The sequence below is a fragment of the Alosa sapidissima genome, chromosome 3, assembly GCF_018492685.1.
Source record: "Alosa sapidissima isolate fAloSap1 chromosome 3, fAloSap1.pri, whole genome shotgun sequence".
Lineage (NCBI taxonomy): Eukaryota > Metazoa > Chordata > Actinopteri > Clupeiformes > Clupeidae > Alosa > Alosa sapidissima.
In genome coordinates this window covers 26,979,346-27,048,143 of record NC_055959.1, presented here as the reverse complement: position 1 = coordinate 27,048,143, position 68,798 = coordinate 26,979,346, and the positions used below count along the sequence as shown (strand labels likewise).

The 68,798-nt window shown below is 42.8% G+C and overlaps 7 protein-coding genes across 18 annotated transcripts in view; 2 read left to right on the top strand and 5 right to left on the bottom strand.

Annotated features, from left to right (window-relative positions):
• Nucleotides 1-3,982, bottom strand: part of asic2 (acid-sensing (proton-gated) ion channel 2) — a 387,486-nt gene extending 383,504 nt beyond the window's left edge. The window contains exons 1-3 of the mRNA XM_042084878.1: nucleotides 3,912-3,982; nucleotides 1,959-2,087; nucleotides 1,696-1,792 (exon numbers count right to left, since the gene is read on the bottom strand). The gene's annotated coding sequence lies outside the window, so the exon portion shown is untranslated. The remainder of the gene's footprint in view (nucleotides 1-1,695; nucleotides 1,793-1,958; nucleotides 2,088-3,911) is intronic.
• A 10,777-nt stretch (nucleotides 3,983-14,759) lies between these two features.
• hrob (homologous recombination factor with OB-fold) lies at nucleotides 14,760-23,813 on the bottom strand. Its single transcript, XM_042084875.1, has 11 exons — nucleotides 23,773-23,813; nucleotides 23,617-23,667; nucleotides 23,298-23,348; nucleotides 21,911-22,879; nucleotides 21,673-21,756; nucleotides 21,432-21,569; nucleotides 19,543-19,651; nucleotides 18,226-18,311; nucleotides 17,877-17,999; nucleotides 15,786-15,978; nucleotides 14,760-15,551 (listed from the first exon to the last, which is right to left on the bottom strand). The coding sequence occupies exons 2-11, from the start codon at nucleotides 23,617-23,619 to the stop codon at nucleotides 15,499-15,501; spliced, it is 1,809 nt and encodes a 602-aa protein (XP_041940809.1). The 5' UTR covers nucleotides 23,620-23,667; nucleotides 23,773-23,813; the 3' UTR covers nucleotides 14,760-15,498.
• Nucleotides 23,814-23,916: 103 nt separating this feature from the next.
• On the top strand, nucleotides 23,917-27,437 carry asb16 (ankyrin repeat and SOCS box containing 16). Of its 4 annotated transcripts, none has more exons than XM_042084884.1 (7): nucleotides 23,917-24,055; nucleotides 24,394-24,686; nucleotides 25,052-25,319; nucleotides 25,656-26,085; nucleotides 26,251-26,334; nucleotides 26,480-26,593; nucleotides 26,738-27,437. In XM_042084884.1, the coding sequence occupies exons 2-7, from the start codon at nucleotides 24,407-24,409 to the stop codon at nucleotides 26,921-26,923; spliced, it is 1,362 nt and encodes a 453-aa protein (XP_041940818.1). In that variant the 5' UTR covers nucleotides 23,917-24,055; nucleotides 24,394-24,406; the 3' UTR covers nucleotides 26,924-27,437. The 4 variants fall into 4 exon arrangements, with proteins under 4 accessions (XP_041940818.1, XP_041940817.1, XP_041940815.1 ...); XM_042084883.1 differs by having other exon boundaries at nucleotides 24,315-24,686; nucleotides 25,656-26,064; XM_042084881.1 differs by having other exon boundaries at nucleotides 24,315-24,686.
• A 300-nt stretch (nucleotides 27,438-27,737) lies between these two features.
• On the top strand, nucleotides 27,738-31,550 carry tmub2 (transmembrane and ubiquitin-like domain containing 2). Its single transcript, XM_042084906.1, has 3 exons — nucleotides 27,738-27,845; nucleotides 28,563-29,142; nucleotides 29,394-31,550. Exons 2-3 carry the CDS (start codon nucleotides 28,583-28,585, stop codon nucleotides 29,785-29,787), a joined length of 954 nt encoding a protein of 317 aa, XP_041940840.1. The 5' UTR covers nucleotides 27,738-27,845; nucleotides 28,563-28,582; the 3' UTR covers nucleotides 29,788-31,550.
• Nucleotides 31,551-32,175: 625 nt separating this feature from the next.
• On the bottom strand, nucleotides 32,176-44,058 carry atxn7l3a (ataxin 7 like 3a). Of its 3 annotated transcripts, XM_042084898.1 has the most exons (13): nucleotides 43,787-44,057; nucleotides 42,671-42,786; nucleotides 42,444-42,576; nucleotides 42,171-42,342; nucleotides 39,441-39,538; nucleotides 39,280-39,302; nucleotides 39,074-39,119; nucleotides 37,009-37,046; nucleotides 36,731-36,799; nucleotides 36,533-36,576; nucleotides 34,947-35,018; nucleotides 33,983-34,119; nucleotides 32,176-33,722 (listed from the first exon to the last, which is right to left on the bottom strand). In XM_042084898.1, the coding sequence occupies exons 2-13, from the start codon at nucleotides 42,719-42,721 to the stop codon at nucleotides 33,493-33,495; spliced, it is 1,113 nt and encodes a 370-aa protein (XP_041940832.1). In that variant the 5' UTR covers nucleotides 42,722-42,786; nucleotides 43,787-44,057; the 3' UTR covers nucleotides 32,176-33,492. The 3 variants fall into 3 exon arrangements, with proteins under 3 accessions (XP_041940832.1, XP_041940833.1, XP_041940834.1); XM_042084899.1 differs by lacking the exon at nucleotides 34,947-35,018; XM_042084900.1 differs by lacking the exons at nucleotides 32,176-33,722; nucleotides 33,983-34,119; nucleotides 34,947-35,018; ... (1 more) ...; nucleotides 36,731-36,799; nucleotides 37,009-37,046 and adding an exon at nucleotides 37,792-38,737 and having other exon boundaries at nucleotides 43,787-44,058.
• Nucleotides 44,059-45,505: 1,447 nt separating this feature from the next.
• ubtf (upstream binding transcription factor) lies at nucleotides 45,506-54,816 on the bottom strand. 5 transcript variants are annotated; one of them, XM_042084860.1, is made up of 21 exons: nucleotides 54,274-54,816; nucleotides 51,549-51,604; nucleotides 51,290-51,462; nucleotides 51,026-51,109; nucleotides 50,742-50,897; nucleotides 50,377-50,441; nucleotides 50,071-50,197; nucleotides 49,827-49,937; nucleotides 49,570-49,703; nucleotides 49,335-49,476; nucleotides 49,143-49,184; nucleotides 48,885-48,998; nucleotides 48,485-48,646; nucleotides 48,252-48,398; nucleotides 48,013-48,123; nucleotides 47,784-47,872; nucleotides 47,429-47,618; nucleotides 47,214-47,261; nucleotides 46,960-47,028; nucleotides 46,690-46,815; nucleotides 45,506-46,581 (listed from the first exon to the last, which is right to left on the bottom strand). In XM_042084860.1, exons 2-21 carry the CDS (start codon nucleotides 51,583-51,585, stop codon nucleotides 46,477-46,479), a joined length of 2,232 nt encoding a protein of 743 aa, XP_041940794.1. In that variant the 5' UTR covers nucleotides 51,586-51,604; nucleotides 54,274-54,816; the 3' UTR covers nucleotides 45,506-46,476. The 5 variants fall into 5 exon arrangements, with proteins under 5 accessions (XP_041940794.1, XP_041940798.1, XP_041940797.1 ...); XM_042084864.1 differs by lacking the exon at nucleotides 54,274-54,816 and adding an exon at nucleotides 54,030-54,233; XM_042084863.1 differs by lacking the exon at nucleotides 54,274-54,816 and adding an exon at nucleotides 53,956-53,979.
• Nucleotides 54,817-55,658: 842 nt separating this feature from the next.
• Nucleotides 55,659-66,624, bottom strand: slc4a1a (solute carrier family 4 member 1a (Diego blood group)). 3 transcript variants are annotated; one of them, XM_042084859.1, is made up of 23 exons: nucleotides 66,451-66,624; nucleotides 65,303-65,359; nucleotides 65,107-65,162; nucleotides 64,718-64,780; nucleotides 64,501-64,604; nucleotides 64,129-64,175; nucleotides 63,774-63,939; nucleotides 63,412-63,547; nucleotides 62,848-62,917; nucleotides 62,687-62,729; nucleotides 62,323-62,507; nucleotides 61,958-62,165; nucleotides 61,601-61,804; nucleotides 60,711-60,859; nucleotides 60,302-60,496; nucleotides 59,951-60,031; nucleotides 59,786-59,815; nucleotides 59,442-59,531; nucleotides 59,159-59,325; nucleotides 58,750-58,991; nucleotides 57,452-57,621; nucleotides 57,122-57,295; nucleotides 55,659-56,619 (listed from the first exon to the last, which is right to left on the bottom strand). In XM_042084859.1, the coding sequence occupies exons 2-23, from the start codon at nucleotides 65,327-65,329 to the stop codon at nucleotides 56,542-56,544; spliced, it is 2,685 nt and encodes an 894-aa protein (XP_041940793.1). In that variant the 5' UTR covers nucleotides 65,330-65,359; nucleotides 66,451-66,624; the 3' UTR covers nucleotides 55,659-56,541. The 3 variants fall into 3 exon arrangements, with proteins under 3 accessions (XP_041940793.1, XP_041940791.1, XP_041940792.1); XM_042084857.1 differs by having other exon boundaries at nucleotides 59,786-60,031; XM_042084858.1 differs by lacking the exon at nucleotides 64,718-64,780 and having other exon boundaries at nucleotides 59,786-60,031; nucleotides 66,451-66,623.
• Nucleotides 66,625-68,798: the final 2,174 nt, after the last annotated feature.

The window sequence follows — 68,798 nt, the reverse complement described above, 5'->3', positions numbered from 1 at the left end:
GCTGTACTTGTAATGTCCATATGACATTCCTATTAAGAGTTACGGATCTCTCCCCATTCCCTTAGGATGAGATAGGAGCCTGATCTCGTTAGTCCGAAATAACTGCCCAAAGGAGTTGTCAAAATGGCCACAGAGTGGCACGACTTGCCTGAAAGGACTTTGGTTTACCACCCATTTACTGAATCAATAATCAAAGCATGGCATCACCACCCCATTGAAACAGATGATACATGACAACCTACATGTATTATACTGGCAGATTAAAAGGAACAAAACAACTGAAACATCCCACCTCATATATCAAAAAGAGACAGAGAGAGAGACAGAGAGAGAGAGATTTATTGACTGGGAGAGAGAAACACACTGGCTGAGATAGTAGCATCCTGCAGTTATCACTAACTACACATCTAGTCTACACATATAATTAAACCAAGATAATCAAAGAAATGATTCATTTCATAAAACCACAGAGAGTTCTACACATTTTCAAATCTGTAGACAAAGAAAGAGATGCATGCATGCTGAAAGGAGATTTTCATTCATACACATGAGAAAGATAGTGTGCCAAAAACAGCCAATTGGCTGTCTAAAAGCAAAAAGGGTGACACAACTCATGCACAACACACACACACACAAACACAAACACACACACACAAAATGAGGACACAGTGTGAGGATTAAAAAACAGAACTATCGCTAGTGGAGAGAAAAAGGACAGGGGGAGAGAGAGAGAGTCTGAGAGAGAAAAAAGAAAAGAGAGAGAAGGAGTGAGATAGAGAGAGAAATGCAGGCATGCTGGACACAGATCAACTGGAGGGAGGGGGGGGGTGAAGCCCCTCTCTCTCTCTCTCATCCTCTCATTCCATCTTCCTCTCATCCTCTCAAATTTAAATTCAAATTCAACTCAACTCTCTCTCACCCAATCATCTCTCCCTGTACTTCAAAATGCATCTCATCCACCCTTCTCTCTACACCCAGATTTTGCCCTCTCTTTTAATAACACCCAAGCCAAGACATGATTTAGCTTTTTATCCATTTCCTCTTATTTATCCCTCTGTCTATCTTTTCGCACATTTCTCTATCACTCACTCGCTCACTCACCCACTGGTCTTGTTTACATTGAGAGGGACACAGTAGGGAAAGCATTACAAAGACACACAGCAAGAGCAAGAACAGGAGCGAAAAGCAGAGCTCGCAGAGCAGAGATCAAAAGGATGACAAAGAAACGATCACAAGCCCAACTGCTTACACAAGTGTGTGGCCACCCCCCACACAGTCAGATGCTGCTTAAACGCACGGCTACAACAACACACACGTTACATACTGGACACTGAATGGCAGGACTAAGCATACACCTCACGTGCAGTAAAGCGGAGTGGCAACCAACCATGTGCAAGCATGCATGCAAGTTTGCTTGTGTGTGTGTGTGTGTGTGTGAGTGTTTTTGTGTGTGCTTGTGCCAGAGAGAGAGAGAGAGAGAGAGAGAGAGAGAAGGAGGGGTTAGTAAAGGCCAGGGACAGAGCTGCCCTTGGCTCCCAGCCGTCAGTTTGCAACGTGCAAGCGTGTGTGTGTGTGTGTGTGTGTGTGTGTGTGTGTGTGTGTGTGTGTGTGTGTGTGTGTGTGTGTGTGTGTGTGTGTGTGTGTGAGTTGCCAAGGCGATTCCCGTCCCCTCCAGCCAGACGCCGGCACGCTTACCTCCTCTTCCCAGAGTATCCACGGATGCAGGGAATCAGCAGCAGGACCCGCACAGCAGAGACGTTCTCTCGCACAAACGCACGGACGCACGAGTGCGCTGGAGAGATGGCGAGAGAAAGAGAGATAGAGAGAGAGAGAGAGAGAGGGTGAGTGAGGGTGAGTGAGTGAGAAAGAGCGAGAGAGGAGAGAGAGGAAAGGGACAGAGGGCGTTCATACATGCAGGAACACTCACTCGCAATTGTGCCACTCGCTCACTCACTCACTCTTTTTTTTTTTTCTTTGCTCAGTCTGTGTTTCAGCGGCTCCTCTTCAGTTGGCTTCCGCTTTTCACTTGCTCTGCCGTTTCTCTCTCTCACTCGCTGGATCTTGTGACCCGCCGCTCGAGGCGAAGCCTGTGACGGAAGGATGCAGGACACATATTGCTGGAGACGGACAACAACAAGGAGGAATGAACGGGGAGGGGTGGGGGGGGCACGTCTTGTCCAAGAGAAGATGAAGAGAGGGCAGAGGAGGAGGGGGTGAGGAGAAGAAGGGAAGGAAAGAGACAGGCAGCAGATAGAGAGAGAGAAAGAGAGAGGGGAGGAGGAGGAATGGAGCGTCTACACTGTAATACATTATGTGTTGTGCCTGACAGGCTGCTATCTCAGTGATTTGTGCATGGATTGTGTGTGTGTGTGTGTGTGTGTGTGTGTGTGTGTGTGTGCAAAATAAATTCTAGGAGAATGTAAATGGCAAACACAGACATCCAATGTGAAGTATGTGTATTTCTTTGCACAGGGTGTGCACATGCATGAGAGTTATAGATCAAAATGTCAAAGCAACATTGACAGAACTGTGAGCTTGTGCTACAGAGAGAATAAAATGTCAGTGTGTGTTTGTGTAGAAAGAGTGTTGAAAAGAAGAGCAAATCTGTGAGACTGTGAGATGTGGAAGAATCTGTTCAGCTATGTTTACAAAAAGCAGAGAGAGAGAGAGAGAGAGAGAGAGGAGGAGACAGGAGATATGAGGCAAAACTATGTCTGACATGTAATCCAAAATTACATGGAAGAAAGGAACTCTGTATGAGAGAGACCGTGTGTGTGTGTGTGTGTGTGTGTGTGTGTGTGTGTGTCTGAGAAACAGAGATGTAGAGAGGAACAGGCCAAGACACATCTGGGTTGGGTAGGGCTGGACATGGAGAGATATGAGTGAAGTCAAATTGAGTGGCAGATTGTTGAAGGCCCCTTGGAGTGATGCTGGAGTGATGAAAAGCTTTAAGAAAGTTGAATAAAAGTAGATCAAGGTAACGTTCATTTAAACAGCCAAGCCAGCTTGCAAGGATAGACTAGACAAAAAGAACAAGTCAGAGAATGAGAAAGAGAGTGTTTGTGAGTCCCTGATGGGCAATATCAGGTCAGATCAGATGGATAGTGAAAAAAGTTCATGTCTACTTTAGGCCTACACAATATTCACCCATCAACCCACAAGAAAGACCAAAAGTGTTGTACAAAAATAGTATATCTTCAATACAGAGGAGGCAGTGATGAGGCAGTGATTCAAACCACATTATTTGAATTCACAATGTCTGTCTGTTTTTATTTTATTTGTTTAATTCTGGTATAAATGTCTAGTTATGTGAGACTAGCCTATTATGAGGCATGTGGGTAAAAATGGTCACGTAGCAAAGGTCTGACATGAAAAAAATATCTTTGTAGTTTGCCCATTCAACATCTCTGCCTTGCTGACAGGTGGCGGGCCGATTGAATGAGATGGCAATTACATAACGCCCCATATAGAAATCAATCTCGCCCCCACCCCGCGTCAATGGCCACTGTCACCAGCTGACACGAAAGTGTAATTGCCATCCACAAAAAAATAAATTAAGTGATCAGCAAATGTCTAACCCTTTGTCGGGATTCTTTGACATCTCGCCCAAAAATGAGCGGCGATTCGTGCGTTATTAAAAACCAATAGGCCTATCAGGAAAAATGAGATTGTAGCCTATAGGCCTAGCCTACTATATCCACGACCACGTCTGTCTCGTTTAAAAATGCGTCATGAAACTGCTTCAAATGCCTGACACAACCTAATGACTTGTCATTGTTCCCCCATGAACTATTTCATCACGTGGCACTCTGATCAATAATTTAAGATTGACAGCTGTCTTTCGGTGCTTTGCTCTTTCATCCAGGAACAAAAGGAAAGACGAGGTGCAATTCAAGTAGCCTACAACTCACCCTGGTTTTTAACAGATTTGTGTCCACTGGTCAATTTTAACAAAGAGGTCAAGTGACAATTCCCGCACTAGCATGATTAACAGACAATTGAAAACAACGAATCGTCACGAGCATAGACATCTATGGTCACGAGATTATGGCCTGGATAAAAGGCTCTCCTGCATTTCATAAATGCGCACACGTCGCCCCCTAACGGTTCACATTTGTCATCCTTTGATGATTGAGAGAATCAATAACCGAACGATTACCACCACTTCTACCAAAATTATTACTTATTTAAGCATGATTTTCATATTCTGTCTGGTTTAGGCCTACCACCTATAATCCACAGAAATGCACATTTCAACGGCAAAACTTCTCTCAATCGCTCGCGCGCTCACTTAGCCATCAATCATTCTCAACATCCACTAACACACTCACACGCGCGGTTTAGTAGGTCACCCAGACGAATCCACCGAGGATTTTGGCAGCATAAATATTTTGGGCTCACAGCGGCTCCTTGACAGCGTAGGCTAATAAAGGTGGTCCCTGCGCTTTCAGTGACGAGGTTGTTAAATGGATTAGCCGTCTTCCGATAAAACCCGTAACTTATTTCCTCATGTTAAAATTATCCTGAAAGAACATTCTGTTAATCAGATTTTTTAGTTTTTAGTCGATGATTTGCCAAGGTCCAAGGACACGGCAAGAGTTCCACTGTATTCTAATTGCATGAAGTTTTAGCCTACTGAGTAGGTTAGGCCAGAGAGGGTCAAAGCGGAGCTAGTAATCAAGGATCTTTGGTTAGGCCTACAGCACGTCGAAACAGGTGCCCTTTGGGGGCGACTGTGGTGCATGCCTTATTTTCGCATTCTGATCTGTCCTTCAGAGAACAACATCCACTCGTCATAATACCTGACATTTAATTGGGCTCTTACTGTGCAAATTAATTCGTTTCAATAATTATAAAAGAAGAGGCAATAGACTAGCAGCAAGCCAGTGTTAATGGCAGGTGTTGGAGTGAGACATGGCAACGTTTGAAGGTGTCACAGAAAGCCAGCCAAATCTCGTCAGGGGGTAAGTGACTGGCTCTGAACCCCGACTGAAATTGTTGGCCTGAAGCCAAGGACTTCTGCTCTCAAGTAAGGTGTTGCAGTAGCCTAGTGTCATTCTATGGGCCAGAGAGGAGCGATATGAACCATGGATAATTTATGACTCTATTGTCCTTTTCGGTTTCTTATTTGTTAATCGTCACCATGCTAAATATTTTCAATTTTAGCCATGATTGTTTAAGATTAGAAAATTATGGCCAGATGAATTGATTGATATATAAGAATTGCTGTTATGATGCGGCCCTTTGGGTCACTGCCTCCATAGTTCCCATTTAGAGCATCTACTGTAGCCTATGTCCTATGACAACTGGAAGTAAGCTTAGGGATGCCTCAACCATACATGACTCTTAACAAAAGTCCCTCAACATCCCCAATATCCCCCAACATGCCTCTCTACCTTCAAAAAACTCCTGAAGACCCAGCTCTTCAGAAAGTCTCCTCTTGTACCACTACCTACAATGAGACTTGCTAATTCTAGCACGTATACCACCTGACTAGAACTGACACTGACTATATGGAAGTAGCACTTAACTGCTGCACTAACTTGTCCTTATCACACACTACATTGTTTCCCTTGTTGGAATTTGCTATGGTTAAAAAGTGTCAGCCATAATGTAATGTAATGTAACAAGGGTCATTCAGAAATGCCTTGTTTTTTTTATAAGAGGAAAACATTGTCAGGGATGACTCACCACAAGACTAACCTGACAATAGCCAGGTTACCACAAGACAGGAACTACCCAGGAACTAGCACAGCCCTGACTCGGGATACATCTGAGGTTTCCACAGCTCGTGCCTACACCACAGATAAACAAAACAATTAGTCAGTGCTGTTAGAAGTATACACACACAAACACACACACACCTTTCCATTATATGAGCTAATGGAAATGGAAAGAAGGCAAAACATTATTTTTTAGTTGCCTACTGGTTTTGAATCAAACCCAGGGGGAACGGAACATAAGCTAATCACACTGCTTTGTAGGAAGGAGGATGCCGGTCTTCAGCATAGTTGTGATTACTAACCACATGTTTTAACCACATTTCTAGTCCATGGACTTTGATAACTTATGGGAATTATAAAGGAAGATTAAAGGTGAGGACCTGATAACACATTTTCTGGTAGAACTTAAGTCTACATCATGACATGATGCTGAAAATAAAATAAAATATTTTAATGACCAGTATCAACTAAACATTCTGCAACTACACCATTTCCAAGTGTGTATTTAGCACATACTATTTCCATCCCACCTCCCATCGTCAGTTGCGGAAATGGACACCTGGGTGCCAGTAACATCAAAAGGATTGGAGCTGAGGATGACAATCAGCCACTGTGATGGCTGACTCTTGGCAGATGGCACTTCTAAAGTGTGTGCTGTTTACACTGGTCCAGCCAGTCAGTGATGTCAACATGGCCAGACCACCCAAGGCTAGAGCAGGGCCAGAGTATTACAGTTTTTCTCAATTGCTAAAACACATTTTCTGAAACCTTGCTCCATTTTCTTAAAACATTAAACACAAAACCTCATCTCAAAGCACTATTTACAAAACCTCTGACTCCTCTTGCAAAATCAAACTTTCGCCAAAACAGTTTTACCTGTGTTCAAAATCAAACTTTTGCCTCAAAACAGTTTTACCTGAGCTCAAAACCAAACACTGCTCTCAAATACAATCGTAAACAAAGCAATCAAAATGATATCCACTATCAAGCAGTCAGTAAACAATACACCGCAAAAATACATTGTTCAAAACATACAGTTCTCAAGGCTCATAGGGCCTATATTGGTTGTGTCATGTCATTTGAACCAAGTGAAATAAATTTTGAGTGGTTGTGTTTAATCAATCAATTTAATCTGCTCTATTTGTATTTACAAGTTGCCACTTGTGTTTACCAGTATGGATGACATGCATTAGAGTGCAGAATGTGTTTTGAGAATAAGAATGTGTTTAGAGTTTTGCTTAAAAGTGTAAGTGAGATCTGCAAATTGTGTTTAACCATGTGAAATGGTTTAAGGCAGCGGTCCCCAACCACCGGGCCGCGGGACATTTCCTAACCGGGCCGTAGCCTACGACATGAGTTTTAAAACAAAATGCATGCAAACTAAACTAAATTTAATTTGCAATAATGTCATGTTTTTACAAGGCATAGGCCTATATGCATTTGTTTGATTGCACGCATGTTTGCATTTTGCAAGGTCTTTTCTTACGTCTGTCTGTCCCGCCTTCAACACTTTTACATATTGCCTTCAGCGCTGCGCAGCCTCAGGTCAGCTCACTTCACTTGATCAGTTCTTGGCGAACGGTATGTCACACGAAGTTAGCAAAACTTCTAGAATGAGCAACAAAAAAACAAGCATCTTTAGCCGGGGGGTATTCCATCAACCTCGCTAAAGGCCAAACCTGGCTTATTTCGATAAGTCTCGCTAATTTTAGTGAGAAGTCCGTTCCATTAATGAGGTTAACGTGAATCCCAGCTTGGTAACCATGGGAATTTATGCCACAGAACTAACCTGCTCCGTAGCAGGTTCACTTTCAAGCTAAATTAAGCTGTGTTGCAAAAAAAAAACAATCAGTCGGAAAACGAGTCCAAAAAGATGGTTCCGTCAACCTGTGCTCTAGTCACCTGTAGCCTACAACTTCAAAAATAGAAGTAGGCCTATAGAAATGTTTTTTTTCCGACAGTGCACCAAGCATGGATTTACACATTCACTACCTCCAAAGAATGTATGAAGATTATACGATTAAACGTTTTAACTTCACATGTGGCTCTAGGAATCGTGCTACTCTGTGTCACTAACGTTCGGTGGTGGTGTAACGTGCAGCGAGACGGTATAGCAGGGGTCTCAAACACCCGGCCCGCGTCCTGCCCAATTCCGGCCCGCGACGTATGACAAAATAATAATGTAATCCGGCCCTTGAGGCTATCAATTGCGACAAACAACGATACTGATTAAAATAGACGATAGATCCAGGTACGGTGACAAATCTCCTTTCTAGGCCTACTCTGCTCCACTATGTGCAAGACATCCATAGCTTGATTCAAACCCAAAATCGCTGCGCAAAGTTTTCAGGAAATACTTGTATTACACGCGAGAAACACAAAGACGTGCATATGTAATGACGCGGAAGCGATGCAGGCCATAGTGTTGCAGAAATTAAGCAGAAATAGGCCTACACCAAATGTTGAAAAACGTTCACGTGCGATGAAGTCTTAGGTAAGCTATGTTATTCACCTATTCTAATTCTGAAGGAGAATATCCTTTTGGAGATTATGATCGATCGTCTATGACAGTGATAGTCACGGTGCGTCTGTGAATGGAGGTGCGTGTATACAACGGTGTCCACTAAGCATACCATGCTTGTTTCGACCCTCTGCCCAACATAGCTTGGAGGTTGCAGTGGTAATCGTGATGATGGTGTCCGTAATGGATGTGGTACAGACAGCAGGGCTAGTAGAAATAGGGCTCTAAAGAACTACAAAGTCAACCGCAATATGATGCGAACTTCTGGGTAGCCTACTGCAGATTACCCGCGATAGGAACTGTTTGACCAGAATACTTTATTGTAGGCCTATATTGTAGTAATCTATTACTAAACCACAACATATTAGGTGTTGGTATACATCTTAGGTGTTTTCCTGTTCATTTGTTATGTGTGTAATATGAAAAAAGGAAAGTAAACCTGCTTAAATATCTTCATCCAGTATTTACTGAAAGGTGCATAATTTGAGGTGCTTGCCATCCAGTGACAAATTACATGGGTAAATTTACCCCCTTCATAAACTTTTGTTTTACTCAAAGATTTTTACATTTACAGTAGGACTTCATCTCTGACCACTTTCAAGCCATGGCCTTTTGAAATTTTATAAAATAATATTGAAATATTATAAAAATCCAATGGTGTTGCTTTCTTAACCCTGATGCCTAGTTTGCCAGGTTTAAAAAAGTTATGAGAGGAAATATTTTTATTTGGTGTGAAACACACACACACCTGTTTTTATGTTTTTCATTTATTTTATAATTTGTATTAATATTTATTTTATCATTATTTTATTTATAAGCTAAGGTTGCTAGCACAGGTGTCTAAAACTAGATAAAAACACTTGCACTTTCTGTTTGCAGTTTTGTGTGGTATTTGAAAAAAAGAACATTGCATTTTCAGAAATAGCCGGCCCTCCAATCAGATGACGTTGGCAGAATTGGCCCCCAGCTCATTTGAGTTTGAGACCCCTGCGGTATAGGAAAGGATTACATTCTTGCGTGTTCGCAGGTTCGCTTCCCATACGAAGTATTAAGGCTACATTGTTTATCACCTTGATGATGGCATTTTTAGTTATAATCTTTGATGAAAGACATATGTCTACTGCTGATAAAGGGTCATGCACATTTGGTAGGCTGTTCAGTGACATATCTGATGCAAGCCAAAGGATAATTATTCTGTAGCCTAGGCAGCGAATAATTAAAATTGCTTCATGTGTCGACGATTGTTCATGAATGTCAAATCAACTGTGTGCCACACAGATCAAAAACTAGGCATACATTGAATTGAAAGCCATTGCATTTCAGATCATTTTATTTCAAACGCTTTGGGACTTATGGGAGACAATAGGCTATTATGTTGATACTAATTTATTTTATGACCACCTACACCTAGACAATAATTTGGAGTGAACTCTTAATATAAGAACGTAGGCTATAGATAGTTTTGAATATATGGCAAAGTTGTTTTTGAGTTTATACTATTTATTCATTCACTCGTTTTGTTCAAGCATAGACTGTAGGCTATAGTCTATGTGTTCAAGAGTGAAGCCAATCAAACTCGCAATTGATTTCAAACCATTAGCATTGTTGTTTTAAATGTATGCTTTGATTATTCTCCAATTTCTGTAGGCAATCACTTTTTTTCTCTCGATGTTAAATTTGATGACTTTCGATGACAATCCTGTAGATGGCGTTGCCTATCGAACAGAAATCATCTAGTATTGTCTTAATTTTACGACATATATCGTCTTTTCGTCAATCTACTGTTTTGGTCTACTTTTCAACCTCGTGCACGAGCAGAAGCTGATCGAAACCTCGCTTGAATAAACGAGGCCAAGATGCCGCTAACTTGAGTTAATGGGACGGCTTCAGCCACAAGTGAAAGTCTACGCTAGTTCAAGCCAGGCTATTTCTGTTAAGCGCCGCCTTCATTAGCGAGGTTGATGGAATACCCCCCAGGTCACTGGCCAGAATGTTTGAGTTGAGAGAGCCGCTGCAGAGATGTCTCACAGAAAAAAAAGTCACTGTTAGCTGCACATTTTAGTGATGAGGACTGGGTGTCAAAACTCGTTTACCTGTGTGACATATTCGGGTTGCTTAATGACCTCAACCTGTCAGTCCAGGGGAGAATGACGACTGTCTTTAAACTGGCAGATAAAGTCGCTGCATTTAAAGCCAAGCTTGATTTGTGGGGACGACGAGTGGACCAGGGTGTATTTGATATGTTCCAAACAGTAGTGGGGGTTTTGGGAGAGACTGAGGCAGGGCCCTTTCTCTCGCAGCTGGTGCGCGATCACCTTGTTGCTATTTCAAATGAGTTTGAGCGTTCCAAGATCCACGGCAAACCAATGAGTGGGTCCGCAACCCATTTGTCAATATCCCGAATACAAAACAAAGCAGAATATCCCGAGATAGCAACGTTTTCCGCGCTTTTACGACTATCTTTTCCCACCACCGAGGCCGGGTTTTGGGCAATGACTGCAACCAAGACCAAATTGCGCAATCGACTGGACATGTCAAACACAATCAGGGTGTCACTGGCTCCCACTGATTATATTCGTAATGCACGTTTAGTTCCCATATGTTTTGTTCCCATATTTTGTTAAGCAACCACAAAATATGGTTTTGTATACCATACCATACACCCCCCCCCCCCCCCCCCCCCCCCCCCCCAAAGGTTGGGGACCCCTGGTTTAAGGTATTGACAACAGACTGAACAATTAGCTAAATGAGTTCAGGCAACTGAGAACTTTCTTCAGCCAGTGGGAGTGTTTTAGCAATCGAGAACAACTGTAACATTGCCGTCACACCAACTAGAGTAGAGGCTATGCCATTCCCAAACCTTCAATTGTAAGACAGCAATGCAAAAACTTGGTTGTTGGCTATGCCCTAAAATAATATGCATTTACTGTGCTTACGAAATGAAACGAAATTGACCAGGAGTGAAACATACATATGACTGTACATGCCAACAACAGGTTGATATGGAGAAGGAGGGGGAAAATTAAGAAATATCCTCATCACACTTGGCTGTCACTAAACACATTAGGTCACACAAATATAGGTGTGTTGTTAACCAACACACATGTGGCTGACTATGCTTAGTAGTGATGTAGTACTCGAGTCCGGTCTCGGACTCGAGTCCGGTCTCGAGACCAATTTCTGCTTTCTCGGTCTCGTCTCGGACTCGTTCCTTCAAAGACTCGGTCTTGACTCGGTCTCGGACCACAGTGGGAGGAGAAGGACTCGTAATTTCAGACCGAGTCCTCGAGACCAACGCATTTTTTATGTTCATATAAAAAAACAGACAACACAATAACAAAAATAATAATAAAATGCAATGTTGACCGGCATTATTTGAAAATGACATCCCATGGTGCAATGCAAAGATACTGCCGTCAGAGCCGTTTATTTATCTCTATGGCTCTGCTGCCGGTGAGTGTCTGTAGGTCAGCATAGTCCATATTAAGACGTCAAGACTGCTCCTCTAAACAATTCCCAATCTAGCTTAGTCTGTAGGCCTAACTGTTGATTATTAACTGGGGTGATATTAAATTCTGAATATTAAAACTGAATTTTTTTTATGGTCTTGGTCTCGACTCGGTCTCGACTCCTAAAGGACTCGGTCTCGACTCGGACTTGCTTCTTCAAAGACTCGGTCTTGACTCGGACTCGACTGTATTTGAAAACCAACAGACTCGGTCTCGACTCAGTCTCGACCCTTCAAAGACTCGGCCTTGACTCGGACTCGGCATAGGCGGTCTCGTCCCCATCACTAATGCTTAGCACTGTGATGCTACTACCAGTGCATCTTGTGTTGTCTGACCTCTCACACAGCAGTTGTATAAGGACACCGACTCATCAGAATGCCCTGCACCCATCCTCACCAAGCTCGTCTCAGGAGTATACTCAAAGCTAACTTTGGTTTTATCTACAGATAAAAGTCACATTGCCTTGAGGGCTGGAGTTGAGGGGGGTAGGGTTGGGGGGGGGGGGGGGGGGGAGGTCACCAAAACAGAGGAGAGGGAGATTTAACATTTTATCAAATAATGAATGATAACAGAGACAGCCCTGATATGCTTGTGCAGATCGAATGAGTAATTACACTTCCATAACTTCATAATGGTGTGTGGAAAATAAGCTCCTTGGGCACATAATTAGGGAGTACAATGACTGGAGAGTGAAGAGGGTGAAGTTGGAGGTGGACTGGGGCCACAGAGAAGAGCAAAGAAAGAAGCGCGAGAGAGAGGGGAGAAAGAACGGGCCAGTCAGAGGAAGAGGAAGGAGTGAGAAGGGGGAGAAATGTCACGGAAGGTTGGGATAACAACAACACAACTCACGCTAATGCACTCATACATATTCAAACTAGAACTATACCACAACATTGCACTCATACATATTCAAACTAGAACTACCACAACATTGCACTCATACATATTCAAACTAGAACTACCACAACATTGCACTCATACATATTCAAACTAGAACTACCACAACATTGCACTCATCATATTCAAACTAGAACTACCACAACATTGCACTCATACATATTCAAACTAGAACTACCACAACATTGCACTCATACATATTCAAACTAGAACTACCACAACATTGCACTCATACATATTCAAACTAGAACTACCACAACATTGCACTCATACATATTCAAACTAGAACTACAACATTACGTTGTTATGCCTCGACACAGCCGTACATTTCTAGTTGACATATAGGCTACATGTATGAGGCGAGGCATGGAATACATAGATTATAGAGTTGAAAGGAATCTAACCAGTTGATCTTTTACCCCAAGTGAACATTTATACCAAATTTGAAGAACATACCTCAAGGCATTCTTGAGATATCGCTCATGAACAGGGGACATACATACAGTAACCTCCAAAATCGAACCACTTCATCTTTGAGTCCAAGTTAACATACCAAATTAGAAGAATGTGGCATCTTGAGATATCGTGTTCACGAGAATGGGACATATGTGGTCACAGCAGAGAATGTCTAACATGAAGACAGGCTCTGGTCACAGTGACCTTGAACGTTGACCTCCAAAATCAAATCAGTTCATTTTAGAGTACAAGTTAACACTTGTACTAAATTTGAAGCACATACCTCAAGGCGTTCACAAACACACAGAGTATACACATGCCCATATAGTGTTATATTAACACAAGCAAGCACCTGCACCTTACAAGAAATAAACAAGTTTTGTTGGCTTCAAGATTCAGATTGCCTAACAAAGAAATATTTCATTATCTTGAGATAACAAGATACTTGTATAAATGTAAAGTTGTGGCATCTTCCATAAGAAAACAAGAGCTACTCTTATCAAAGAAGGGACACAATGATGACTTATAAATGTCTAGGTCCTTAGGTGACATTCAGATTGTAGAGATAGCCCTCTGACTATCTTCCTCTCGCTGCATAAACACAGATAACCTTATATGTCCACCAAAGGTAGTAGATAGTCTAATATAAAAAGAAAAGTAAGGACATTCACTTTACCTGTGCACACACCAAAGCCAGCCTCTACAGTAGTTCACTTGACATTATTGCATGTGTTTCCATCAGTGAAATGTTATGGAAATGTTTGCTTACCAAAGACTAAAACTATCCTACACCTCACACTCACATTCCATTATCAGGTCTGTGGCATCAATAGGAAATTAAATCCAATCTTCAATGGTTTACTTCAGAGTAGGGAATGGAGCAGTGGGCTTTGTACGATTTCTAACGAATGCCACTGTGGCCCCTTGTAATTAGTAATTATGCCATCAAAGAGCAATTAACCCATCAAAGTTACCGAGCTGACCAAGCTTTAATACACCATGCACTGTTTTTGTTTTTTAATTCTAAAAAAGTTGTCAGGAGGGACATAAAAACCCTCCAACCCCCACATAGCAAAAAACACCTGCTAATTTTCTAAAATCACTTTGTTATCCCCTCTCCTTTTGTAGGCTTTTAACACCCTCTTCTAACCCGCACCCTTTTCTTCTCCGGAGTGATCTGGTCAAACCGTTCTGGTGAATAGGCCCGGTTTCATTTTGGTTTATCAGGCCTTACAATGTACCTCAGCACCCAGTGCGTTTAAAGGTTGGTGGATTGGACCCAAATACATCTAGGTGCACTTTCACACAGTATTTACTCTGCTTGTGTCCTCTTTACATGATTGCTTTCTCAGGGTGTAGTGTTGTAAATGTCTTCATTCGTTCTCCCAAACTGCTCTGCTCTGCTCTTTTGACAAAAAACAATGTGATGCTGCAGTGCAGCTATCTGCAGTGCAGCATTGTACTGTAGATAGTTAACACCTACCAAAGTCAAATTCCTTGTGTACGTAAGTATACTTGGCCAATAAAACTGACTCTGATTCTGAGTAGGAGCAGAGGTCTGGAGTAGAGCAGCTGGGCAGCTTTTGGGGGTTAGGGAGCTGATCGCTCATTCATTCAATGTTCTCAGAAACCGGGGAGACAACAGAAAGCCTCTTCTAGTGTAGTAGATCACACATTTAATAGAGTATGTGCTATCGCATCATCTGATAGGCTGCACTATAAATTATATACATTTTTACAACATAAGTAGTCTCTTCATCGAAAATAGTTATAACAAATATAAAGCCAAAAGAGTTGATAACAACAGGCAGTAGGGGAGGGGGAAAAAGAAGAAAAGGCCAGAAAGACAGGAATTTTCAACCGTTCAGCTCCAATGTCCTCTGTGAACTCGGCCTCTGCACGCGTCCGTGCACAAGTGATGCCCAAGCTGGCGTAGCCCCCAGACCGGGGTGGGGATGCCAGTGGCAGTGCCAGGACACAGTGTGGGTCTGAGGGACTGAGAAATGTCACAGAGCAGACTGGAACAGGGGCAGGGGGGCCGCGGTCAAGCCGAGACGACACGAGACAGCACGAGGCGCGGCGGACCTCTCCCTCGGACCTGCCGTGCTGCGTCGCCATGGCAACAGGTGTTACACGAAGGGGAACGCTCCACGTGCCGACCCCGGCTCAGATCTGGCTCCTGCACAGATCAAACGCGCCTGATCCCAACACATGGAGCCACCTGAAGAGATTGTTTACCATGAACAGGTGTGTGTGTGTGTATATGTGTGTGTACTTGCATGTGCATGTGTGTCTCTGTGTGTCTTTCTCTCTCTGTGTGTGTGTGTGTGTGAGCTTCCTGGCAACTGAAGGGAATGCATTGTAGTGCGGTTCACTGATCTTGTGGCTGGCATCACACAGAGTAGGTCTCCACTGGCAACTCTCCAAGTAACTCATCCAAGCCATCTGAAAACACAAATACATATGTGGGTGTGTACACACACACACACAAACAAACAAACACATAAGTAGTTAACATTAAACTCGGCACCCCTGCAGGGGTTGCTCAGACAATCCAGTTGCTGGGAAACCAGAGGACACTAACTGGCCCCACCACAGAGAGAAAACAGCAGCACACAACTCACTAACACACACAGACATAATAAATGATTTACTTCTAAAAATCTTGCAAACACACACCTGTGTCCCATGCACCCTCATTGGTCAGCAATGGTCCATTGTTGTGGACAGCAGCTTGAGGAAGGCCTTCCTGCACTCTACTGTCCTTCTGTCCCAACTGCTCCTCGTCCTCCTCGTCCTCAAAGCGGAGCTCCATCTGAGACACAGGACCTCCTACTGTCCTTGAGTCCTCACCCCACATCTCTGCTGGCCCCTAACACCCACACACACACCATAAAAGAGGAGCGATGACATTACACACCACCACGTAAGGGGACAAAGAACCTTTAAACTCATATTAATCAAATTACAGAAGAGTCAATACATAGCAAGTGTTCTTATCCCATTGTTATCTGCAACTTCCACTGTGTGCAATATGTGACGCCCCTGCAAAGGAGACATCCCACAATATGCCCAAACATTTCCCCTGATCCCAATACAACAGTCTAGCGATTGTCCAGCCCATTCATTAAATTCACTATAAAAAGGGTTTCCGGCCCAGGCCGTGGCGCGACTGGCTGGGGCACCTGCACCGTACGCCGGTGACCCAGGTTTGATTCCCGCCCCGTGGTCCTTTCCGGATCCCACCCCGACTCTCTCTCTCCCACTCACTTCCTGTCATTCTCCACTGTCCTCTCATTAAAAAGCATAAAAAGCTCCCCCCCCCCCCCCCCAAAAAAAAGGGGGTTTCCATGTTTTGAGCAGGTGTGAGAGCGCAGGTTGCCCAAGAATACAGGACACATTCAATACAGAATACTGTGTTAAATACAGGCCATGTTAGACAGCCTGCTCCTTTCTGAGGATATACCTCCACCACACCTTGAAAATAACACTAAAGAGAGGGGGAGACCTTCCGACAGCACGGTTTACCTGCCTCCGTGGTAGCTGGAAGGCAGCATTTTTAGATGCTCCTGGCTGACAGACTAAACAGAGACGTAGGCGTAGGTTGCATCATCTGCCGAAAGCCCAAGCCTGAATATGAATGCATTTCACTGTTCACTGATGTAATTTGAGAGTTTTTGGCCAGTAAACCTTGTTTATAGTGAATGTTTTGTTTCATACAGAGAAATTACATTTCTATGAGTGACTTACTTACAACGTGGTATGATTGTGACCTGGACCTATTTAAAATATTTTGTTTATCGAACGTTTTAACAACCACCATTATGAATGAAATGCTACTTGTAGCGAAGGGAGAGAGCAGTCACCCCACCTGACCTCGAATCCAGGCCTTCGGGTTATCAAACCTACCTTTGATCGCAACGGCAAAGAGCCTGGCTTGTTGGCATCTATGGCACTCAGTCACACTGCCCTACCCTTTGGGAAGCATGCCCGTGCACTTTGCGCACACTGGTGTCCCTCACACATCCAACAGCTGTACTTCTCCCATCTCAGGGTGCCCCACACACACACACACACACACACTAGTGCTTCACCCATCTCTGGGATCCCTCACACAGGGGTCGACCCATCCTGGGGGTCTCTCATACGGCTAACACATTGGGCACACCTCCGATGGCCTCACAGCAAGCCAACCCGCCAAAGAGCTTGGCTCATTGGTATGGCAGTCAGAGCGCATACTCATCACACTATTTATTGCAAACTCTTACGTTAAATGTTTGGCGAACGTAGCCTAAAGTGCCATGTGAGGCCTTGTTTCAAATGAAACCGAAGTCATCTGAGGAAGTGGACATTTTAAGAATGGACTAAATTCCATTGGCTTATGCACGCTCTCCATTGATTGGAACTGAACTAATTGTCATAGTCTGTGGACTGCAAGAACTTTGTCATTTCTACCATGCGTCTGTGCAAAGCACACAGGCCTATAGCCGCCTTAGAAAATGTGATGCTTTTCCTGCATTGTTTGCTATACAGGAAACAAACACATTTGATGTTCTGTTTTTCTCATTCATCAATTTCACCCGTTTTTCTATTTGAGGGTTCAGAAAATGACTATTGTGAATAAAATGTGAATCTATGAGTCCTGCGTAAGGTGACTGACTACCATTAATTTAGCCCAAACCTTAATTCAGAGAACAGTAAAACCGTTACACAACACTACCTGGAGCTACCGGTATATACAATCAGCAGGCGGAGGAATCTGTAGCTCACCAGGGCATGCTGGGACAGCAGTGTGCAGGGCTGGAGGCTTCCGTCTGGCGGGTAGATCCGGAGCAGGTTGTTGGGCGTGACATTCAGGTAGTGGTTCCGATGGGAGGGGGAGAACACACCCACCTATGCAAGACAAAAGAGGATGTTGAAACTCCTATGCAACACTTTCACAGACTGTCAGTATGACAAATTACTTCTTTTATGTTTGCACACAGTAAGTGAAACTCTTGAGAGCACTGATGCAATGTACTCTCTTCTAATAAGCAGACTGAAGAGAGTACACTACAAGAGCATGGCACAATACTCTACAGAACAGTCCAGTCCAGTCCAGTCCAGTGAAGCATTTTACTTGTTTGAGCAACAGCACTGCTCCGGTTTTGAGCTCTGCCTGTCGATCCTCTAGAAGTCGGCGGTGCACAGTCCCCTGCATTTCACCTGTTCACACACACACACACACACACACACACACACACACAGAACTGAATATTAGTACAGCCCCCTGGAGGTGGAAATGACTGCTGCAGCAGCGATGCGATTGGTGTCACAGTATGCGTGGTTCCAAATGTCGAGCGGAGCCCCACATTTCAGATAGAATGAAGAGAAACGAGTGGCGATGACTGCCGATTAGGAGGAGATGTACGAGGGCCGCAGGGTGCTGGGGGAGGAATGCCTGAGTGGCCTATGAGTAGCAACATCACAGAGGTGGATAATAAGAGAGGGGGAAGAAAGAACTGCAGAGGACAGAAAACAGATTGAGAGCTGGAGGGCACAAGAGACACAGCAGATGTCTTGCACACTTACAGTGTGTATGAGTGAGTGTGAATGTGTGTGTGTGTCTGTCTAGTCAAGCATACAACAAAGGGAGACCCCTTCACCCCTTGCCTCGACTGTTCATTCAGCCACAAATACCAGATGCAAACTCACAGAAACTCACGATATAGGTCCTCTTCACAAGTAAAGTCCACTAAACCAACACAGAACTCACTATCGGAACGTCACCTATTTCCGCCCTTTTACGTGTATGTGTCACCTAATATTCATTTCTATACAAACCAAGACGTCAGATCCCTAAAGAAACGCAAGCACCCACCCCATTAGTGTATCTAGATTAGCTATGTACCAAAAATTACATTTTAACATGACTCGAAGAGCTGTAAACAGTGTTGTAAGGCTGCGTGTACAAATCCGCTTCGAACTCCAGTGGAATTTTGATTTCACGACGAGAATTCTCGGTCTAACTGTTGATGTGCAGAGGGCAGAAATAGGGCACCCACCAGTCCAGCACCAAACTCCCAGCACAGTAAACAAAATCACATTTTTAAGGCAGTAAATGCTCCCGTTAAGAACCAAACCAGATTTTGTTCAAATCTACAGACCTATGGCTACTGAAAAATGTAAGGTTCATTTATCAAATGTTATTTTGAAGTATTTTTCACATCTTTGTTTTAGAATTTTCGAACGAAAGGGGCGGTAATTGGTGTATATATATATAGGTCTGCTTCACAAGTAAAGTCCACTTCGTCTTAAGCTCTTGTTTGTATTTTGCTCTCTATGGAAAGGGTATGTGACCTGGTAGTAATAGGCTGTTGCGCTGGGAGCATACACTGTGTGTGTGTGCGTGTGTGTGTGTGTGTGTGTGTGTAAGGGGTTGCAGAGTGTATTTTACCTGTTGGGTCTTTAAAAACAGCCTTGGCATCAGCATGTGTGTGTAGAATACTCTTCAGTACAACAGCCATGTTGGGAACTTTATTCTTGTTTAGCTGTTTAAGTGCAGCCTGAAAATAAGTAAAATAAAACTGGTGAGGGAGAGAATTAAGAGAGTGACGCACGACACACAGAAAAGAAAAATATACTGAAAAAGATTTGCAAGATGAACAATGTGAAAGGGAGAGGAAAAGAGGGGAGAGAGAGCATATCAAAATTTATAGTGCTCCAAAAAACTTCCATTAATGAATTCTGCATAAGGCCAATCATTAACATTCATCAATTAGCAGCTGATGAATAATTAACAGGCAAGCTCCATTAGCGAAAGCTCGTTAACGGCAAAACATTGAAATTACAATAATAATCACATCAGGGTGACAGATGAGCGTGACAATACTTATCATAATAACTACAAGCTCCTAAACACTGGAGGAATCATTTATCCTGCTTAGGTTGGTCAGGCCCCACTGGGAAGACAGGCCCATTACCATTAAGCAACAAACACATTTGGAGTAGTCAGCCATACAGCAGCAGCAGGAAAGCAGTAGCAGAAGGAACCCAGACAGATAACAGGAGGCAGTGGAACTGAGGGCCATTCATTTGTTAGCCTGGAGTTTACTCACTAAAGTTCACATAAAGCCATTTAGTAAATGTGTTCCAATTCAAAGTGAGTAGTCGTTCACAGCAGGAATACAAAACTAAAAGGGTGTGTTTTAAAGAGCAATGAGTCACGGCAGTTGCACTGCAGGGTTACTCAGAGTTCTTTATACAAGCTGTGCCATTGCAAAGTTAAACGTTGGGACTGCTGAAAAGACACTTATCAAACACATGCTATGCCACTGTAAAAGGGGACCAAAGCACTGTGATAGCCCAAGACATGCCATGTCCAAACACCTTAGGCAACACCTGAAATGGACAATTCTCAGTTTGTAGAAACGCTTTTTGCAATTTGCATGTGACTGAACATGACAATATTAAAAAGCACTAACATTGGCTGCTTCTCAGAACCATTACTTCACACAGTGGATAATTCAATTCAGTTCAACTAGGTGCACTGTCTCATGTTACTGCAGTTTTCACCATGCCTACATTTGGCAAGCATTGATTTCCAACATCATGTATAGCCATTTTGAGAAAATTCTAAATTGCCTGAACTACAAGGAACTACAAGGACTTGCTTGTTGAGGTCACTGCCTATAGCAACTAGTAAAGGCAGAGAACAGGAAACACGGGCTGCTGCTATACCCCTCAAGGATCACCTGCCATTCGTATGCCAGACGCATGTGATGTCTGTTACAGCATGATCCAGTGCAGCAGAGGCAATGGCTGCTGATCCTTTTCAGGGGCCCTCCCTCCATATCAGTCTTAAGAGTGATCTAATACAGTGTTTCTCAAAGTGTGGTCCGGGGACCACTGGTGGTCCGTAAGCTATCCCAAGTGGTCCGCGAGCAGACGTGGTAAAATATTTAGATGAGTTGTTTGCAATATTGAACCAACTTGTATGTAAATCCAAACAGTTCTGCAACACTGTCTATGTAAGATATGCCAGTTTAAATTATATGAATCCTCTGACACAATAAGCAAAGTGCAAAGACAATAAGCAAGGGGGTTCAGTGAGTAGGCCTATTGTGTAGGCTAATATACTGTTGAAGTAGGTCTAATCTTTTTTTTTTTTTTTTAGCTAGGTGGTCCGTGTGTTTCTTTTTTATTGGTTAAGTGGTCCTTCGTCTGAAAAGGTTTGAGAAACACTGATCTAATAGGCAGATGGGCCGAGAGAGTGTGATGCAGCTGTGCAGATGATTTACAAGCAGCACTAATGGGGAGACGAATGGGGGACACCAGGGGACCCACCTTGCGGAGCACCATGACAACGCTGTAGGAGTGCAGGAAGCAGGAGGGGTTCTTCTCATCCAATCCCATCTCAGCTTTCATGGCGGCCCACGCGCCACCATTGAAGTCCTCTTCATCGGGCGGCTGCGAGCTGGGGACCTGCGACACACACACACACACAGAGAGACACACAGAACATATTAAACAGACTAACAGAGATTTGTCCTCTGCCGTGAAGTGTCATGTGTATGTGCATATATACCTCACTCCTGAGTCGAGCAACAGCACTATGGGCGGGAGTCTGTGGAACTGCCACAACAATGTCATCCAGACTTTTGCCACTCAACTAGGGGAATGAGAGAGAGCGCAATTTAGATAGGCATTTATTCTTCTCTTCTCAGAAAAGGTTTCAGCAAGAGTGCTGTAGGTCTGCAGTTACCCCTAACAACTTCTCCGGTATCTAAGAAATAATAGGATATTACCAGGCCTGGCAAACCCACCTGCTGAGGAAGCATCCCAGCAGGTCCAGGGAAGCGTCGGGTTTTGGGCCGGGACGGGTCAGTGCGTGGCCTCTGAGGCGTCTTCTTGGAGGCAGACACCAGCTGGACCAGATGATTGGTCAGGACCGGTGTGTGGAGGGGGCGAGGGGTGGGCGTTGGGGACACGGCCTGAAACAGCCCCCCCCTGACGTGCCCGGCAGGCTGGCCCATGGCACTGCCCGTCTGCCCTGGAGTCTGAGGCCTCCACAGTCTAGGCGCCACAGGGCTGGGAAAGCTGCTCGCCATCCTTGGAATAACCGGACTACGTGGAGGGGCAGGGAGGGCAGCTGGGTTTCGGAAAGGGCCTGGAGATGGCCGAGGGGTAGCAAAAGAGTCTCTGGGGATTGGGGCTCTTCCAAGAGGCTCAGGCGTGTGGGCAACAATGCTGAAGCCTCTCAAACTGGGACCAGGGGGAGTTAAGCCGTTGGCACAGGCTGAAGGGCGCATCCTCTTCGCTGGAGATATGGAATCCTCGCAGGGCCAGTTAGAGATAGCCGTTGGAGGGACTAAGCTAGTCACTGGAGCAGGCTGCCCAACATGAGGGACGTTTTCATCCAGGTCCGTAAGATCCACGTCCCAGTCATCAAAGTCATCCAGTGGGCAGGCACCTGAAGCAGGTGTGAAGGTGTTCTGGTGAGTAGGTCCAGTACTTTGGATGCTGTTTCTCATGTCAGATATACTGGCAGAGGTTCCAGCACCTGAGGTGGAGGGAAGCTTAGATGCTGAAAAACCCCTAAGCCCCAAAACTGAGGTCTGCCCAGGGACATTATGAGTAGCTTGTTTCCCCAGGTCAGATTCATTTGGAATGGTAATGGTTGTGGCGGGGATGGCTTGCTTTGAGGTATTTGACGTAGAGGTCCCTTGAACATCTATGGGCTGTAGGGCGGTGGCTGGGGCAGTGGGCACTGTCCAGTCTGCTTGCAGCAAGTCCTATACAACCACAATGTTAACTGAATACTATTTCCAACATAAATCGTTTACCTTAGTTCAACACACATAATCACATGATGTATTATACAAACGCTGGCAACAGTGACGACTGGTGGAGAAATTGTCAAGCATTTAGATTAAAGAAAGACTGATACGTGGTGGCCCACTACTAGTGGGTATATTACAGCATTTCTAACAAATGTATTACCGTCTTGCACTACACGAGGGGTCATCATCAGCGCCAGGTGTGACTGTGCTAATAAGAAATACACGTTCACTAAGGGAACGTTGATGGCCTTGTTTTTCTCCATAACCCAATGATATGAACATAACTGTTACTGTTTAAATAGTATTACAAAATCGGCAATCGTCACTTGGCCAACACCAGGGTTAAAAGACATGCACATTCAAATATCACCTCGTCGTCGAATTCCTCTCCCACGCTGAAAAGACCATTCCACTTGCAAGCCTGCATTCGTGTAAAAGGAATGAGTAACGTTACCTGGACGAAAACGCTGACTTCGGTTTGTTGGTGGTAGTGTACAGATTTTAACTACTCCCAATAGCTTAAAAGTGTTATGGCAGTGGCAACACTGTATAAGACGTCTATATTTAGCTATCTGACATACAACTTTCTTCTTTTGCTAAACAAGATACTGATTTGTTTTATTTTTGGCGTAAACTTAGCTAATGATGGCTGAACCGAGTTAGCCTATTCACGTTAGTCATGAACTTACCATCGCCTTGGCAGTCACGAATGGGCTCTTGTCATCCTGCCATTAAAAAGACTAAACAGATTGACAATACAATGATACACGTTAAATTATCAGCATATTTACAATCGAATGTATTTAAGCTATTCCACAGACTTTGTGATGAAGTGGAAAACCTGCCTAGCCAAGCCCAAGCCAGGCTATACGAACGTAAGCTTTGGCGCCCCTACGTTCAAACAGTGCGTGGCCTGCGTAGTCCTGACGTACAGGCATGTGCCGCAAGTGTCTCGGCGTGCTAGCGCCATCTGCTGTGTCGTTTGATACATGGGTGTCGGTTTGCATTCCCAGTTATTAATAACATTGAGCCCATTTGGGTACTGTGCGATCAACAATATCTTGTGACCGACTGAGGGTTTCCAAGGGGCATTCGGACGAGTCTGTCACTGGATAAAGCCAAACGGAAGTAAATTTGGAATACTTGATATTTGCATTCCATTCGCCTATTTCTACACAGTCTTAATCTTTACAGATAGTGCATGTTCGGCCAGTGTTCATGTTACGTTATAGGCCGCATGTAACATCAAATAGTTTTTCCTAAATACGTTCTTGGGGTAAATGGGTGTTAAAAACAACGACCGTGCTACAGGTAACGGTAGGTTAGGTGCTTTTAGCGGCAGTGTTTCGTGAAGCACCCTATGTCCCTTGTAATATCTGTGTTGCAGGCTCAAGGAACCAAGGTCTCGGGGGTTTAATGGCACGGCAGACGTTCACCTTCACTTCTGCCTCCCTCCGCTCTCTCAGACTGGAACAGGAGATGCAGGATTGGGAGGAGGCGCGGCGGGAGCTGGCCCACAGGCGAGCCATGTCTCGGAGGCCACTGCCACCTGCTCGCAGTACCAGACCCCAACCTCGAACCGGCAAGATTCAGGAGGTCAGGGCACCTCCACCGCAGATCCGCTGTAGAGACCCAGCAGTCCACAACACCTTCATGTGTGGAGACATGGCTGGTATCTATGCTGTCCTTAAAGAACCTGGCATGGTCAATGCACTGATGGAGACTGTACAGGAGGAGATGGTGTGGGCACCAGAAATGGGTAGGGACTAGAATTCTATTAAAATTAAATGATGACAGCTGGATTTGGATGCTAAAATTAAATTGGTGTCTTTGCAGTTGAATGCATAGGCCTACATGCAGACATGTTTTCACATGTAACACAATACAATTGAGTTAAGATGTTATTTTAATCCATAGTTGTACCAGGTAACTCACCAGTACAGGCCTACATTGAATATTACTTGTGGGGTTGATCTGCAGTGTTTTGATGTTGAGGCTATTTCATACACTTGTTGAGTTTGATCAGTGTTAGGATACTCAAATGCTGTCTATTTTGTTACATAGCAGCTGGAGGTTGTTAAAGGCAAAATTGGTCAAACTGTAGTCGTGTGTATTTTTTGATAGGTATGTGGACCCTCTCCACCAAGACCAAACAGACATCTGCACTGCGGCTGGCAGCCAGCAGGGGGCACTCTGGCTGTGTGGAGGAGTTGCTGTTTCGCGGGGCCGAGGTGAACGAGGACCCTGGAGGTCGAACGGCCCTCCACGACGCCTGCTTGGGTGGTCATGCCAATTGTGTCCGTTTGCTTCTCAACCATGGAGCAGACCCTGATGTTCTGGCAGAGGACGGCAACGCTCCTCTTCACCTGTGCAACACTGCAGATACCTATCAGTGAGTTGTGGAGACAGACAGACAGAGAGAGAGAGAAAGAGACAGGAAGACTGATAGTGATGTGTGTTCTTTATGGTGTTAGGTCAAACACATCTGATACTAACTCAGTCGAGATATTCCGTATCCTTTGAATGCTATGATGCTTGAATGCTTGTATTGTTGGTTTCAAGTCTTTAGTTGTTGGTCCAATGTAATTTTTTTTTTTATTCTATGAAGCCTTTCTAGATTATCCACCACCCCATCCAGGTTTTTAAACTGATAGTTGTGAGTAATGCATCCTTAGAGCACAACCGCATGTATATGCATTTTGGACACCCCTCTATTGTTCTCATCCAGGTGTGCGGAGTTGTTGGTGAAAAGCGGCGCCGATGTGAACATCTCCCACCGCCAGAGCCGCCTCACCCCACTGCACATGGCGGCGCGGCGGGGCCTGGACGAGCACGTGGAGCTGCTGATCACCCATGATGCCGACGTGGCCGCCCAGAATCTGGAGGGCGAGACCCCGCTCAACGCCGCCTGCTGCGGGGCAGAGAGGGCATCGGAGGTCGGCCGGTACCTGCGCGTGGTCAAGAGGCTGCTGGAGGTAGGTGCCGACCCGAGAAAGGCCGGCAAGAAGCAGCACACGCCGCTACACAATGCCTGCGGCAACTGCAGCCCACGCATCGCCCACCATCTGCTCCAGCACGGGGCTCGCGCAGACGCCGCCAACTGCTTTGGTTATACGCCAATGGACTGCCTGCTGCAGGTGGGAGTGGGATATTGGCAGGTAGTGCTATATTTATGTGTATATATATTGTATATATGCTGAGTCTACACTTATTTAAAATATATATATATATATGCAGTAAATAACATCTCATTTCCAGATAAAGACAGGTCCAGGTGTTGATATTGCGATGCTAGGAAATCATACTTGTTCTCTCTGGCATAGGTGGTAGAGGATTACCCTGACCAGCATCCTGAGGATATTGCTCGCAGCCTTTTTAACCATGGAGCTCAGCCACCATCACCAAGGGTGAGAAAAGGACGTAGCAAAATTCTGCTGTATTAACAGTCAAGAAACACTGTGCTTCGAGTTATTTCATGTATTTCATGTCATTGTGTTCACATTTACTATCCACTACAATAGTGCAACCTAATAATGACTGTTTTCCCCAAAGATGCTGAAGCTCTGTCTCCTGTCCCCGGCCACTTTGGAGGTGATGATCAACTCATACCATGTTGTCCCACCTTGTGAGGACTGGATAGACGAGGTTCCACAGGATCTCAAGATGGTCAGTGGGAAAAAATATTGTATGGAATCGAGAGAAAGGAATTTGTCTGTTGAACGGCTTGTAGTTCCCCATCTTAAGTTTCTAAATCTCTCTCTCTCTCTCTCTCTCTCTATCTATCTATCTATCTATCTCTCTCTCTCCCAGGCGAATCAAGCCTTGTTTGAATCTGTGCAGAGAATGACAGGACAGCCTCGGTCCTTACAGCACCTATGTCGCTGTTCTGTCCGGTCTTATTTGGGAGAAAAGTGTCACTCTGCTATAAACGACCTCAACATCCCCAGCTGTATGAAAGACTACCTATTACTATGCTTGGAAGGAGAGATTAGATAGGTTTAGTAAAACAGATTCTCACTAAAAATAAGAGAATGAACATGTGAACGTGGTGATGTATCTCCTACTTTAAAGTGTGAACATAAATTAATTTTGTTAAGTAGATTATAAACACCTTAGAAAAGTTTTTAAAAACCTATATTTAAAGATGTACGATTGTAAAATATCAGTCTTTCCATTCTACACTGTTGTTCCTTCAAGTCAGGTGTGCTGTAGAATTTCGAAGAATCCAATGCATGTGTTTACAGGCTCATGAAATAGGCTAGAGTAGAATGTTTGAATGCATCAATGACACAGCTTCTTAATTTAGAACAGTTTTATAGATTTACAACTTTTTAAACCTGTTTTTAGTAGGCAAACAACGATTCTGTTTGCCACAATAGTCTACCTACAGTCACAATTGTTTCACCTGCAACAACTAGTGACAAATCTGAAGATGAGGACTCTCAAAACTTTGGCAGCACCCTTTCCCTTGTTGAACAACTGAATAAAATCTCCTTTCCCAATTTGTGAATAATGTCATAACTTGCCTTTCTTTTGTGCTCAGTTCAACTCATTGGAGTTCACTCCAATGCTTAATCTGTGTAACATTTTGCATCAGTAACCATATCAGTAACCATAATATAAGTAGGTATGCCTTGGCATTTTGTTTTGACCTTTGGTGTGCCTTAGCCCTAATATTTATGAGCTATTATATGTTATATGCATATTGGGTTGTTATTACAATATCAAACAACTACATCTATGCCTTTGAAGTTGTAAACATGTGGGTTGTGCTGCACCTAAAATGTGCGTGCGCAGCCATCACTGTAGCGCTCGTGACGTCATCCGTCAGTATCATCTGTTTTGTGGACAAAGTAGCTTGACAGAAAGTCCACAAGCTAACTTATGAGCTATCAACCATGAACTGAGCAACATTTCGGTGAGTCGTTTTTTCTTAATATATTTTACGTGGTAAATATGTTTGTTTGTTTTTTACTTGTCAAGAAAAACAAAGGTGTCTAGGAAAACAAAGGTCGTCGTTGTCAGCTGAGTTAGCTTGTTAGCCTCGGATTATTAGCAAGTTGGCTAATATATAGCTAGTCGCTCAGCAAACTTGCTGTCTTGTTTCACAATATACGTTTCCCTTTCCGCTTGATGCTTGTGAGAAGGTTGACGAGCATTTGAAGCTTGACGGTGCATTTTACACGGACATGCCTGTTCATGGTTTTGCAATAAGATGCATTCTCTGGTTGTGGTGGTGACTTCTTTTATTTAACATAGAAGCTAGATAGCTGGCATTAGCTGTCTTAAATATAGATTGTTTACGTGTCGTGCTTGAGGATTCCGTTTTCTAATGTTAGCATGTAAGTAAGCGCTACCTAAACCATCGACTTTGTGTGTGGGATTAATGGCTTGTCCGAGTTGCATGTTTATCTTGGGTCATCAGGTCAGTGCTCTTGCCTTTACCACAAGTTAAACTCTATGGCAAAAACACTAAAGGCAGAGACGGTTGATAAAGTAACTTAAGAATTTTGTTAAAAGGCGTGACGCATGGTATGGTCACCTGACCATATATCAAAAGTTCTAATAGACTATAAAACCCTTGCTGCCTTTTGTCCCCTTTTAAGTCCACATCCTTTGCTCTTTGTTTTTCTAGGAGAGTACTGAGGGGAAAGTATGGCGGTGTGTGCGCTGACTGTGCTGGACGGAGTTGGGGAGGAGGCAACCGCTCTGGGCGGAGTGGTTCTCCTGGTGGTCACCATCATCCTAGCCTGGCTGTCCACCCATGTGGCTGACCGTGGAGACCACATTCTGGGCACCATTCTCACAGTGGGTGCCCATGCCTCCCTCATAGGCCTAGGAGGCCACGACGGCTATGTTGGGGGGCCCTCAAGCACGGACGTGGAAGACCAGCCAGACGCCAATTCCAACCCAGAGGAGAAGCCCGAAGAGGAGGAGAGCAGAGCCGAGGAGGGAGAGGAGGACGAGCTCCTGGACATCCAGAGGGTGAGAAGGAAGAAACGCAAAATCCAAAGGGAGAACAAGGGAAGCAGGCAACACCCGGAAGGAGGAGAGGATGAGGAGGAGTATGAAGAGGACGACAATGATTATGACGAGGAGGAGGAGGAAGAAGTCGATGACGAATCGGAAAACATCACAGTGCGCTTGAAGTATCTGAATGATACCGAAGAGGTGGCTGTGCTCAGGCCTCATGACACAGTTGGCCTGCTAAAGAGGTGAGAGTGAGTGGCCACTAGATATGTTCAGAGGGTATCACATGAATCTATAAGAAACAGTAATTAACCAGTAGCACTATTCATAAGGCATTAATAAAGGAAGTAAGAGCAGTCTTTTGCAGCCTTTGGCATTTTCCTTTGGTTAAACTAAGCAGTGTAAAGGAATGAGTGCCACTAAAATTCATGTCTGTCCTGCCAGATGAGCTTGATCTGACCACATCATCATGTCTCTTTCTGCTCTCTCCCTGCAGTAAGCACTTCTCTGGCCGTGAGCGTCAGATCAAGCTCATCTGGCAGGGCCAACTTCTGCAGGACCCACGCCGCACACTCGCCTCCCTCAACATCACGCACAATAGCGTGCTCCACTGCCACGTGTCCCAGGCGCCGGCCCAGCCCGAGGCCCCCGGCGGCCCAGAGGAGGGCGCCCGGGCCAGGGGAGACTCGGGGCTGAGCGCCGGTCTCCGCTCGGCCGGCCTGACCCTGAGCTCCAGCAGCCTGGTGGTGCCTGTGTTTGTGGTGATGCTGGCCGTGGTGTGGTACTTCCGCATCCACTACCGGCAGCTCTTCACCGCACCTGCCACCATCTCCCTGGTGGGCGTCACGGTGTTCTTCAGCTTCTTCATTTTCGGGATGCACAGCCGGTGACGGGGAACATGGGTTTGAGAAGGGGGTTTTAGTTTGATGGACAAATGATGAGAAGGTGGAGAATGCTAAAAGAGTGGTGGGCTTTGGGCACAGCCCAAGGTTTGTTACGTAAGCCCTTTTCTATAAACCGGTACAGTATGCTTTCAAAACCATGCGCATACGCATTTTCGACTGTAAATCAAATCTGATTATACTGGAGGAAAGCAGCCTAACAAGGCCTGCTTTGTGTTTTTAAATCTCATCTCAGACCCTCACATGCTCAATCATTGTCTGCGTTGTGCTGCAGCATTTCCCAAATTTTGTCCTTTCTTTTTGTTTTGGTCTTTTGCTACTTGCAGTCTTTTCCTTTGAGGTCATCCACTGTTGTTTGTAAACAAGACACGTGACATTAAGCACAGCTTAGTTCTTCTCATGATTAATGTAGAAATGTTAACACACACAAACAAACACACACAACATAGTGCGGATGATTTTACACCACTAGTAGACGGGGCTATCACACTCTGCACTGATAGAGATATGCCCAGCAATTACACTGCATTACAAAAAACAACACACACCAGAAACACACAATCGCAAATTAAGTCACCTCACTGCAACTGCCAACCTATAGCTAAACTATACAAGTAGTTCTTTAGATGGGCTATCACTTCCGAGTATAGTGCAACATGCTGTACTGTGTTATAAGTAGACCACTCGACTATAGAGTCAGTGACTTACTTTCATCAGTGACAAAGACAGTGCGTGTGCTTGAAAAGGGTAAAAGAGTGTTGTGATTTTTAAGATGTCAGGAAAAACTGATTGAGTTGTAAGATTAGGAATAGTCTTTCCCCAGATGTTTCTTGTATGGTTCTTTTCCAACACATGGCTTTGTAGTCATACGTGTTTGAATATGAGCCCAAAAGCAGACACTTTTTATGAATAATTTAAACCAAGCCCTAATTTGTGCAATGATATCCCTACACACAAACATTACATCCGTGTGTATTAACTGCGTTACTCTGATTAAAAAAGATTATGTTTGGGAAGAATAGGCTCTTTCCATGGAACAGGAATAACTTGTAAATGGCGTCAGTGCACATTTCTACTGTGCCTTAGAGTGTCCCTGATCCCATGCCAGGTATCGTGCCAGGACTTTTGAATTGTGTGCTGTTTTACCACCTCCCTTCCAACCCCCTGTACCACTATCATCTCCATGTCTTTATGCCACATCACATGCAGTGGGTGCAGATCATTTTGCACAAATATTTTAATGGCAGGTGTCTTATTAACAGTGGGGAAAGGGTTGTAGTTTATCAGAAGGTACTGTAAATAATCATTAAGCAATGTTTTCTTTGACAGAATAAGTTGTTGCTACCTTTTTTGTTTTGCTATAATGGTTGCAGTTCTATTTACTAATATAGCCATTAATTACAAAGACACAGGCTCGTTGGGCTTTAATGTATGTATAAACCTATTGTATATAAGATATGTAAAGACATTTATGTGATAAAAACAAATGTTGACCCTGCAGAGATGTTGTAATATATATCTCGCAAAGTTACGTTTTGTCACAAGCATCTCATTTGTAAGACAAATTATTTCCATCCATCCAGCAAAGGCAATATCTGAGAAGTTGAATAGCTTTTCCATTCCATTTGTCATTATTGGTCCAGTGTAAGTGGATGTCATTGTCAAGAAGTCATTCAAAGGGTCAAATATTGCAATCAGTTTTCCTCACTGGCTTCCGTACTGAAAGACTGATTAAATGAGTTTCAACTGAATCTGGTGATTTTTGTTCACTTTCACAAACAACATTTATCCTGGGCATTACTCAAACAAACAATGCAATTATTATTCACCTTACCTACAGATGACCAGTCGTCACAGTCGTTAAGCTGGAACATGCCAATGGCAACAAACCTAGTGGCAGGCCAACTGTTCTCCAGCATTAAAATACTATAGCAGGTAAGACAATCACCTAGTTTTACCAAAGTCCTTTTAGGCAAATCCCTCCACTCGGCGGCCATATACCAACGTTTTATGGGCACTCATCGGGCACAGTCTTTGGGTCGAACTGCGCGTGCGCAAGGCTTCACGACACCAATCTTGCTCCAGCGGCGAGATCACAACACATGATTGGCACGATGTCTTCACAACACACCATATGATTGGCTCAATGTATTCACATCACACCACATGATTGGCTCAATGTATAATGTCGACGTTTTGCCGAGGAAGGGGTGGGATATGTGTAGACAACGGCCATATTGGCGTGACAAACTAGCCCCATGCATTTCTATGGAGTATTTTTTGAGTGCTGTGTCTCCACATTAGAAAGTCTCTGGTTTTACATACTGGTTGAGTAAGACAACTACAACTAGTAGACGAACGGGGAAAAAACATCAGTTCCTGAGTCACTTTTTTGTTTATTCTTGACCAGAATGGCCCACCTTAAAAAGATAAAAGGGAAAAATGGCAAGCTACTGAATATTTTCATAAATATATACACAACAATATGCATGGGCAAACACAGCACACATGCATGTGTTATGAAAAAATAATTCTGTTTTTGTTTAGATTTTTCCTTCAATATTTACATGTTTCATTGCCAGCAGTGTTACAGGTGCAGTAGCACTGGTGCAGAATGCATCACTCATACACACAATGGCATACACAGAGGGGAGAGACACTCAAACAGCCCAACCTTTTCAGACATGTCTCCAAAAACCTTAAAATATATAATATTCTTGGGATTACAGTCGAGTAACCACAATTTCCATCACTTTCACCAAATAGGACATTAAAATGAAGTTTGAATTGTATACATGTCAAGTGCATATGTTGGACAACATACAAACATGGACAACATATACAAAATTTAGATATTAATTTAGAGATAACAATATAATAGGATGCACAAACAAACAAAACAAAAAAACAATGCATTGCTTGAAAATCCCGTGCAACAATAAATACAGATGCAGAGTTCCTGAAGCCAATGACACTAAGCAGCTCTTTGTCTCCAGCAACTCAGAGGAGTCAGTGTGGCACAATGCAGCAGAAAGCACGAGGTGGCAGACTATGAGACAGGACTATGCAAACCAGCAGAGTAAAATGCATGAAGAGGGACTGACTGACAACAGGGACATGATTTATCAGTGAAACAAGTAAGGATGGCCAGTAATTTGAACACAGCATAGTCATAGTGATTGCACAGCTTAGTTCTTCTCATGATCCATGTAGTAATGTTAACAAACAAACACACGCGGCACAGAGCATAGGACTTTACACCACCAGTTGACTGGGGGCCATCACACACACTGCGTTGAATATGCCCAGCAATTACACCACATACCAAAAAGCAACACACACCAGAACCAAAGGACCAAAACTTACGAACATACAATCCGCACCTCACACACACACACACACACAAATGAAAAAGTTAAAATGAGTAAAATCAAATGCACATGATCAACTAGTCTGAAGCAGAATCTGTCGCAGAGTCTATTCGGTATACCTACAAGACAGCCCATCAACTGATCTGTGGGTTGGACTGGATGAATCTCTACTTCAGGATTGCCAAACCACTGATCCCTAAGCTGAGCTACTGATAACGTGCATCCAATTTCAATTACAAAGGCATCTTTGTGTCAATGTGGGAAACAAAGAGACGAGCAAAACAGGCTGTGAGGATCAGGAGTGCAATATAGGGTATCTGTCTCAGTTCAGGTCGTCGTAGATACTAGGGGCCAAAGGTGCAGGAAGTTTGGGCTTCTTCTTTCGGCCGGGGAGGCCAAGTGCACTCTGGGAACTGCTACTGCATCCTACTCCTCCGCTCCCACTCCCTCCTCGGTCCTCCCTCTCCCCTCTGTCCACCCCCACAGCGGTCAGGGACAGAGAGCTCGGCTTCTTCTTCTTCTTTGTCCTTTTTGGGTCTGAGTTTGTAGTACCTGGGCGAGACAGACCAAGAGAAAGGGAAATCACAGAGGGGTGAAAATAAGTGCTGTAACATGTACTGTATATTCAATGCAAAAATGAACAGATTTTGGACTATGAAATCTTTCATGACGTACTTTGGAGTAGGAGCTAAACCAGTCTCTATAAGGAGGATACTATGTTCTGATATGTAAAGTAAAGCACTACAAATAAGACTTTTATAAGAAGTTTAAAAGAGAGAGTTCCTGACAGTAGCCACTAAAACTGAACTCACTAGCTTTGGATGAGGCGGAGTCTGAGGGGGAGATGTCCGAGGAGCCGTCCCAGTGAAGGCGACTCATGAGCATCTGTCCATCAGAGACATCGTAGCCGTCGCTCTCCATCACCAGTTCTGGCTCAGGGAGCGTGGACCTGCCGGACACAACCACACAAGCTACTCCACCATCCACCGACTTTAACGACTTCAATAACTGAGTCATACTTGGGATGGTCAGTAAGAGTAAAAGGTACATTACCTGGACAGATATACCTCACATAAAAAAAAACATCCTTTTGATATCTAAATGTGATCATTTGGGCTAAGCAGGATTGTTTTTTTTCTGGACTGTTAGTCGATAAGCTAGTAAAAGCAAAATGGGAAACGGTTGATATGTTCAGCCTTTTGAAAATGGTGGAGACTACTCGGTCACCATTCTTTCTATCCTTTCTTATTAGGACCCTAAACAGCACTAAGTCAACACAAGAGTAAACTGTAAAGGATAACCAATTCGTTCCAAAAGCATGTCAGCTGTTATAATCAGGTGTTCTGTCATCTACATTTACAATTATGTCATTTAAAAAAGGAGTATAAAATGCAGGAGTGAACTTTGCCTCATTCATTCACCCCACTACATAGCTATCAAGTCCTTAAGCATCGTCATATTGGAATAAGTGTCTGTAGACAACTGTAGACAGTTTAAAGCTTTATCAACAACTACTGCCAGACCAGCAAACACAGCGAGATGCTTTTCTTTTAGTGGTCTGACGTAAGGTGCCACACTTTCAATAGGACCTGAGAAAGCAAAGATGAGCTGTACTCTGTAGGTACTCTGTGCTGATGATGATGATTTTCACAGCAACACTGTGACACAAAGCAATGGGTGCACGGTCACAAGGGGGGGGGGGGGGGGGGTTAAGTTACAGGTTTAGGTAAGGATGGGTTGAGGTGGGGCGGGGTGGGGTAGGGGGCAGAAACTCACGCGGACGGCCCAAGGAGGAACACCCTGACGGCCCTCCTCTGTTCGTCCGTGTGCTGGGGACACCGGTGGGACCTGGCAGGACACAACGTGGCATTACGCACAGCTCGGGCTGGCCACAGCAGAGACACTCCAATGGCAGCAAGAGAATGGGGCACTGCCAGCGTCCAATCACACGTGAGAGCAGGGCAGAGGGGTGAGCGGGCAGTCAGAGGTCAGAGGTTAGAGGTGAGATGGGTGGGCGCTGGCAGTGTCCTCGAGAGTCTCTGCCCATATGTGGCAAGTGTTGCCAGGTTACCACCTCCATATGCCCAATGCTTGTGTTGTCAGTCCAATCAGAACACTCAGTTTTAGCCAACTGTCTTTGGGAATGTTCAGTTAATGGCAAAATCCAGTCTTTTTTAGTAGTGAAATTTGTGGACAAAACAGAATGTTAACAGTTTCAAAACTTCAGTGACTTGACAATGGCACTGATTTGAATTGCAATTTAGATGAATAGAGTTGCCACTTGTGTACCAAAAGTAAGTCCCAAAATGGCATGGCCCTTTCCACCCATTGATGAAAAAGGCCATGCCTTCACACCAATATTATGGACAACAGCATGGCATGAACCCTATGTTGAAAACATCCTGTGCTTTTTCAAGAGTTCATAACGCAATACTACACACCATCATTTTAATATGAACAGAGTTAGTATGATACTAATCTTGTATGTTACTGGTTAACATGAAAAAGCTTTGATCTAACAGTGATCAAGAAGTTCAGCCAATTGCATTTAAATCACGCTACCATTAGCTTGATAAGTGCAGTGTGTACGCAGTGTGTACGCAGTGTATGGCCAACAACACGTGGAGAAAACAGGGCCTATGGTCCCTTTAATGCCAATAGGAAGTATGGATGCCCTAAGCAAGACTATTCTACACAAAGTTTCAAAAACAGTGGAATGTTCTATGATGTTTATTGACTAAATTTGCCATATCAATGTGGGGCAGTGGTAGTATAGTGGTTAAGGAGCTGGGCTAGCGAGCAGTAGCCTGAAAGTTGTCGGTTCAATTCCCGGCTTCCACCGTTGTGCCCTTGAGCAAGGCACTTAACCCTAAGTTGCTCCGGGGACAATGTGATCCCTTGTAATATAGCTGACATATGTAAGTCACTTTTGTCAAGAAGTGTCTGCTAAATGTAATGTAATAATAATGTAATAAATAATAATAATATCAGGTGTCCCAGAAATGCTACCTGAGCTCTTACCAAGACAAATGCTACCCGAGCTCTTACCAAGACAAATGTTCATGGTAAAAATGTAGAGAAGAGTTAGTAACTGAGTGGACGATGATGGTTCTTTTTCAGAAAAGAGAGTGTGGTGATAGACTATGGTAGACTAGACTAGACAGTTAAAATTCAACAGAGAGTTTAAGCCCTTACATATATTACATGTGTCTCACTCAGTCAGAGAAAAAAAACTGCTAGACATATTTAAAATTCAAGTGTACACATAAGAGTACTGGGTACCATTACAAGGACATTTCGTTTTTGGAGATAAGAGGGGGGAAACTCGCCCACATGGATTGCTATGGTGGCATCAGCCTTACCTGGTGCACATTTTCTTGGTGTGCTCTGATACAACCCCACATTGCTATGGAGACAGAATTACAATCATTAGAAATGGATGAATCAAACAAAACTCTCATCGCTCTCAAGCTTTCATCAAAAGAATTGTACAAATATGATAAGCTTGAATAAGTATGAGGGGAAAAAATGGTAATGGAGGATAAGAGAGGCAAGGATACCGTAGTCAGCAAAGATCTCAGTTCCTCCGGACCCAGAGTTTCATAACTGATGCCTGTGTTATAGTTATACTGCAAGGCAGCCAAGAACATGCAAGCACTTGAGTGTTACCAAGCAAGTCATGAAACATTAAAGACTCACCACCAAATGTATTCATGTATTCAATATTTTAATACAACACCTTGCTAATTTATCTGTAGATGGCTATTTTGAAACAAACACTAATCTTGTCTGCCTAGTCAAGAGATAAAAATCTGGATTTCCAAATGATTTTTTTTACCTTGTAGATGTCTGTGCTGACACTACTGCTGAACTCCCCTGTAAACAGACAAGAGTGGGCATTACTATTGCAGAGCCAGGCCATCAGTGGAGATGCTCAGGCCCACTGGGACTGCAGGCTGGATGGCCTGACTTTCCATTGCCTACTTCTTTTGACTTGTCAGATGTGGAAGACGAAAGAAATGAATGTGCACCACAGCGGCACTCGACTGCAGGAGACCAAAAAGAAACCGAAGGGAATCTCACAATGCTCATGACATAACTTATGGTTCTGCCGAGATTCGGTTCTTCCTTGGCTCCATGCCACACCCTCCACCCTGTCATCAAAATCGAGTCAGTGATTTTTGTGTAATCTTGCTGACAAACCTCCCTGAAAACATTGGTAATGCAGTGGTAATAGACCCTTTCAAGAGAGTTCCATTATCAGCATCATAGTTGGCCCCACAAGACTTCCGTTTTAACATTCCATATGTTATCTTAATGCAGAGGAAGTAGATTGGGACCCAAATAGAACGTTCAAGCATTGTTTTTGTTTTTATTGTTGAAAGGGTCTATAGGCACCATGAGACTACAGAAACCAGTCAGTGCAGTGCTGTCTGTGCTGCTCTTTCTGCCTCACTACACTTCCATCCTTCAAAGTATTTCTATCTGACTAATTTGATACGATGACTACACATCATCTGCCCCATCATAAAGCTGTTTATTATTTAGTGGACACCAAGTAATGGGATGGCAAATATGACAGGGATCAAAGGGCAAATAAGGGAACAGTCACACAAGTGTGGCTTGTTGATCAGATCATTTATTTTGTGAGGCTGGAGGGGAAATTGGTGTTCTATTTATTTTATTATTTTACAGAGCACGGCAGCATTGTTGTCTTATCACGGATGTTTATGCATGATGAAGTTGTCATATCACTGAAGTTTATGCATGATGAAATGGTCAGTACACAAGAATAACAGAAATAAAACATCGGACAACAAAATACTAAATAAACCAAAAGCACACACTGACAGTGGGTTGGCCTCTGCAAAGCAACAGCTCAGTGCAGAGATCGGGGAAGTCTGTAAGCAAGTCTTTGCCAATGTCACAAACATGATCTCATACCCAGTCCTTCCCACCATCCAAACCAGCAACACGTGTGACTATCAAAGTGCAGTAATGTAAACACTGTTGTTGTTTGATTTTTTTTGTTTTGTTGTAATGTCCATGATCCACGAAACAGCATTAAAAGAGCCATCATAAAGAAAGGCTGACATTCAGGGCAGCAGGTCACAGAGTGCTTTTGCCTGGTCTTTACCGAGTTGTGTCTTGCTCTGTGAGCTAAATAAAAGTGACAATGCACCCTGTTACTCCCACGATCCACTGGTGCTCTGCTAACAACCAGGGAGTGGGCCATCATCTTAAATACTACTGACCACTAGTTCTCTTTTGAGACAAAGCTTTGGCAAGGCTCTAGGAAGAGAAATGAGAAACGTTTGAAGGCAGTAATTGGCATTCTTCTCAAGGTGCCTTATAGTTTCTTTAGTTCTTTCCCACCCCCAAAGGCATTCAGAATTTTGTATTTTAATGATCACTGCCACCAACCAATTTCCCATAATTCTTTGCTCATGGTGCACGTTGGGAACAAAGAGTATGCCCTGCTTCCTTTCACAGAGGAAACGCATCATTATCCCCTAACAGCAAGCATGGGGGCTCCTGATCCACAACATGTCGCTTTGGGCCAAGCACTGCGGAAAACGAGAGTCAGACTTCCATAATACACACTGTGCATGCGCTTAGAGACACACACACACACACACACCAAAATAGGACCACAACATTATCCCAAACATGCACCCACCATCCACTACATCTACTGACACAGACACAGTGCCACTTAGAATGGAATGAATGGATTACACCAGCCTAAATATAAGGAACTCACACACACAAGTCTCTATACTGACCTACATTGACTATCCAGTCACTATCAGAGAGTTATAGAACTCTTGTTGGTTTGAAAGTAAAATCAGATTATCGATCCATATCTAAGCAATAATGCAACCATCAGTCAAAGGACTCACCATTTTTATGCTTTAAGGATTTTGATCTTCTGGGTGAATTGGGATTCTGGAGACAGAAGAAAATGCTTAAAAATGTCCAACCAATGTGACTTGTACACAGAATGTCACTGAGTTGAAGTGCATTACCACCGAAGTAGAAATGTATAAATGTTGTTAGTGTGTTGACAAGACACACATTCCAAAATTAAGATTTCCATAAAACATACCTTTTCTGATCTTCTCTTCTTAGCTGTGGAAGGATAGACGATTGGAATATTAGGAGTAATTATTATGAGGAAGAATGTGCAAGAGAGAGATATTGAGCTGTGTGTGAGTGTGTGTGTGTGTGTGTGTGTGTGTGTGTGCATAAAGTGGAATACTCTGATACCTTTTTTCTCTGAGCCATAAGACCAGTCATTGTCATTGATGTCATCATTATCTTCTTGGTCACTCTCTGACTTATTTAAATTGTTGCTACTGGCTATCCTGAAAGGTTAAAACACAAGGCATTCCTGTAGCACATATATGATAGATGACTGAAAATGTGCATTTCTGGAGAGTGCACTTGAAGCAGGCTTGTGCACAATTCAGAATTGAATTGAGAATGACTCCTAAATTCCAATTCAATTCTTGAATTTGAATTGAATTTGAATTAAGGTCAAAAACAGGATGTAGAATTACAATTCGAATTTGAAGGAAGTAGAATTTAAAGGAAGTAGAATTGAAATTCAATGAAATTCGAAGAAATTCATATACACAATTTAAGGGTAGTGTTTAACAATGAAGCTTCACAGTATATGTCAAATGATTGCATAAAAAAACACAATGTGTAACATAAAATTACATTTCCACACTGTAAAACAATAGTTTTACTTACTTAAAATGTTCTAGTAAGTAGAATTCAGGTTTTGTCTTTTGTTGAGATTACTTGCGTAAAATGAGTGTTACTTCATTTTGAGGTAGAAAAGTAAACAAATAAGTAAACTATACTTGAATTGCTGAAGTTTGTGCTACACTGTAAAATTAGTTTATAACCTTACTTAACCTGTTAGTTTTTAAAAGCATGCAAACTGATTGTCCTTGCAATTCCCATTCCAGATTTGTCTGTAATGTCAAGTTGTGCAAACAAACGTCACTTAGTGTAGTGCACTTACACAGAATTGCTATTTCTACTAACTTGGTCATTACAATTACAAGTAAAGTATACTGTATGTTTATTAAACACAATAGGTGTATTGAAGTTGTGCTAACTAATGTCACAGTTCAGCTAACTGATTATGACAAAAATGCATTTCCAGAATGCCACATACCTGGCCTATATATTGTTAAAGGGATCACATATTAATCTTTACTAAAATTCAATCTTAAGTTACAATAACAAAGTGACAGTGACACTAAAAGCTATATATGTTGTTTTGTAATTTATATTGATACATCACCCCATCAATGACTATCCAAAACAGACTAATCCTGTGAGTAGAACTAGTGCTGACAGTTATAGACAGACAGTGATCTGTAGCTGTAAACCATACATACAGGTATCCTGTCTCTGCTAAGCTACTGAGGCTAAATGTGAGCTTGATTAGGATTTTTATGGGTGATCACCTTGCAAACTTAATTGCTGCTAGAAATGGTGGTGTTAGTGGCTGTCCATGAAATGGCACTCTCCTCTCTGGTCAGCATATTAATATCAACCCCAATGCCTTCACAACATCATGGATACACTGAACTGCAGAAATCAGGCCTTTGAATGCAGTGGTAAAACAAAGTCCTGAGTCACTGTGGAAAGATGAGGGGGGTCCCTGAACCACTAGACAAACCCAAGTGTGTGCCACATATTGGTGATACATAATGAGATTTCCCTTCACTGTGCAGTACTTTCAGAGTGTAGTAAAACAATATACAAATGTAACTTGTTGCTGATGTTCTACCCACAGCATTAGAGTGTTTTGGATAGTCATCTACTTGATGGTGCGATGCATCCACATAAATTACACACCAACAGTATATATAGCCGTTAGTGTCACTGTCACTTATTTAAGATTGAATTTCAGTAAGGATTAATATGTGATATCTTTACAAATATGTGGGCCATGCAGGGCAGTGGCATTCTGGAAATGCATTGTGGGATATGTTACATCAGTTAGCACACCTTGTGTTTAATAAACACACAATATACTTTACTTGTAATGACCAAGTTAGGTTAAATAGGAATTCTCATTAGTGTAAGTGTACTACACAAAGTAAGCATTTGTTTGCACAACTTGGAATTCATATTCCAGATTAGCCTGTAATTTCAAGGCAATCGGTTTGCATGTTTTTTTTAAACTAAGGTTAACTAACAGGTTAAGTAAGGTTAACTAACTAACTAACTAACTAACTAACTAACTTCACAGTGTAGCAAAACTTAAGCAATTCAAGTATAGTTTACTTGATTAAATGATCATGTTCACTTTTCCACCTCAACATTAAATTACTCCTTTTAGCCAAGTAATCTCAAAAAGCAAAATCAACATAATCAACAAAAGACAAAAACTGAGTTATACTAACTAAGAATAGCTATTCGATTTTACAGTGCAAAGTAACTTTCCTAAAACTGAATGCATGCGACACATTCTTCCTGTTGTGTGACTGTGGAATTGCTTTGAATTGCCATGAATTTAATTCCACTTCCTGTCATTCCAATTCCAATTCAACTTCCTGTGGGGCGGAGCCAATTCAATTCAAATTCCAATTTGTGAATTGAATGGAGATCCATTCTAAAATTCGGAATTTTGCATAAGCCTGACTTGAAGACATCACTACACATACAGAGGGTGTGCATTCACATTCACGTGCATGTGCACGCACGCACGCTTAATCATCCTTCGCTTTAACAGCAGCTTCAAGTGTCTCATTCAATTCAGGCAAGCAAATTGTTCTGACACATTGATCGTTCAAGCAAGGTCGGATGCACTTTATAGTTTCACCAATCCAGAGAGGATGATGACAGAGCTCTGTAGAGTGGTTCAGTTCGTCACAGAAGCATTTCCATCAGCTGTGACCATCAGCTGAACACTGTTTTGACGAAAGCAAAAATGGAATTAAACACACACACATACACTCTATTTTTATGTACCTGCGGTTAGCAATGCGACTGCTATTCCTCCCCATTCCCATGCACTTCTCAAGATGTGGAGCAAATCGTGATGCAGCAATGCTTCGGTTGCAGTTAGGACAGACGCACTCCTTGTTCTTCCACTGGTTGAACACCTGGCCAAAGATGTCCACCCCTGGCTGGTCCACAATTTCTAGACCGAGGGACAAATCTTCAGAAAAATATTTTGGCCAAGAAGATTTTAAGTTTTTGACAATTTCACATGCTTGAGACAACCGTCCTTGTAACACTCACCAAACTCCTTCATGCTTTCTTGATCAGTGTCATCCAGAAAGAAATACCCTTGTTTCACGGACCGGTGCACATCAAAGCATAGCCCCAAGCAGGCATCCTCAACAAGGTCTGAGTATATGTCCTGAGCCAAGGCCTGTCAGAGAACCAGAAACAAATGAACAACTTAAGGTCAGTTTCATAAGATTTACCCAGACAACATGCTTTAATGTGTATTCAAGATTTCATACCTCCAGCTTGGTATTGTCTAGGCCTGACAGAGACATATCCTCCATTTTCATTTGAAAAACTAGATGGAGGTAGACAGTTGTCAGATCTACATGACAGGTGGCATGGCTACAGGTCACTGAGGGTAGAAAAATTAACATGACGTCATGTCTCTAATTAACACAATCTGTTATTTCAAGCAGTCCCATGCACTGTCAGAAATGTGTTAGAAATGTGACGTGTTACTGTGTAAACAAACTAGAAGTTGAATGATAACCATCATTTTAGCTGACATTAAACATAAAAGTACTACATTTAAGTTCAGTTAACCAACACATAAAACACTGCAAATTCAAGCCAGATTGTCGAGTTAGTACATTAATGTTCGTTCATAACTTTAGCTTGCGAGTTCGGTTTCATGGATGGTTATCACTTGCCTCAAATGAATGTGGTGACTCGTAAGAAACGTTTAAAATTAGTCGAACAGCATACTTTTGTGATCAATACCTTAAAATTATGACAAACCTGACTTATGTCAATGCCACCAAAGCCCGTCTACTCATTAGACATTCTCTGATGCAACCAACACTACTATCCAGTTAAGTCAAACATCATTGTAAACAGACACGCTGACAGGCGTAAACAGGCACGTTTGTTATTAGTGAGAACTATGGCGAACCGAGCTAGTTAAGCTATCACTGAAGAACGAAAGGCTAATGAAAATCATGCTAGAGATAGCTAACGTTACAAAATTAACTTTTGTTTCCGATCTTGTTATTTCAGCGAAAGAGAACGGAAGTCCTTCATAGGTTCAGTGCGGTATCGAACAAGGATGTGGTGGTTTGTGGTGGTTGGTCAAACAATAGAGATTAAAGAATATGTAAGTTCCCTAGGTTAACTTAGCTATTTAGCTATAACTAGCCAGCAAGCTAACACTCAGCTAGCTAGCTTCTAGGTTAGTTTGCTCTACACCAAGAGGTGGCGTGACCAGACACAGGCTATTATGGAAATGTTACAATGTATCGAGATGTTATCTACGTGACCAGTTTGGACAGGACACATAACTAATTCTATGAAAAATGATATTTTAACATTTTGAATTTAACTATGGCTATTAATCCAGGTGTAACGTTACTTACAGCGTGAATTGTGGGTCAGTGTAGACTATGTACATCATACTGATTTTTTCTCGCATCCTCTTGGTGTGGCTCAAGCCGAATGACAAGACAGCATTTTAAACTTCTCCATATACCAGTCGCAGAGTGATGTGAGGATAGTCTCTGCGTGAATGACCTTAAACCCGATCAAATATGACAGCTACGAAATGGATACGCCATATTATTCTGAGTTAAGGCGTCACTAATCAATCATAAACACAAACGTGTCAGACAGTAAGGAAGAACGCGACCAATGTACGTCGAGCGATGACATATCTGTGACCAGAAATATTTTGTCTACTGGCAAACGTCACCTACTTAGAAATTGCACCTAAAAGCAAAAACACACTGTCTTACCGTAGGCCTAGGTGATCATAGGAAGAAGATAATCATGGGATCATTTTTCAGTTTTGTGTGAGGCCAATATATAAATGAATCAATTCACTCTATCCTTCCATCATTCGGTTATTTAATATTTCTCCTTCAACGTATATATTGATGAACTTACAAAAAATAAAAATAATGAGCCTAAAACGCAAATTCTGCCATAAACTTTCCCACTTAAGATACAATTTGCTTACCATATGGGTGTTGTCCTGTAGCATAGGCAGGAGTTGCTCAAACCACTTTGTAGTATTCATTATCGTGCTTTTAAAGATTGTGTGTGTGTGTGTGTAAATAATGCAATGCATGCAAACTCACTGTCAAAGACAAAATTTATTTTCCCAAATGGTAAATCGCGGGGACATAACACCTCCTGCTATACAAAACATCCAAATGTTTCAAATCAGCCGTACAAATCTGTAAAGCCATTTTGTCCTCTTAATTAAATTCTACAAATAAACAAACATGGGGAGATCTTTAAAAACTAAAAACATTAAATCAAAAGTGTTTCCTCCACTCCCCCTCAACGCAACAAACACACAGACTCGTTGGCCACAGCCAGTGCCTTTGGGCAGGCGTCACTAAATAAAAGGACAAATTAAACTATATTTACTCAAAATACAAAAAAGCAATATTTACAAATACCTTACAACAGCATTTAAACCAAACATCCTCTGTAAGATCAAGTAAGCCTGGTGACTTTGTTCCATCACCCTGAAAATAGTAATGACCCTCATTCCCCCTGGACAGCTATGTGCTCTTTTTTTCTGGGAAAAGCATGATGGCTAGGAATAGGAGAAAGTCATCTTGTGAAAACACCTGGCTATAATCTGAGAGGCTATTCCAACTCAAACACTCCAAAACTACCAAACTATCTTTCCACTGTATGGACAAGGTTTTTTTTTTTTTTTTTTAAGGTGAAGCATCCATCTACATTCATGAATCGTACAAGACTCGTTTCCTTGACCAGACATGGATTTGGACATGGAGTTTGGTGTGTGTGTGTGTGTATGTTGTACCTAAATGCGGTGACAGTGGGCAAGGCAAATCTTTTAGATTCAAGATTAAGTGCACAGTATTTAGATGAGGGGAGGGGCTCCAATGTATGTCAGTCACTTTTAAAAAATTTAAAGAAATTTTTTTTTAAAAATTAAAAGAATAGAACCAAGTAAGCAGTATCAGATAAAAACAAAACAGTGGTTGGATGGAAGAGAACAAATGTGCATCAGCTAGCCAAAAAATAAAAACTATATATGTATGTATATATAAATATACACACACACACATATATATACATATATATATATATATATATATATATATATATATACCCCAAGTCAAGAAAAAAGCCTCATAGAAGTTTGATCACTGAGATCATAGTTACATTAATATCAAAACTTAACATTGCTTAATCCATTTCTACCATTTCTGAGGCCATTGGAACGGCTATTCAGCCTGCCGGTGGTCAAAACCTTTGCTTTCTACAGAAAAATAACCAGATCTCCTCTTGAACGTGAGGGTGTCCCTACACAGGACAGATTTGTGGTCCATACAAACCAGACCAAGGACAGGTGCCTTATAAATAAACTGCACAATCAGTCCGGTAACTGTGTCCTTTCACTGGGGGAACATTCAAAATGGCTTCAATTTTCCTGAAGACACCACATCATCATGAACCAAATAGTTTTTGAACAACAAACAATCAATCACTGGAAACGAGAAATGGACCGGAGGTAACGGAGCAGCTACAAAGAAAAGAAACAAGAAGATGGCGGTGGAGATGAACAAACAGAGCACATTCTTAGAGTGCAATTATTTGGTCCCCTGCACTTCTTGACATAACCATGTGGACAGACAGATTCTTTGGCTCAGGATGAGACATGTACGGAACGTCAGATTAGGGTGTGAATAACTGCGTCCCAAATACAACTGCAATCACAAAACTGAAGCCAGTTTCCTATAGAAAACCACAAGGACCCATTTAGCACTGTCAAGCCACCTGACAAGCCAAAGGGAATTTGAAAAGCTGAGGTGTAAGCTGGTCTGGGTCATCGGTTCAAATAATTTTGCCCAATGATTTTGCCACGGTGGACTGAACAACCGGAAGGGGGGGACGCAACAGATGAACAATAAAGGTGGATGACACCGTGTGGACGTGGTGCAGAGGGAGTGCTCCCCCTTGTGGTTGGAGGAGTGCAGGACAGGTTCAGAGAGCCTGCCTGTGCAACTCATGGCTCAGCTTGGGCGCTGCTCTGAAGTCTCTAGGGTCAGAAGTGAGCCGACCTGGCTCACTCAGAGTCCGACCCGGAACCTGATGAGTCCTGAGAGCTAGCACTGCTGCTTTCGGATTTGTTCTCTTTATCGTCCGCCTCTTCATCGTCATCGTCATCATTCTGTGTGAGGAAGGATGACATACATCAAACAGACAGTAGGACCCCCAAATGTTCCACATTGATCTGAGTACCCTTATTAGGCATCTTATATAACAAACACAGCCTTACATCATCATTGTCATCGTCGTCCTCTTCATCACTGTCCTCTGCGCTGGATGAGTCCTCTTCAGACTCTTTCTCCTCCTCCTCTTCATCATCATCATCTTCGTCCTCTTCGTCCTCTTCCTCTGAAACCTGGCCGTGACAGAAAAATACGGACCTTGTTTTAAACAAGACTGGACTACTACATCAACAAAAGCTCTGCTAAAAATCAGCACCGTCTTCAACTATAGTGGTAATTTTATATTTTTACATTGAATAGAAATAAGCACAACTCACCGACTTCTTCCTTGCCTTAGGTTTCACCTTAGCAGTTGTGCCACCGGGCTTTGCTGTGCTCTTTCTTTTCTATCATGGAAGAACAAAGAAGAAAAGTCAGTTAAGAAAATAAATTAGTTATTATTATTATTATTATTATTATTGCCCAGCCTACTAGTCTTAAACACATTTGTGCATTTTTTGTACCATCTAAATAATTAAAAAGTAAGATTTTAAAAAATCAATACAATAAAAAACTCAAATAAAGAACTTACCTGTGAGTTATACTCCTTGTAGGTGGCTCTCTCCTGTGAGGACAAACTCTGCAAACAAATTCAGGAAAAGAGAACTATGAGAAACACTGCATTCAACTGATGGGCTTTACATATGACTGGAGAACAGGTTTCCTAGCATGCAATCAGGATTTTATTTCACAAGTTGTGTAACAGAGCAGGATGCATAATGTGGTGTGGCACGTAGTGGTACCCACCGCCAGCCACTCTTCCAGTAGCCCCTTGTACTGCCTCTGCTTCTCCTCAGCAATCTTCTTGTATCGGTCCTTCTCCTTCTGTGGGAGCCTCTGCCAACGGCCCCCAATCTCAGCCATGCGCTCTTTCATAGGGAGGTGGTTGAGCTCACCGTTGGACAGCATCTCCTGAGAGAACTTTTGATAGCCATTCCTGCGGAACAGTAAAAGCACTCTCAGGGGCAGGCGCATTTAAGAGCACTTTATGCAGTCACCTGTAGGTCACTGCTAACAGCTGATTTAAAAAGCATGGATGAGACATATGTACACACACACACACACACACACACACACACACAGTGTATTGAGAGATACTTACGATGGGGGCTTCTTGGGCTCGCCCTCAAACTTCATCTTCTTGCCTGGAACAATCACCGGAGGTGGGGCTCGCATCTCGCTTAACTCTCTCTGTCAAAATTAAGTGGGGGTGGGCTCTGGTTAATTACACCCTAACTATATCAGGATGTATGACAAGCAATTCTTTTAATCTTACACTTATTGCAAAGCAGATCTTCAAGAGAAACATAGGGCTTGGGTTCCTTACACACCTCATATCGCTTCTGGTCCTCAGCCGCCTTTTTGATCCACAGAATCTTCTCCTTCTTCTCCATGGTGTTCCAGCAGCTCTCCATGGCTTTCTGGGCCTTGGGCCGATCATTCTTGGGGAAAGAACGAACAAACATAGGCCTTATTAATTATTTACTGACTACAATTTGAACCAGGGCTTACCACAACCTCAGTCTATGTTTTATACAACTCCAAAAAAAGAGTCAGACAGAGGTAATACCTTAAATTTGGCAAGGTAGTCACCAATGACACTCTGCTGCCAAATCTCCTGAGCGTTCTTGGGGGTTTCTGGCAGCTTGCTCTTCTCTTCCTGTGCCGCCTTCTCTGTCTGTGCCTTTAGGGTTGCCTCTAGGTTCTTGTACTTCTCCTGAAGACATACGATGCAGTAAATCTCAAATGTACTCTGCTAAGAACTCAGCCGGTCTTCTGAATTTTCAGTTTCTTTGTCTTTACCTTTTTCTTCTCTGGAAGGTCGTTCCACACGCGAGCAAGTTGCCTGCTGAGTTCACTCTCAGAGAGGTCAGGCCTTTCGTGCTTGAGCTTAGGCCGTTTTTCCTCCGCAAAGATGAACATAGCCGAGATGGGCCGTTTGGGCTTGTCTGGGCCACTCTGTGCCTGGAGGGGACGAGGCAAAAAGTGAAATAAGCAGTTGAGGAGTGAAGAGAGTCCAAGGTGGAAAATATATCAAACAAATATTTGAAAGTGTCTCAGTATAAGAGGAAAGAATAATGCAACCCCCCCACCCCCCACCAACACACACACACACACACACACACACACACACACACACACCTTTCAAAGGACACTGTAACAAGTGTGGTAAGAGTATGAATGAAATGGTAACTTGACTGACCTTGGCTTTGGAGGTTTTCTTTTTAATGGACGGACTGCTGACCCCACTGCTCTTTTTAAAGCCTGCCATCTTATACTCTCCTAGAACTCTCTGTTGCTCCTCTTCAGATATACTCTGTGCCACACATACAAGAAAGACAGAAATTGATAAAGTTATCAGACATGCTCTATACACCAAGGTGCGATATAGCACATACGCCAGACAAAAAACCTATATGTAGTATCACAGGCAACTACAAATGTGTAACTCAATACTTACAAGAAGGAAGCGGTTCATTTCTACTTCATACTCTTTCTTTCTCTGTAAACAAAGGACAAAAACCATAAGCTTGAAGCTGTAAACAAACAGTAAATACCACAGGTGAGTATATTCATAAAATGTATCTGTGTGTGTGTGTGTGTGTGTGTTGTACACATGGCTTTAGTTTCTTGATAATATGAGTGTGTAAACCTGTTCACAGCGCTTCTGATAACCGTCCTTCTCGCCTTGTTTGAGCAGCTTCCACCGCTGGCTGCACATGACCATGCGTTCTGTGCTAGGCACATCCTTCATGCTGGACATCAACTCGGCACAGAACATGGAGTAACCGTTCCTATGGAGAACACCAAAGTAACCCTTTTTGCTGTCCCTTTTCCATATGAGAGAAACATGTAAAATAAAATGTACAAGAGAAAGTGGCACTTACGGTGGAGGCTTATCCGGTCGGCCGTCAAATTTGTCTTTTAGCTGTCGCTCAGCCTTGGTCAGGGTGGACTTCACAATGTCCTCCTCCGTCATATTAAGCTCCGGGTGCTGCTGGATGAAATCTCGCATTGTCTCCTGAGGACAAGACCAGAGGGGTCAGAAGGCTATTATTACATAACGGAATTGGGAATCTTATTACTTGTTGAAAAACAAGATGGGAAAACCCAATGCAACAGTTGTCACAAACTTTTGGCTTACTTCATATAGTTTATGCTGCTCTAGAGACTTAGCGATCCACTTAAGTCTCTTCTTGTCTGAGAGCTGTGTCCACTGTTTTCCCAAGCTGTCCTTTATGTCTTTGGTTGTTGCCTAAATACAAATAAAGAGTTACACACCGTTTTAGCCAGGTTTCTTAATATACTCGGGATGTGTGTGTGTCTGTGTGTGTGTGTGTGTGTGCGTGTGTGCGTGCGTGTGTTGTGTTTAGAGTGAAGAAACCTACACTTGGGGTTGTTTTAAGGAAGGCCTTCTTTTCATGGTTGTACCACAGCTGTTGTGGTGTCTTGGGCTTCTCAGGGACATTGGAACCTTTCTTCGTCAAGCTCTCTAACAGGTCTGGATGTAGTTCTCTATATAAACAACCATACACATAAACACAATCAATCAAAACCACAAGCCCACACAGGCACAATTCTAATAGAAGCTAGAAATGTAAGCTACCTGGAGATATTTATATAGTAATACCAGTACAAATCTCCGGAAATTGATAGAACACTATTCAGTTGGGTCAACGCCCACACATCCATACCTGAACTTATGCATACTCTGCTCAAACGTTTCCTTGTCCTTCAGAAAGTCCTGAACATACTTTGCCTGTAGACAGAACCAAAATCTGATTAAAAGACGTTCACTAAGTGGTAAAAATTAAATATCAAAGTGAGATAAACAAATGGAAAAACAGGGCTACATTTACATTCCACTATTTTTCTAACCAGTAGCCTATTTTGCAGACTTCTCAAGAAGGTCACTTTGAAAAGTAGATGTAAACAGGCAGTAAAAAAAAAAAAAACACTCAGTAGTAGTTTACAAAACAAAACAGGATCAGGTCAGGTGGATGCAACACTGAAATTGTTTCATTTAGTCTTCCATCTAGTCTCAGATTATCTTCCTCACCTTCTTGCGCTCTGGCAACTCTTTGTATTTCTTGGAGAGAATCTTTGTTAGGTCAAGATTGCTCATTTCAGGGTGTAGCTTTGCATACTTCGCCCTCTTTTCCATAAAAAAACGAAAGTATGGCGTCAAAGGCTTCTTGGGAAAGTCGGGATGTTTCTACAAAAGAATAGGACAGAGATAACTAATGAGGCAAAACCGTTGTTCCATTTTAATAAACACTACAGTCACATAATTACACCACTGAGTAAAAGTTATGTTAAGAGAATACGTCGAAACAGACATACCTTCAGTTTCTTGCCCTTGAAGGGATTCTTGATGCAATCCTGTGCATCTATTATTATCTCTGTTAATGTACGGAATTTGCGTACCTAAGGTTGAAAACAAAATAATTATTATAATTAAAATGATATATTTTAACACACTGATAACTGTTAAAAATAACTGTCACACTTCACAATCCCATCAAAATACTCTAACAGAAATACACTAAATAGATCATCTTCATGAAAAATGTTTAAGACTTTCAGCAGCTTGTGGAGTTGACTGACCTCTTTAGAGACTTCCTGCCATTTCTGCTTGCACATCTCTGCAGTGTAGGAGTTGAAAGCCACCTTCTCCCAGTTCAGGTGGGACTCTGATGTCTTATATTTGGTGATGTCCAACTGTGGCAGGTTCACCTTCATGGAATCCAGGAGTTTCAACATATCATCCTGAGACCACACTACAAACAGGAATACAGGTTATCTGTCAATGTAATATACCTCAAAGATAGGAAACACAGTGCAAATGAATTACAGTTAAGCCCACCTTGGTCTTTAGTGGAGGCATCCATGTCTCCATTCATTTTCAACTATCTTCTTTATCTGAGGGAGCAAACAAATACACAATACAAATATGTTAATTGTGTACATTTTCCCAATATACAAATTAACTCAAATCAAATTCTGCCCTATAAAATGGAACGGCAAACTGTCCGATAGTGAAATTGAGTTTCAAATTACATAGTGCATGCTTTGGGTGTTTTTCAATATCACCTTGCGATGTCTTCACTGAGCGCATTCTTACCGATTCGTATACTAGCTCTACCATATCAAGAACGTCGTGTGAATAGTTTCATAAAAGGTACATATATTTTCATAAATAAGGTACACAGACGGGCCATATAAAAACACTGCTTCTTATTTTAAAACTTTTTGACTTATTAAATGAATAAGTTGACTATGCTTATTTAAATCAGGGAACTGAAATCCACCCCAACACATAATAGAAGATGTTCATTACACCGCCCCTAACCGTTTACGCTGCATCGTGAGACAGAGCCTATTGCTTGTGACGGCTTCAAATCTCAAATAACTCAGCAGAGGGCAGCGACTACGGCTATGCTTTGTAACACTCACTTTTCTTTCGGCTCTAGGAACGTAAACGTTACATTTTAGCCACTCAACAACTCCAGTATACGCCTTTTGTGTCGACCATTCCACCGAAGTCGGCTCTCGTATGGAGGATTTTTTTCGGGACGAATGGGCGCTGGGAGGAACCACGGAAAGAGGAAGCGAGCATTTGGACGACAGGCAGCTGTAGGCAACCAGCTGACCAAGGACGGGGGCTCTGCTTTCGGTCTCCGTCGAGGGGGGAAAGGTGGCCAGGGAACATACTCCATACTGCACCACTCGACACAGCCTCACAACCAACAGGGCGCGGAGCTCGTTTCCGCCATGGACATCTGCCCTCGTCCTTCAGCTCAGCCGACCGATCATGGACGAACGCATTTCGTTCTTCGAATAAAACTATCGGCTCATTCAAAGACTTTTCGTCATTATGGTCCAAAAGTGTCACTTAGCAAGCAATTCGCGTATGTTTACGCCTGAAATAACATGAATATTTCTCAAGCGAGGCGTTGTCGAATGAGAGCCTGTAATGGCGTCGGTCTCTCCAGCCCTCTCCCGCACCTTCAGTGGGGAAAACAGTCAGGGTGTAGATTTGTTTAGTTTCCATCGTACCAAGTAACCAGACCCTTCGTCAGCTCACTGATATTTTAGAATATGTCACGACTACGAGCTACATGTATTACGAATGTTTCATTCACAATGATTTTAAGAATATTTGGCTAGATGCAAAGTCAGTTTGTTGGGACGTCAGTGAGTTCTTAATGACCAGGGTTTACACAGCCATGGCGCATAACAAAATGACTGGAAATTGCGAGACACGCTACAAAAATAAATCCGTGAAGCAGTAATTGTAGATAGTTCAAGTAACAATTGAGGACTATGTTCCCGGGTGTCTTTTAAAGTTTACTTGATACGCGTAAATAAAAATGGTTCTAGATTGGCGGTGAAATGCAAACCCTTAGCGACCCAAACATTGACCAAGGTTACGGCTACACAGCCGGCTACAACTAGATCAGGCTTGACGGAGAACCAGACGCTTTGGCTATTAAAAGAGTAATGAAATACCAGGGGGGAAGTATGCCTACAACCCCCTATACATGTTAATGCTCCATGTATTATAAACTCGTATTATAGTAACAGCGCGGAAACTCTCGAGTTCAGGGGATTGAAACAGGCGAATGAACCCGTATGGCGGTGGTCTGTAGGCTACAGCAGACTGTTCAAAGCCATGGAAGGTGAAACTACAAAATAAATAGAAATAACTTGGACTGCACACAGTAAATAATCATGGTCTTCGTCGACTTAAGTAAATGGTTCAAAATATGTTAAAATTCTCAACGTCCGCGGGAAAAATAGCAATATTCAGGTGTAGCGAAGGAAAAAATGTTACATCCGAGACAGATACCAGTGCTCTGGCGTGACGATGGTTCTAGAGCCGCCATACTAAAGCCAGGCATGGCGAGAGCTTGATTCAACCGAAGCAAGACATTGTCCGTCTAGTCGACACAATACACAAAGAACAAAAAATATATATTATTTTGTATAAAATAGTAGATTGAGACTAACCTTATCTTTTCTTCGAATATGTGCGACTGCCCAGAGAACGGTAGAATTGTCTAAACTCTGCTTTGGCGGTTCTACTGACGGGTGCTCGAGAAGGCAAACCTACACGGTGAGATATTTAACCGAGCTCCCTGTTGGCTAACCAGAGACGGTTGGCTGTTCCTTGATCAGCCTCATGGAGACTTGACTCGGCGCGGAAACGTAGTCGACTCATCAAACACACTTCCAAACACACAGTTAGCGATAATGTACGCTACACTTACATATTTTGGTTGACTTTCAGCATATTCCAAAACTACACACGTGGTTTATACGATGCACATCGGCTCTCTCTTACCCCAGTCGCAAGACAAGAAATTCGGGTATGGCGACCACGGTGTGCTGCCTTCTGGTCCACGCAACATAGCACATTGTTTTAAATTAGGCATTTTTTGAAACTCAACCGCATAAGAAAATAAAAACAAACTCGGTGCAATCGGCTGTCATGATTTCGAATTGTGTCACTACATAAATGTTTTTCTAAAAGGTTTGTTTATCAAACTGTCGATTAGTAGAACGTGGGAGGCGGCGGTGAACCCTACCTGTCGCTGCGTGTGTGGAACTGGTTGTGGAACAAGGGGAGGGTTGAATGTTAGCCAGCACTGCGCTGTCGGTCCAGGGCGCTGGTGTTCCAGTCCCCGCAGAGATGGGAACTTCCCCCCGCCTCCATTTCACTCGCTCGCTCTCTCCACTCAGCGCGCAACCTTCTCGATCCGACCATTTCTCTTCCCAGAGACATCCACATTTTCGCTCTCTCTTCGGCTGCCGCCAGCATCATGCTCGTGCTCCTGAGTGCCGATTTAGATTTTTGCGAGAACTCCTGCATGATGCTTCTGTAGAATAACGGTTAGACTACGATAGCTTCCACAACGCTCACTTGACATGCGTTGTAGCCTACTTAAAGTAACGGTTGATCATGTATCTAGTTTTAGGCTACTTAGCTTGGCAAAGTAAACTGAAACGATTCGCAATAAAGTTATAAAAACTGACATGCGATATGTTTGCGGGATAGGCTACATGTTTGCGAGAAATGGACATTATCTGTAGTGTTTTTGCTCTATTGATTTCGAAAGCGAAACTGTTGCACTTTCTATGTAGGCTACAAATTCCTGATGCAGTGTACTTTTTAAATACCACCCGCTTATTTAGCAAAGTCTATTTGACAGCTATTTTTTCTCCATGTAATTTCTTTCAACTCCACCTTGTCTATTTGTGGGCGTTACCTACCTCATCCAATCAAGGCTGCGCTTCTCTCTGAAAACAAATGACTTTCCAATAAGAGCACAGCTTGGTTGTAACATCAGAGGGGTGGCAGATTTTGCACTGAGTTTGTTGATATGTCACGCTGCTCAACTCAAACTGTTGATGTCAGGCAAGCCTTCTTCCAACTGCTTTGAGGAGTACTTGTGGAGTGTGTGTGAGTGTGTTTAAAGGTAAACTATGCAGTATTGGCAATTTCCTTACTGTTTTTTTTTTCTTTCGGTTTTTGCTTATTTTTCGCTTGCTCTGTCATGACGAATGTCCAAAACTCCATCGCTACGTTTTTCTAGCCAGTGCCTGGCGTGTATGTGTATTTGAATGCAGTAAAGCAATTCGTTACACTTATACTTCCTGACACTGAGGCCGTCGGCCCAAAGTTGCAAGGGTGTTTATTCCGCTCACAGGCGCTAGGGGGAAGCAAGACGACGACCATTCAGCCCGAAAAAAGTCGTATAACCATTCCAATGACTCTGAAGCTGGTAAATGAAGCTAAACTAAGCTTGCATATTAAGCTAAAAAACCTGCATAGTGTGCCTTTAAGTATTTGACTACATTAATTTGTACATAATGTAAAATTTAATAAAACACTTGGGACAGAATGAAGTTTGTGTGTATATGTCTGTTTCAGGGCTAAAGACTACTGGATATGAAAATGAAAAATTCAGGATAGGTTTTAATTTAACTTTATTTATAACTCGGGCAACAGTCAATAATTAGCACACTGGTAGAAAATACAGATTAAATGTACATCAGTCATGTTTGCTAATGACCTGATGGAGATGCAAGACAAACACTTGATAGGTTTTGATCAGAGGTATTTACAGACAAGATTTACTAAGGCATATCCCTAGAACTTTATCCAAAAACAGGCTAAAGCTATATTTAATAAACAGTGATTTCTTAATAACCTAAACATTCCATTCAGCACTGACCTTTATTTATTGGCAATGACCTTTTTTGTAAGAAAAGAGGGCCCCAATAAGGACCCTAATTGATATGGCTATTGCTCCAAATGCAATCTCCCAGCCAACACCACTCTCAAAGTATAAGTAAACTAACATATGGTATGTTACATAACATAACATGAAGCAAAGCTCACATGAATTCCAAATGCACTAAAGAGTTGAAATAATTTGCTCATATCTAATACACAACAGCACTGAAATGTGAGGATCTTGTGTCAATTTTGTAAGACTTGCTGTCAACATAAAATTGAAATGTAATCCTTTTCTATTTCACACAAGCAAAGGATATGTGATGGACACTGCTTTGACATATACACGTTTTTGGTCCAATTGATGGCAGTCAGTAATACTAACATTCACATGATGAAGGCCAAGTCCAGACTGCCTGAAAGATTCTATGATTGGTATAATGTTGTAATTTCCCTTGATAAATTTGTATGTACACGTGTCAGTTGACAGACGGTTTGTACACTATTTGTTGCCAAATGTGTAAAGCCAAAAACTATTTTTGACAGCTGGCTATGGTGATGTTCATTGAGAGACAGCCAGGTAAAGCACCCTAATTCTGCTGTGAAGGGTGGACTCTTAGGGCAGTGGGGACTCCGAATACACATCGACTCCTGGCTCTTCCTCCAGCACCACTTTGACATCGTCAGCATCCAGCTGAGGAGATATGAAATCAAGTCATTAATCAAAGCACATGTGTTATCATGGGGATGGGAGTTCAAATTGCTTGAATAATCAAATACTACCCATTCTCTGCACATTATTAGATTTGATATTTGTTACTGCTGTACTACCAACATGGGTCAGTAAACATATCAAAGCTTGCCGGCAAGATTGATCTTTATGGTTTTCTATGGTTATGGTATTTAGCAGACACTTTTGTCCAAAGTGACATACAAATAACAATACAATAGTTACATTTAACAGTAAACAATTAAAAAAAATTGGTACATTTAGGAGAATGGCAATAATAAACAACAATGTCAATTCAATCAATTGCCTAATGAAAATAAATAAATACTACAAACCATAACACACATGGATATTCAAATATTGATGTTTCTATTTCATATACATTTCAAATAAGTGCACATATGATATAACATTCTAGCAAATAAAATAAACTCAAAACTCTGCTCCAACAGCCTCAAACACTCACGCATTTCATCTCAAAGTTGGTGAAGAGAGTTCCAGTCATCAGCATACGGAGCGGGATGGTGAGGATGAGGATGAAGGGCAGGGCCAGAGAGACAGGGCTGGACTTCACTGCCCACAGGATACCCAGGCACACAATCTGGATTATTGTGAACAGGTGCATCTTGAGAATGGGCACCTGTACAAAAAAAGAGAACAGTTAAGCTAGAACACCACCATTGACAGACAAATATAGTTAAAACATTAAGATGTCCATGAGAAATGCTGGCAATGCATGCAACAAAACAAAATGGATGAGCAACATGACATGATAAAAGTGGCACCGTTGCATTACCCTGGTAGCATAGGGCAGGTTGGGGTGGTATTTCTTTGGTACAATAAGGAGCAATATTCGGTCCCAAAGCTGGATGCCTTGCAGAGATGTAATACCCATGTAAAGGAAAATACCAAACAGGGCCGTCATGGGAATCATCTTCAGGATTGGCTCCATTAGAAGTGATATACCTTAGAAGATGGGGAATAAACAAGATCTGTCTGAGGGCTGAGGGCCAGATGTACTAACGCTTTTGCGCCCATTTCAGGCGTATTTGTTTCGCAATGTGCGTGTAAAATCATTGCGAGGTATGTACAAACAGGCCGCAATGATGTAAAAGCGCAAACTGCCTGTCGCGGGAGCTGAAAGTGGCACATTGCGATTGTCATGTCATGCATATGCATTCATGGGAGGATCCAGGGGAAAGTGGGAGTTTAGCGTAAAAAGATAGGAGGGGAAGAGTAAAGAGCGCCTAGTTATGTATTCCGCGGTATGTACAAAGACTGCTCCTGAAAGCGCACGTCTATTCTGCGCCTAAATAGGCTACTTCCGCCTTGTAAAAGCAGGTGTTAATCCACATTGCAGTTCAATGCGTCAATAAGAGAACCTTTCAAAGACAACAGAATCGCTATTTAGAACACCAGTTTTTGTGGTTAAAGTATTTGTACTACCAAAAGCAACCTTAACTTTCATTGGCCTTTCGCATGTCTTACTTTCACTTTCACGTCATTCACTTAAACTTTCCTACTTGCTAGATTTGACCAATCTTCCATAGCCTAAGTGCACAAGTAGTTTGAGTAGAACTACTGATCTTCATTATCTCCCTGCTTGTGATCTTATCATGTATGGTATTATTTCATGATCGCTAAATGTTTGATTCTTTTTAAATGTTGTCATCAGTTAACTTCATTCAACTGCGCTTGTAGGCGCTGCCATTCAGTTGTGAACGTTCGTAAATTGCGTTTATGGGCGGAGAAGGGCAGAGAAAGGCGCAGTTTACACTAAGGATTGAACGATTGATAAATACGACGGAAACTTGGTCTGACAGCGCTCGCAATCTGCGGTGTGTCCATGGCGCTGATAACGCTACGTTCGCAAATGTACGTACATCTGGCCCTGAGTACCTAACATCAACATAACATCACAAAATACCAAAACAGCTGCCTACATCCAGAAATGAGATTGAGAAAACCTAGTATTCATATTAAAAATGCTAATTTCACCTATGAAATTAGGATCATAAATGTACTTCATTAAATGTATTTATCAAGGCAGTCACTCGCTGGGATGTTCAGAGACCAGCAGGAGGCAGCACTCACCAACCAATATGGCCACCAGAATGCCACTAATCCTTTGCTCCAAGACCTTCTCAATCTCAGGTTTTGGACCCTTCGTCATGACAGTGAGAGCATTAGCATGCGTCACAGAGCGCACGGTGGCAGCGCTAAGCCAGGGGACACCAAAGATGGATGCCGCTCCCCCCATGGCCACAAGCAGGAGGAGGTCAAAGTGGAATCCCGATCCCTTTACCATTTTCCGCTCAGGTTTGCTCACAATCAGCCTGGGCGAGAAAGTCAAAAAGGCGAACAAGAGGCATAATTAAATCATGAGTGCAGATTTCTGTCCTTCAACAGTAACACCAATGTTTAAGTCCTTCAAGCTTGTAAACAATAATAAAGTGCCATTGAAGTGAGTTGTTGAGTGCTACAGACTGGTACAGACACTCACGTGGTGATCTGGGACTCCATGAAGATCAAGATAAAGACTAGGAGAGCTGGGCCGATTGAAGCTATCATCATCCACACTGGGAATGGCTTCTTCTCACCCATGGGGTCGATAATCCAGCCCCTGGCAGAGGTGTTGGACACAGTCAGACCCTTGGGCACCACCAGTTTCTGTTTGGATGAGAACATATGATTGTTGTTGATTTGATTTTTGATTTGCCTCAATTGATTTGACCATTAATATATATATATATATAGTGAGGTATTTATAGTGAGATTTCCCGAACCTGGGTGTAGGCGTCTTCAATGCAGATGTCCACAGCAATCATGAAGAAAATTGCAATGGGCACACCAAAGTCTCCAATCATGCGACGTAACTGTGGTGAAGAGGGAAAATGTTCAGCATAAGCACAATAGTAAATACAGTAAAATCTAAGACCGCAAACCTTACTTTCATCTCCAATTATCTTGGTAATGCATTGGACATCAACTAATAATTGATATCAATATGAATAAATAACATATTTTTGGATAAGGCTAGTGTCACAACTTCAGAACAGCTTGATGCACATGTTTCAAATTTGGTGTGAACATTTGTATGGACTTAATGATGAAGTCAAATGTCTTTTACCGGGCCTGGAAAGAAGACTCCATTCTTGAACTGTCGCAGGAAGTAGGCAATGAAGAAACATCCGAACATAAGGCACATGGAGAGCAGAGCAGTGTTGGGGTAGGCACGCTCTTTGTGGCGAATTAGAACAGTGAAATTTATACCATCATGTGAGATGTTATGAACTTCAGGAATAAGGTGGAAAGGGTCATCCAAGGACTCATTCAGATGTTCGTAGTTCAGAACCAGTGGGTGAGCTTTGAAAATCTACAAGGTGGAGGAATTAAGAGGAAAGAGTGACAAAATGAGATGAAAACAAAGGAGAAAGAGACAAACTTGAGTTGGCTTTGTTGTACCTGTGTGTAACTTGTGTAAGAGCATTTCTTTTTTATTTAAACTTTAAGAGCTGGTATATGGATTACACCTTGTCATAAAAGCTAAACTGTTTTTTACAATCTCCACTGAAGTTCTTCTTTTAGTCTAGGACTAGGCTTTGCATGTAAGACACTGGAACTAAGCATTCAAAGTGGTCCATACCCTAATGAGCTTGGAAAAGGTCTCATAGATGAAGATGAGGGAGATCAGGATGGAGAAGATCTCCTGGGTGAAGCGTGAGATGAACTTGACTAGGAAGCTACCCTCCACGGCCACAATGAACACCACAATCACAATCAGCCAGAGTCCCACCCAGATACGGCCCACAATGTACTCCATGTCCTGCGACTTGCAAAACTGAAGGAAAGAAATGAGAAACAGCACATGTACATAAAGGTAACTCAATTCATTTTAAATCTTAAATCTTATAAATCTTATAATTAATACACAAGGTGCCTAATGCACAAAACAAATAGATACTTAGTTATCACACATGACTGAAACTGGCAGTAAACCTGTTTTTATATTTTTTAATTCTAATAATACCTGTGTGTCTGTGTCTGAGTCATACCTGAAAGAAAGCTTCCTCAAACACCAACAAGGGGCCAGTGAAGCCAATGACCAGGACAGGCTGAGCGGACAGAAGGGAAAAGAGGACACCTTGCACGCAGGTGGAGATCATCAGCTCCGACACACCCATCATATGCTCTGTCTTGTCAGCTGGTGAGGACAAAATAACGTCAGTGGCAGCAGGTGTGGGTTTTGAAGGCATAGACCTCTCCAGAATAAGTCCTGCCTCCTAACTTCCGTATCCATCAAATGTCTATGGGAAATAACATGGCGTTTTGAAAGATCGTACCTGTCAAACTCTGTAGGTGACAAAGTAGAAAAAGCTGCTGGGCAGATTGGTCTACACACTTCTGCCATCTAGTTTCCACTGGATTTTTTGATTTTCGGTGCGTCTAAGAAGTATAGTCTATGGTATACTACTTAAACGGCACCGACAATCAAAAAATCCAGTGGAAACTAGATGGCAGAAGTGTGTAGGCCAATCTGCCCACCAGCCTTTTCTACTTCGCTACCTACAGATGTTTTACCGGTATGATATTTCGAAACGCCATGTTATTTCCCATAGACAATCGACGCCAGGAAGTTGGATGGATACGGAAGTTACGGAGGCGGGACTTATTCTGGAGAGGTCTATTGCTGAGTAGATGGTCTGGAGAGAGGTTTAGAAAAATAAGGCCAGAAAAGTGATGAGCGCAGGAACTGTTAGCACTGAGCTAGGCAAATGACAGGCATGAGAAATAAAAAATAGGTTTACTAATAGGTAAACAAAATATGGGGCCTTAGGAGAGATGAAAAAAGACAGGCATGAGACAAAATGAGGGTTGACATATGAGTAAACAGACATCTAAGACAAAGAACATTAGCACATTTCATGATAAACGTTTCTTTTACCCAGTAGACCTCCAAAGGTGATTGCAGGAGACAGTGCAGCAAAGTAGATGAAGATAACGGCAGCCAGGACTTGGGCATTCACAGCATCTGTAAAGTCACTGAGGTAGTGGCGGTAGCGGCGTTTTATATCGTTTATCATTCCTCCAAACGGCACCCCTGTACGGGCCAGAGGGTCCTCTCGAGGCTCCTCAGGGCCACTTGGACCTGCACAAACAGGGAACGAATGACTGAATAGCATCAAAGTTACACATTTTACACATTTCAATGCATTACGCTGTGGTTGTAACCAGAGAAGTATGTAGACAGATTATACCAATCGCATTATGCTATTTACAAGACGATGCAAAGAGGGCTGACCTAGAGCTTTTTGACCAAAGTAAATTCTGGTGTTAGTTGGGCGGAGTCGATCCCGTAGCATCTTCTGCTGGAAGTCAATGATCGGCGTCAACATGGCCTCATCTTGGATCTCAGTAGGCGGAATAACAATGCTGCAGTCCATGAAGTCAGCAATGGCATTGGTTATCTCCTTGTCACTTTTTGCCAGGTATGCCTCCAGGCTGAATACCTATGGGACAGATGGTTTTAAATCAATAGTGATATTACCCCATTTGATGAATTTATTCTTACTTATTTCTTTCCTGTCATATGTGTATTTCTGTTGCACTAATTCCATTCTTCCCGACCCTTAACTCTTCCCTTCCCTCCTCCTCCTCCAATCTCACCCAGTCGGCCATCAGAGTGGCCATGGCACGTCCATTCTCATGGAAGTCCAGTCCGCTCTGGCTGGGCCCCACAAGAACAAACACGAAGCGCACAGGCACTGGAGACTCCAGGATGGAGTCCATCACCACAGAGTCACTCAACCTGGCAAAAGCCACAGCTGGTTTCTGCAGAGTTTCCACCATTCCTGCAGTGCACAGCACACATACAAACACACAGTACAGCATGCACGCAATATCTCCATATTATTTTACAATACTTCCACTGTTCAAGATTCACAACACCCATTTTTAACCCATTTTAAGAGACAATTTTCATTTCAGATGTGTCAGATATCATTGAAGAAGACAGACACACACTACATACCTGAGAGAACAACAGAAGCCTCCACAGCCTCAGCAGAGTCTCGCTAGGCAAGAGAGAAAGAGGGGGAAGTTACGATAGTCAGAAGACAGCACAGTAGACCACTTCGCAGACAGGAGGAACATGGAGACAGAGAGAGACGGTGCGGTCAGATGAAGTGATACCTGCTTGGTCACTGAGAAGGTCTGCATTTCAATGTCTCCACCAGGGGCTCCAGTACCGCTCTCTGCTTGACTAAGATAGTGCGAACGAACACACAGAGGAGAGTGAGTGCGCGAACACAATTCGCCTTATTCACCCGGTGGCCAGGACGAGGCTACAGGGTACACTTGCCATCACACTTCAGTCCAGCAGATGGTGGTAATGCACTCCGTTTGCAAACTACCAGAAAGCTCACAGAAAAATAAGAAGGGTTCGCTGGCCTGCCCATATACAGTAAAAGACCTGCCAAAGTAACCTTCTTCTTCTTCTTCAGTGAGTTTTTTTTGGTAGTTTGCAAACGGAGTGAATTACCATCATCTGCTGGACTGAAGTGTGAAGGGCAAGTGTACCCTGTAACCTCGTTCTAGCCGCCAGGTGAATAAAGCGAATGGCACAGTGTGATAACAACAGTACAGGTTAATCATTCAAATGTGTCATAACTTGATCAATCATTTTTAGATGAGTTGGAGTGATGTTGAGTGAGTGACTGATGTTGGTCCATGTGTCTGTTGTCCCTGCGTTTGTACCTGCGTCTCTGTTGTAATGCACTCAGCAGGGGGTCACGGTCATTGGGGCGTATCTCTCCTTTGTTCATCAGCTCATCAACAAGCTTTTCCAGTACACCAGACAAGCTGCTTTCATCAAGGTCCAAAATGATCGCACCTGAAGGAAAAGAACATGGAGATGGACACAAGTAACCATCACGTCATCTTAAAAACAAAAGACACAGAGATTGCAAGACCTATACTTTCCTTATTTACCAACTGCAATTAACCAGGCAACAATTCATGTAGCAGCTAACACCTAAAGTCAGAGTGATTTAGTTCTAAGAACAACACGGTGTGTTCCCTGAAAGTGTTCTGTGATCCGTCCTGCGCTGTTGCCTCACCGCTGCTCATGGCCTTGCGGAGTTGGATCAGGCTTTTGAAGGTCAGGTAGGAGATGTGGGATGACCCCCACTTCCTGGAGGCTGGGTTGTAGCTCTCCTCGTAGCCGGCCCATCGTCCCGTCTCCTGCCACATCCCCCCTTTGAGCTCGTTCAGCTCCACGTAGGCCTGGGATACAGAGTGAAACACACACACACACACACACACACACACACACACACACATGCACACACGCCACAATGACAACAACAATATATGACTGAAATGTCTTCTGTTTGTTTGCGTTGTGAGAGTATATGTTGTTGTGTATGTGTTTTTTGTGTGTGGTTTGGGTGCTTGGGCCATGGGTGAAGATACCTGAGCATCTCCTCTGGTTGTTGCATTGGTGTTGTAATTCAATGCAGCTGTAACACACAAACAAAAAGCAATGCTACATTAGAAGAACAAGTGCACCAATCTAAGTTGTGAAAGCCTATATGACAAAAAACAAACCTAAAGGAAATACTTTGCCAAAGCAGGAAATACTAATTGAAAAAGCTATCACACATATTCATGCAAGATTACCCAATCACCTTGGAGCTTGAGCACTTCAAGCAGTCTAAACTCTGCACTGTTTACTTGGACTATTCAAAATGTTTGTCTTTTGGTGTGCTCTAATAAACTCATATGCTAGTGTAAAACATGTGTTTCATGAAACTCTTTATGCTTGAGTACATGTGCCTAGCTCACCCTCGGGGTCAGCGCGGACGATGAAACTCTCGACAGGCTGCTCCTCTTCTTCCTCCTGCCGCCTCTGCTCCAGGTCATACCCCCCCTGGTGCCCTGGCGGGGTCCTGCGGGGAAGGTGAGTGGGACACACACAGGTGAGATTGGCCCCAATGAGGCGTAGCAGGAGTCCTACTCACTAACCACCACAGCAACACACACCACCACAACCAAGTCTCACCAGATCTTACGCACAACAGACCAGAGTGCTCCCTGTCTCCTTATAAGCTGGTGAAAGGCAGGCCTGACAAGGAGAGAAAATGTACCACCTTCTAGTTGTCAGTATCTAGTGCTGGTGCTTGTAGTAGCTGCTGAGCTATGAGACCACTACCCTCACTGTCTGATAACGAACTGGCAGGCAACAGGCCTCATTCAGGCTTCCTTATCTCTCTAGATGGGAGGAGAGACCAGCTCCTGCAATTCTGCCTTCTACCACAAGGAGATACAAAACCCTGTCACTCACTTGCTGGACAGCTTTGGGGTCTTCTGAAGAAAAGTGTGTGTGTGTGTGTCTCTGTGTGTGTGTGTGTGTGTGTGTGTGTGTCTGTGTGTGTGTATCAAGTGACTCACAGACGTAGTGGTGATGGAAAGGGAGAATCGCTGTCCTCAAAGGACAAGTCATTGTCCTAGATAGATAGATAGATAGATAGATAGATAGATAGATAGATAGATAGAGGAGTCAAATATAATGGACATGGTAAATATACTGAAAGAAAGATGCTTGTGTTGTCTTCTGAAGTTGTTAATAAATGCAAATGTTATTTACCCCTTCAAAGGTTGGAGCCCCTTCCATCAGCAAGTCTTTCTGTGCTCCTCTTTATGCCTGTGCAGAAACACAACAAGTTAGCTCATAACCAGCTTTGTCAGAACACACAAACAAGCATTGCCAAATCAGCTATAGTCTGAAAAGTCTAAAGTCTTCTAAACTTTTAAAAGTCAGACAACAGAGGCTAGAAGGTATGTTGATGGTGAATGGTTTGCATGGAGGTATTGCTTCTCTTATCTCTTTGCTAACGTTACACCCTTCAAAAATGCTGAAAATTATCTCCTCCAACACATGCCAATATAAATGCTGCTTAAAGGCTGAGGACCTAAGGACTTTTACTGTACCCAAAACATTCACTTTCATTAACCTAAATATCTTCTGATCTCACTCTTGAACCATAACATAAAATATATGTATTCATTCATTAGACCTGATACAATTAAATGTACGTTTTCCAATTTTGAGTACAAAGAGGAACATTGTTTTATGTTTAAGTCTCTTTTTTAGATTAAAAATGAATATACTGTTTATTCTGACCAGTTCTGAAATTGTATGAACAGAATCATAGTAGATAACTATAAAGTTCCATAAAATTGTCCATTATAAAGAGATTCAGAGGTTTTAATATTATGTTTGTTCTGAGTTGGATGTTATCCAAACCAACATCTCCCTCCAAAAGCATGTAGAGCGGTCTTCATACGACTTACCGAGATCATACTAACATTCTATTCTGTTCTATTCTGAAATGACTGCTATTGCACTTAAATTGCTGTTAGAATAGGCCTTAAACGAATAAGGGTTTCCAAGCCTTAATTATTTTATCCCTAATGGCTGATGCTGTTTAAAAGCTTAAAGAGTCAATGAAAGCATTAACGTTATATGATGAAAGACCTTTAAACTTTATAGAATTAGAAAATGATTGATGGTCATAGATAGATAGATGAAAGATGACACGGCATCTTAATATACATATTTTAAAACCATCCGAATGATTAGCTAACTGACTTGAAGCTGACATCAGACCTTTCCCAATCACCTTTCTTCTTATTACTTTAAGCACATTCAAATCCATCATCAATCAATTCTTGTGTACACATAGACATATAGGAGACATATCTGAGTGCTGAAGCATAGAGCCACTCCCTTACCTGTGGACAGGTGATCCTGACAGCACAATGAGTGCGGGTTCCCCTGTGTATGGAGATGTGCCCAACGTACAAGTGAACAGTCGTAGGCGTAGTAGAACGCTCAACAGGGCGCCAGTCGAAAAGCGAGGGAACACCCATGGAATATACGTAGCTGAGTCATGCATTACACTCCATTCCGCAAAAGCAACGGCACCCTACAGAGAACCCCTCCCCCCACCACGTCAGGCGTGTAGCACCAAGGGGAGGTAAGGGGCAGATAAGGCCCAGGGTGCAGACAAACAGCCCTATCGCCCTGTCCCACCTTGAGCCAGGGATACCCCAGCCCTTCCCCAGCCCTCAGCCAACCAGAGATGGGGGCCAAGCTAGGCAGGCAAGTGCAGGAAGAGGAAGAGAAGGAGGTGTCAATGATCAATAATGAGAACACTTGAATGAAAGGAGGTGTCAATGATCAATAATGAAAACACTTGGATGAAAGGTGATCGCGGATTGAAAAGGCCAAAACCTAAATAAGAGCCTACACTCCACATATTTAGAAAGGAAAAGGTGGCTTAGAGAGAGTGTTATGATGGTTAGGTGTATAGTGTTGGTGGTACAGAGTTGACAGTTATGAGGGGGTCATGCTCTCAAGAGTGTGTGTGTGTGTATTTAAGGGACAGTTATCTCTGAGGGTGCATCTTGACCTCTGATGTCGTGCTGTTGACACACTGGGGATGCCCTTGGACCCGTGATGCTGGTTCTGTTGGTAACAGCTGAGGAGGGAGAGGAGAGGACACCCCCCCCCCCCCCCCCCTGCACTGCTGATTTTCCGTTTGATAGACAGTTTTTCCGCTGAGTCACTAGCATATCTTCAAGTTCAACTCAAGTGTCAGATCTCTCTCTCGCATACATCTAGCCTCCCACATGCACTCACAGACACCAGCAAGCTTGTACTAACATAGTCTCTTTGTCAGGCAAGCCCTAATAAGACCACAGACATAATACCATTTACAGTTACAGTACAATTAAGCTAAATTCTCCAGTGTCCTTGTCAAATGTCAAAAAGACATTTTCCTGCACAGCTGAAGAGCCATAGACATTGCCTCAGGAGTACAGGAGGGGTGGGTCAAGGCAATGTGTTATCCACATGCATGTGATATCTAGACAATTACCAAATACAGCCCATACTGAATCTAATGTGCCATGTGACATGTCTGGCAACATAATCATTGACATATTTCCTTAAAGCATAAATCCCCCAAAGAAATGGTTCAGTCTTGCACATGTTTTGAGTAGTATAGACACGGGATAGAGGGAAATGGTGTGCTAGACCTGGTTTGGTGATAGAGGCCTCTTATCATTCGATTGCAAACAGAGTGAGGCCCTCTAGGGTTACATACTGTATACAACCATCGGTACTCTACTGGCATTATGTAACCCTCTCATACATACATGAATATAGGCATAAAGAAACACAGACACACATTGCACCATTAAAGGAATTAAGGGAATGTTGAGAAATGAACGTTCTAAAGAATATCTGGGTTCATTGAATTCAACATAGAATTTTAGAACCTTCAATTGTTGCGGAACTTAGAACGTTCAAAAACCTACACCTTTAAGGGTTAAAGTTTGAAAGAGTTTTTTGTGTGCTCCAGTCCTTCCTGGGTTCTATCATATCATATTGTGAAACCAGAAAAAGTCAATTCCAATTTCAATTCAGTCTTTATTCCAGACTGACAGAAGGGTCCATTTAAATATTCAGTCAATAGATTCAAATAAAATTAATCAACTCATAAAAGTGAGACTATCAATCAATCAATCAATCAATCAATCAAATGATCAATCAATCAATTTATCAATCAATCTACAGTATAGCTTCTCTCGCCAGTGTTTTCTAAGCATGGATGAGTACCGCACACAGCTCTTTGTAGGGCTGGTTAAGGCCTCTACACTGTTCTCAGATTCGTCCAGACGACACGTAAACTTACACAAACATAAGGTTTCTGAGGACTGCCTCACATGTAGGCACACCAGTGGTCACAAACAGATGATTGGCACGACCTGGAGCAGCAACCTCATAGCATCATTATAAGCCACTATGAGCCTTCTCAAGCTACTTCTCTTGTAGCTACACCAAAGTGCTGCATACATATGGGGTGTACAGAATGCTATAAATAATGACCATTCCACACTGACAGAGCACATACTGAACTTGTGAAGAAGCATATGGCCTGAGCATACACCTGACGTCACTGACAGTATCTCTGTCATCACTCAGCTCATCAGTAAGAATATGACTAAGGTTCTTTATTTCCTTGCATGTCATGTCATGTCTTGGATAAGGTATAGATAAAATTGAGGGAAATGTA

Coding starts and splice junctions, on each gene's coding strand:
- hrob (XM_042084875.1), bottom strand. Junction 21,757..21,910: donor CTGGGATGCTTCCTCAGCAG/GTGGGTTTGCCA, acceptor TCATTCCCCTAG/TTGAGTGGCAAAAGTCTGGA. Junction 18,312..19,542: donor TGTTTTTAAAGACCCAACAG/GTAAAATACACT, acceptor GTGTGTGAACAG/GTGAAATGCAGGGGACTGTG.
- asb16 (XM_042084881.1), top strand. CDS start 24,344: ATGGCACGGCAGACGTTCACCTTCACTTCTGCCTCCCTCCGCTCTCTC. Junction 24,687..25,051: donor GGTGTGGGCACCAGAAATGG/GTAGGGACTAGA, acceptor ATTTTTTGATAG/GTATGTGGACCCTCTCCACC. Junction 25,320..25,655: donor AACACTGCAGATACCTATCA/GTGAGTTGTGGA, acceptor GTTCTCATCCAG/GTGTGCGGAGTTGTTGGTGA.
- tmub2 (XM_042084906.1), top strand. CDS start 28,583: ATGGCGGTGTGTGCGCTGACTGTGCTGGACGGAGTTGGGGAGGAGGCA. Junction 29,143..29,393: donor ACAGTTGGCCTGCTAAAGAG/GTGAGAGTGAGT, acceptor CTCTCCCTGCAG/TAAGCACTTCTCTGGCCGTG.
- atxn7l3a (XM_042084898.1), bottom strand. CDS start 42,721: ATGAAAATGGAGGATATGTCTCTGTCAGGCCTAGACAATACCAAGCTG. Junction 35,019..36,532: donor ACCAAGAAAATGTGCACCAG/GTAAGGCTGATG, acceptor GTGTCCTGCCAG/GTCCCACCGGTGTCCCCAGC. Junction 34,120..34,946: donor TTCCTCCTTGGGCCGTCCGC/GTGAGTTTCTGC, acceptor TGTGTCCGGCAG/GTCCACGCTCCCTGAGCCAG.
- ubtf (XM_042084860.1), bottom strand. CDS start 51,585: ATGAATGGAGACATGGATGCCTCCACTAAAGACCAAG. Junction 50,198..50,376: donor CAGAGTATGCATAAGTTCAG/GTATGGATGTGT, acceptor TTGTTTATATAG/AGAACTACATCCAGACCTGT. Junction 48,399..48,484: donor ACCTTCCAGAGAAGAAAAAG/GTAAAGACAAAG, acceptor GTATGTCTTCAG/GAGAAGTACAAGAACCTAGA.
- slc4a1a (XM_042084857.1), bottom strand. CDS start 65,329: ATGGAAGGGGCTCCAACCTTTGAAGGG. Junction 64,605..64,717: donor TCTGTTGTGCGTAAGATCTG/GTGAGACTTGGT, acceptor CCTTCCCCGCAG/GACCCCGCCAGGGCACCAGG. Junction 62,166..62,322: donor CCACTCTGATGGCCGACTGG/GTGAGATTGGAG, acceptor TCTGTCCCATAG/GTATTCAGCCTGGAGGCATA.